This window comes from Morus notabilis, unplaced genomic scaffold (genome assembly GCF_000414095.1).
Source record: "Morus notabilis unplaced genomic scaffold, ASM41409v2 Scaffold137, whole genome shotgun sequence".
NCBI classification, from domain to species: Eukaryota; Viridiplantae; Streptophyta; class Magnoliopsida; order Rosales; family Moraceae; genus Morus; species Morus notabilis.
This window is the reverse complement of record NW_010358172.1, coordinates 307,068-369,766: the sequence shown is the minus strand read 5'-3', so window position 1 is coordinate 369,766 and position 62,699 is coordinate 307,068. Positions and strand designations below refer to the sequence as shown.

Below are 62,699 nucleotides of genomic sequence, written 5' to 3'. Positions count from 1 at the left end.
CCAAAAAAAAAAAAAAAAAAAAAAAAAAAAAGTAACATGACAAGAAATAGAGGAGGAGCTATTGGGCCTAGCCCATGGCATACTTTTGGGTCCAGCTTCGAGCAGTTGATTCATATTTGATTTTGTCAGCCTTGCACATGTGAGCAATCTCCGGAACCAGTGGGTCATCTGGGTTTGGGTCTGTCAGCAGTGAACATATGGATAGCAAAACCTAAAAATGTCCAACTTATGAGTCAAACATTTTAATTGTTTGTAATATGTTCAAGAGTGGTGTGACAAAATTGTATGATCAAGAAGTTCACATAATTCACTAAGCAAACTCAATGTTATTCCAAGGGATACAATAAATAAGTATTTGCATTTCACATCAGAAATATATTACAAATTAATTTAGGTATGTTGTTCCTGAAAAATGTATATCTAAGACGTCTAACCATTTAATAGAGGTTTGGTTTAGGGATACACAAATATATATATATATATAGATACATACATATACACATACACACACATATTTATATATATATTAAAAATCACACCCGTATATATATTGATTAATAACAGAAATTATTACCTTGGATATGGTAAGTGCGGGACTCCATTGTTCCTTGAGAATGTCCAAGCAAATATTGCCATTGCTGTTTATGTTTGGATGGAATACCTTTGTCCTAAACGCAACCTACAAAGCAATTTGTTTCCTCATGTAATTAACTAGCTGTAAGAGTATTGCAGTTCAAGGAAAAAGTAGACTGATGAGACTACCTTTGGTGGTTTGAAAGGATAATCAGGAGGAAAATGGATAGTCACAAGGAAAACACCACCCGCATAGGGACTGTCGTTTGGACCGATGATAGTTGCTTGCCAGTGGAACATGTCCTCAGCCACAGGGCCTGAAAATATATATACAACATAAAATAATCAATTGTCTATGATCTTTAAACCTAAGACTCAATAATTTGAAAAGCGTGTTTAATTCAACGGGTCCTTTCACGATAGGGTTTCCTATCGGTAGATCTATTTTCTGATCGTTAGATTTTGTTAAAATCACACTATAATAAATAAATAAAAAACATATATAACAAACAATTTTTAATACAGATCTGAAGATTGAAAACAAAGATCTACTAGCACTTTATTTTTTCGAGCCCTACTATGAAAATCTCCTAAACTAATATGGTTCAAGTTTATTGCCTGCACTGCATGACGTTGGTGGATCTCTTTGCAAGTCCTTGAGCTCTTTCGATATTCTCTTTGAAGCCATTCAAGAACAAAAATTCTTCAGAGATGAAGTTTTGCAAAGCTAAAAGGAAGGAGAGATAGAGGAAGAAGGATATTGGGTTTTCAAAAGAGAGGAAAACTCAAAAATGGGGGCACCTTGCAAAAATTGGCAGGAGAATGGTGTATTTATAAAAAGAAAAATAAATTAAAGTAAATGGGGGTGTTGGCAACCAGAGGTGGAAAGGAAAGATCCATGAATTTTTTTGGACTGCTGAAAGTGGGAACAGAATAAATTCCAAAAAATTTCCTTTTTTATTTGAAGAAAAAGGCTAATATCAAAGTATCAAAGAGATTTAAAAATGACGGTGCCATGGGGATATTGCATTCTCTTTTCCATTATCATAAAACCAAGAAATTATGTCTCCTATCAAATCACGGCAAATTTAACCACTCTTTATAAAGGCATTGGCCGTTTTCATTTTCAGTTTTTCACGGCTACAAACTGAAGCAAAAAGGTCCATCAATATCGATTCCTCAGAAACTGCTCATATTGGCTGCCAGTGGGGAATTACTGCCCATGTCCCATAAGAAAAGATATTCGTGCTTAGCTGAAAACAGTTGGCTGAAAGAGAATCTAGATACATTTTTGAAGTTGACTGGTACACAAAAGAGCCAAGGATTTTACAAATTCCTTCCAGAAAGTTGAAGCCCAAGTGAAATATTCTTTCCACAAGGAAAATGTCGATACTTTTTGCCATATTCTTCTCCTTTTTCCTTGACCATTTTCATTTGTGTTTTGCCTTCCACAAAGTCAGTTTTGACCACCAATTTGCTTTTTATTTCCTTTTCATTTCATCAAATTTTTTAATTTATAAGATGCCAATATTGTAAACCAATACATAGAGTTGCAGTGTACTTAATGAGGTTACAAAAACAAGCCTAAACTAGGAAAAGATTTGGGTATTTCATAGTGGATACATTTATGACTATATATATATATATCTAAACCCAGAGTATACTTCAACCAACAGATATTTGAATCATTAATATACAACATCAGAAGGAGTGAGCACAAAGATATTGATGCATTAATTAGAGAGAGGTTCCTAGTTCTGTCAGTTGAAGCTTGTGAACTCATAGATTGCTGCCTTCATGAGGTGAGAAAGTATTGCATGAAGATGCAGTGACCAAAGAAAGATTAATGGCTTAAAGGTTAATGGTCACACTTTCCTTTTCCTGCCGCTTATAGTCTGTGGACAATCACATAATGGAGCAGGCTCTTTGAGTCTTTCTCTTCTTCTTCCTTTTATGCTTAGGTGGCTGGAGAACCACTTTAATGGCTGCATCAAACACTGCTTTTACGTTCTGCATTCACAAAGGATAAACAATTAAGTTATATGCCGCTCAGGTATCGAACATAGCAATTTATCTTCTATGATGCGAATAGAACTTACGTACCTGCTGTGTTTTTGAACTACATTCGATATAAACCGGGGCGCCTATCAGCTTCTTCAGTTCCTCCCCCTTAGTTATATGAAAAAGGAAAAAACGGTTAGTTTTCTCTCTATATAGTGAAATACCTTGATCATTAACATAACAGAAGGAAAAAATAAAAAAGTTAAAGAAATACAAACTGGTGAACTTGGACGTTACCTGTGCTGTGGTAATTGGTACTGCACCAGGGTGATCTATAAAGAACTGCTTATCATCCCGAAGATCTGGAAGAAGAAAAATCAGCTTTCATTAAAACTAGTAATCTTTGATGATGCATAAAAAAGGAATTTGTTAACAAAGGTGACTAAGAATTTTTTTTTTCAAAGGTAACTAATTTGGATATTCCAGGCCAAGAAAAAACACTAATATGATTCGAGATTTCCAATATCACGGCAAGTACGTTAACTTATCAGTTAAACATGAATTGGGTGAAAGGGAAGAATGGTTCCCTTTCCCACCTATTCATGTCTTTCCTTGTGGCATTTTGATTGGGGCCACATAATGTAGGAAATGAAAGAAAGAGAAGGCAATTCCTAATTTAACCCGGGATTTGTTTTCCCTTTGAGTTGAAATAAAAACTATAAAATTAATTTTGTAGCCTTACTAGATTTGGACTGGCAATTACATGCACGAGGACATTTGAGTACCTTGAACTATTAGGATTCCTATTCCAAAGTAAACACTAGAAAGAGATCTGGGTTGTTTCTAGTTCCACTTCCTAACAGGAAAATATTTAAACGAAAAACATTAGAAAGGAAATTAATGACCCTCTTTTCCTTTCTAAAATCCTTCCCTTTCGCATTACATACCACTACAGTTAAGTAAACATGCCCTAAGAGTTGAGCTAAACTAACACTAGATGCGGACAATACGATGATACAAATAACACACAAGTTAAGGATCGGAATCAAACTTCAAGAAATGGTATATCCTATAATTTCTGAGGTCTACATGACTACATCAATCAATAACCAAACAACATTTGAAAGGTGGAAGCGACTAGCCGACTATTGCACATAGCCAATCATAGAGGAGGCAAGCTATAAATTCAAAATTAATCAATCAATTGATACAAAGGACAGAAAATGAAACAAGCGAAAGAGAGTGTCTAACCAAGCTTAGTCCCAACAAGAATTATTGGAACACCAGGTGCATAGTGCCTCAGTTCAGGAATCCACTAAACAATGAAAGAGAGAAATATATTATCAGCGCCTCAACCGCCCCCAACAAAAAAAAAAAAAAAAAAAAAAAAAAAAAAAAAAAAAAAAACCTAAGGCGTCTTAGAAATATAAGCGCAGGGAAAGAAATTTCCACATGGAAAAAACTTGTCTCACTTTCTTGGCAACGTTTTCATAGCTGGCCTTGCTTATGAGAGAGAATGCAAGTAGGAAGACATCTGCTCCTCTGTAGCTCAACGGTCGTAATCTGTTATAATCTTCCTGCCCTGCTCCATAACTTATAACATCAAAACCCGCACGACGAAATAAGAAAAACAAATACTCTACGCAGGAAATAAATGTTCTTAATAACTTACCAGCAGTATCCCACAAACCCAAATTAACAGTGTTCCCATCCACAACCACATTTGCACTGAAATTATCAAATACAGTCGGCACATAATCCTGTTTCCAAAAATAACACGAAACAAATCAAGCATAAAACAAAAATACAATAGCCAAAAACAAATCAGAGAGAGAAAGAGAACTGTGTAAGATCATCTCCTTTTAGTGTTAAAAGTAAACTCAATTACTTAAACTAGTAAATTCAAGCCTACTACTGGGTCCATTACAAGGCAAATAATAGGTTTGACAGAAACGGTTCACAAAAATACATGCTACAAGGAAAACGCATCTCATAGAAGCAGTTTCCTCTTTGGGAAAGATTGATCAGAGGCCATCGATGATGTAGAAATTACAACCTTGTCTCATGCAATACAAATTACAAACTTTAAACGTCATTTATCCTATTTCTGAACAGCAAACAGAGAGGTTAAGCAAGTCCTAAAACAATAAATAATTCTAACATCTTGAATTTCTCAGTTCAAAAATTATAATTTCAATTAAGTACAAAGGGTGGTTCTCATTTTCCCAAAAAAAAAAAAAAAGGTGGCTCTTCCTCATTTTATCTCGGAAACCAAATTGTTTGCGTTCAAGTCCTTCACTTTGGCTGACAAACTAAGTCAAGGACAAACAAAGCAATCTCTTTTTTTTTTTTCCTTCAAGAATGGTATATGGAAACACATTGACCAATTTATACACAGAAAGTTTAGCGAAAACGGAATTGATAGGAGCCAAATGAACTACGTTCTAGCTCATTGGAGCTTCGTTTCCCGAACAGAAACTTGAGGTTGCAAGAAGAAAATTGAGAAAGAGCAGCAACCCATCTTCGGAAAACCTTAAAAGAAACCAAAATATCCCTTTTCTCTCTCATCGATTTCTCTTTCCCCACTTTTCTCGGCAACCAAACAAACCAGAGAGAAAGTTAAAAAAGGGGAAAAAAAAAAAAAAAAAGAGTTTTTTTTTTTGGTTACCATGGGGAAAGTGTTGCTGGTGTAGGAGATGAGCATGCAAGTCTTGCCGACTGCACCGTCGCCTACAGTGACGCACTTAATGAACTTGGAAGCACTCATTTTCCGTCCGTCCAAACACACACGCTTTTTCCTTCACTTTCCAGGACTATAAATCAAAAACCTAGTTGGGATTGTACCAGTTCTTCAAAAGCAAGCGCATTGGGACAGAGAGAGAGAGATGGCAAAGGATTGGGGTTGCAGTTGCAGAGGGAAGGAGCCTGTCTGTCTAATACAGCGGGCTCTTGCCAGCTGCAATCATGTAACATATATATATATATATATATATATCATACTTGTATTTATGTACTGCAACTCAACCCTCATGGCCTCATCTCTCTCTCTCTCTCTCTCTCTCTCTCTCTCTCTCTCTCTCTCTCTCCATTACAAGTCTTACCCCACCAACACAACTCCTGTTTGGTCAGTCACTTTCTCTCTCTTCTAGTTTCTTAAATTTTGGATGATTTTTTTGTTTTGAGAAATTCCATTTTTTGAGGTCATGTCTTATCTTATGTGATCAAAAATAAAAAATAAAAAACTATGTGAATAGCTAACTGCCGCTTAAGGGCAAAAGGAAAATAAATAATTTATTATCAAACACTAATTTTTTTTCCCCCTTTTTTCTGCTATCAAACATTAAATTTGTTACCTTCACGTGAGGTGAGGTGAGGTGCTACAGCCAAACCTTTTTTAATTATATTCGAATGTTATTTTTTTTATACCTTATTTTTTATACTTTAACCTTATTACAGCTATAAACTATTTTTTTACATTCTCAATATTGTACACACATTTTAATTTCGTGTTAATTTTATACATTCTCTTAATTAGGTGTTAATATAAACAGATAATTTTTCTAATTGAGTATATAGTGAATAAATTGATAATTTTTAAAGTGTAACGTCATTCAAGTAGTTAAAAGTAAGAGAACTTATAATTGTATAGATTGAATATGAAATTAAAGTTTTAGGTTTAATAATATGAACATCCACATTTTGGATGTATGGATGTCATTTAACAAGTCGATTTACCTATCATCTTGTAACTACTAAATGAGTTAAAATTTGGGATTTTATGAATTTATTTATTTCAAGTTAGATGCCAAATCATTTAAAGATTTTTTTAGAACAATTTTACACTTCGTTAGTAAATGCCCAATTGCACATAAATAGGGGAATTTCAAAAAAAAATAAATAAATAAATAAGAAGAAATGCATGTGAGCAGTAAAGCTTGCTTGTTGGAGTTTTAAAATGGCATTAATTTTGGGTCCCGGACTTGTGACCTATAAATAAATATAAATGAGTCTTAAACAGGAGGTTTGGACAGAGGAAAACAAGAAAGGAATAATAGGTTTACCATTGGACCATTATGATTAAGCCAATTTAAGAAAGTCATATTGAATTTAGACCAGACAGTGATGTTAAATACGCGTAAAATTTATTTAGGAAAGTAATTGCACGAAATTTATGCATAAAACGACTGGATGTATTATATTGCAAGAATGTCATCCTTATTAATTTTCTAGTTTTTAAATTTGGTAATGAGCATTAGTTTTCCTTAGCTTTCTAGTTTGATATTGTGCCAAACCAAAGTCCTCATCCCTTAAATTCCTAAATTAAAGTTTTCCCAAGAAGTCAAACTCTGATTACAGACCTTATAAGAAAAAAGTTGAACCAAAATAAATAAATAAATAAAAAACACTACTACATGTCAACCGCATAACCTGGAAAATCATGGTTTGAAGAAAAGACAAACAAAAACGACAAAGTTGGTCTACAAAATGGGCTTTGCCTTGTTCATGAAGGAAAGTTATGGTCCAAACTTCGTATGGATGATATTATTGACATGTGAGGATGGAGAGAGAGCCTTGGCTTTGAAGGAAAAGCAATCATGTGAGTAAGCCAATAAAAAGGGATAGAAATAACGAGTATATGCATGAATGAAACAACTTGCTGGTTTTGGTTTATGCCTCGTTAGCATGACTATGACCCCTTTATTATGCTTTTGTTAACTGACCAATCACACTTAGTGGCTCTTTAACCACTTACAGATCCATTGGTGAAAATGGTGGCGGTGGTTGAGTTGTTATTGGCACGTCCAACCACCACTACATCACTCATTTGGAAAATTCATCTGTTTTTTTTTTTTTTTTTTAAATTTGGTAGAGGTCTAGAAGCAATTAATCTAAGCCAGAATCCAACTCCGGCAAATGGAGTGTCGTTTCAGCCACTTCAGGGGGTTCTTTTAAAGAGTAACTTTCTTGTCCATTTCATAAACGACTTGTCGTTTTATTATAAGTTTTGACTTACATACATACAAGTATTTAAATGCTAGGTTTTTTTTTTTTTTTTTTTTTTTTCTCACCATCATTGTTTCCGCTTGAATTGCACATGTCAGTCGGGTATCGTGTTTGGTTGCTTTCATGAAAGACATGACCTAACAATTTGTTCAGGACAAAAAAAAAAGGAGGAGAAATAGCAAAAGTTGTAGTTACTCGCCTAATAAGACAAACAAAATGAAAAAGTATATAGAAATTCGCTAACGTTTTTGGTGCCTAAACCTATTTGGTCCGCGGTCCCCATCGCAGGATTCAGGACAATGAGTCCCCTCAAACCTATATATATATATATATATATATATATATTCTGAGGTTTTGTATTTTTATTTGGGAATTTTTGTTTTCTTTATTTGACACTAATTGGGGATTATCCCTGTCGTACAAATTAAACATGGGATTTTGTACCAACTCCCATGTGTATGGATCACCTACCACCCTCCTACTGCATATGTGGCGCTTTCTCTGGATACAGTTTTATACCTTTCAATTACAGTCAATTTTAAACCAATTAAGTAATGCCCATATAAGCAGAGAAATTCATATATTATTCAAGCAATATAATCATATTCTACTGACTAAATACACAATAACCAGTAGATCCAAACATCCACCACTGGCCTGTGGTTTAGGTGACTAATACCACCATTTCGCACCTAGAAATCTGTATGAGTCAACTAGTCGTGGAATGAATTATTAATCCAAAAATTATCGTACAAATCACCCACTACATGCCAATTATTATGATTTAATGACTAGGCTTTGCGCTTTTGTATGGTTTTTTGGTTTCTTTAGTAAGACCGGAAGGTTTTAGACTTGTTTAAAAGTATAAGGGCTGTTCATAGATTGGGTTAGTGCGAGGTAGAATTTTTTTTTTTCCACCTCAAAGGGTGCAGGTTGCACATATTTGACCCCAACGATATTAGAAAAATTTCACAACCCAACAATGTTCGGGTTGGGTTGGGGCGGTGCGGGGTGGGTTGGGTGGTCGGTTTCAACATTCAAAAAATCAAAGACTTAAAGTTCAATATAATATTCAAATTTCATCATTAAATAGAAATAGCAACCATCCTTATCAGTCCGGCGAGAGAGCACCGGAGAAAGTGGGCAAGACGGCAGCCGAGAGGACTGAGCAATGAGGAGAGAGTTATGAGGGGGTTCACAGGAGAGGAAGAAGAGGGAAAACTAAAAAGGAAGAGGCAAGAAGAGGGGGTTCACGGGAGGGGAGACCGAGAATGAGATTGTGAACCCTGATGTTAGCGAGCTTAAGGTAGAACTTGGGCAGTTCGGCTTGGGCCAAAAGCTTGGGGGTATGTTGTGCGGGTTGAGTTGGGGATTGCGGATTGTTATGGACCCAACCCGCAATCCGTCCCAAACACTTCGGGTTAGAAGTATAATAGACCGAAAATTTAAAAATAATGCTGCGGGTTACTTTTTTCGGCTTGGGTTGGGGCGGGGTGGGTTGAGTTTGCGGGTTGTTCGGGTTTATGAACAGCCCTATACTCAAAGCATAATTTTTAAATCTGACGTTAAAAGTTTAAATTTTTTGTGAAAAAAACACTATAATATAATTAATAATATAAGTTTGAGTATACAAAACATCACATCGACCCTTTGTTTGCTTATATGAGATCTTTACAACTGTCAGTCCAAGCCAAATTTGTTGTGACCGACTAGTATACATTTTATAATATATGTTTATATTAGTAATCAGATGAGAAACTGATGGAAAAAAAAAAAGAAAAAAAGAGGAAGAAGTAATAGATAATGCTCCACATCAAAATAAAGAAATAAATAAAGCAATAGTAACGCGCATAACAAAGAATGTCAATGTCAATTGACGTTCAAGTCAACTAAAACTTTAAATTCGTCTAACATCACAATGCATTACGTTTTCCACAACAATAATATAAATCGATTTGAATCTTGCCCTGCAACCATTTTTTTTTTTTTTTTTTTTGGAACTAAAGCACAGCTATAGACCCACTTGAATTCCATTAATTTGTACCGTATTGTGGGACAAACTTTGGCACATCACTACAATCCTATTAGTGAGGAAAATCACCTGATTCCATCGAGTCCTTGGAAGTTATATAAGTGGGGTCATCCAATGATATTTCCAATTCCAGATTTTTGCATATCATGAAGAGATCTCTTATTATCTTGTCGTATTACAAGACAACTAGGACAAGTGCTTAAAAGGCTTCAAAATCCTTCATCTGAACTAACATAATCTAATTCAATCATTTTTCCTGTTCCCTGCTTGGTTTTGTCTGCCAAAGTTTGCTCCTTTTCAGTTTTATTTCTTTTTGTGTTTAGTTGTTGGTTTCTGATAACTTCAGATGAATCTTTGTTCAGACTAGATGATTTCCTGAGAAACGGTGGTTAAATCTTTAGTTAAATGGGCAACTAAAAACAAATTTACAGAACCAAAAACAAATATATAAATGAATCACCTCTTATCCAAGCTAGTGCTTTGTTGCTTTTGCATTGTTGATTCCTCGATATTTTTGGTTCCTGTTTTCCCTGTTGCATTAAAAAGATGCCTCATAATCAGTATCCATAAAAAGCTTCACAAAGGGTTTAAGCAGGAACATGAAAGGATTATACTAGCCTGTGATCTCAGCGAGAAATCTTAATCCTTGCGAGTGCTTATTTGTTGTCACTTTAACTCCATTACTGTTCATTTAGATGAATAAGCAGACGATTTGCGTAACAGAAAGAACATGTAAATCAAAAAGAAAAAAACCAAATTATGCTATCTATGACAAACCTCAATGCCTTTTTTAGTCCTTCCACGGACAATAGTTTCACAGGTTGCTTGGAGTTCTTCAAGTGTTTTTTGTCAGCCAAAGGATCAACCATGTAAATGCCTTCAGACATGCGACGATTTCTAAAAGCCGTTCTGAGGTTCCTGCTGTTTTTTTCCTGCTGAGGTTCCTGTCAAGAAACGCCATGGATAAACAGTTTTATATTGTGCAAATGTGAGTTACGCATTATACGATCAACTAATTTTTTTTTTCCCCTTCAATTAATACCTACCCTCCCTTGAGCTCAGTTCGCATAGTGGTATATTTCTGAGATTCTGTCTGTTGAAATGTGGCACGTTGAAAGTATGATTTAGTAAGTTCGTTCAAAGACAGATTGACCAAACAAAATTGAGGCATTACAGAGTTGTGCTTACCAATTTATGATATTTACAATAAATACCAGAACGTCTGCAAGAAAATAAACACCCAATTTTAAGACACTAAAATCAATACATTGCAGAAAAAATAAAATAGTCTCATAGGATGTCAATTTTCCAGTAGATGTTGTTTTCTGTGTTACATCTATTCAATGTCGTTTCTCTACATGTTTTGCACCACTACATGCGTTTTCGTTTTCTTTGTTACATCTATTCAATGTCGTTTCTCTACATGTTTTGCACCACTACATGTCGTTTCTCTACATGTTTTGCACCACTACATGTCGTTTTCTCACTAGATGTTGTTTTTCTGCTACATCCATTCTCTAGTAAGCGAAAGTCGAAACATGCTAAAATTTCCTTTTACTATAAACTTATGCAAAAGTTCCCTAAGCTAATAGCCTAAGATCCTAGGCTTGGGAACAAAGGCAATTAGTTCAAAACTGATTTTCATAATTAATGTACTTTATAATCTTTTAGTTATAACCATCTCAATCTTTGAAAAGGTGTGATCTAATAATATCTTCAAATACCATTTCAAACAAAAAAAATATACATATACCTTAAAATAAAATACTACTTACTTGTTTATGACTGCTGTACAAACCACTCCATCCTTCCTTTTACCATTGCAAATCCCATAATCAACTGAAGTACCTATCTTCAACACTTGTTTAGGTGAAAACAGACTCAGAGAGAACCCAGGACCCTGCTTAAACAAACAAACAAACAAACGACAAAACCATTGACCCTTCATAAAACTTCACAAGAGAGAGTAAAGTAAAGGCAAAGGGGTCTTATTGGATTGCTTCCTATAAGCTGATTTTGGTTTCTTGAATCCAAAAGCTGATTCAAGAAGTGTTCAAGTAAATTTTTTAATGAGTTTTGATTCTCCAAAAAGAACCTCAGGTCAAAGCCACAAAATTTAGCTTTTCCAATAAGCTCTTACAAAACTTGTATCAGAGCTTAAATATCACATTTATTTCACTTCTCAAAATGTAATTCCAAACACTGACTAAAAAGCTTTTTTCTATTGCTCAAAAGCATAAGGAAAAGTAACGCGAAAAGAGTTATGAGCAAACTAGAATTGGGTATTTACCATAGAGTCTTTGCGAACCCTGCAATCGAAAAAAGCGAACGCTGTCCCTGCTGGCTCGTCGCAGAATTTCTTATAGGCATCTCCGAACAAGAACAAGGACATGGTGGCCTCATCCAAACACGCAATTTTCCATATACAATAGCCTTTCCCCGTGGAACTAGTCCTCGGAATCCCTTTCTCGGTCAACACTCCAACCGTTGCCCAACACCCAGAAAGTGTATCTCCAACCAACAAATTCCTTGTTAACAAAAAATAAAAAATAAAAAAAAGAAGAAGAAGAAGAAGAAGCACTTAGGAAGAGTAAAATCGTATCAATTTCCAAAGTTAGAAGTAAGTTTTGTTACTTTATGGCTGATAATCGGACGAAACGAATGTCCGATAAACGTTCTCCAAGCTCTGCAGAAGTAACCAACTGATTTCTAAGCCAAAAAAAAAAGGAAATTTATCACTCCCATTGACGCTTAGAAAAATGAAAATTAAGGGGAAAAAAAAAAACAAATCGACGTGAACTACTAACCTGATTCGCAAACCGGAAAATTTCTCGACCAGAGGTTCATTTGTGGGCTTAGTCCGCTTGGATTTGGCAGAGATTTCGGCGGCGCTGGGCTGGTAATCGAGGCAGTCAAGAACAGCATCCCTAAAGACGGACATGTCCGCTTGCTCTGCTCTCCTTCGACTCGGAGATTCGTCATCGTCATCGGAACAATACCCTTGATGAATCATCAAATCCAGAAATGAGAAAGATTCAAAAAATCACAAAAAAAAAAAAACACACACACACACACACATTTTGAGATTCATGATCAAATTTCCGACAAACCGTACGAGGTGAAGCGGGAGGAGTTTCCAGAACGCGGTCTTGAAGAGAGAGAAGGAGGTCGAGGTCGTCTTGGCGATTTGACATGTTTCGATGGGTTTTTGTTCTGTTTTGCTGCTGCTGTAAATGTAATGGGAACCTTAACACTGTAGTAATAAAACCCTTGTGTTTCTGAGTTTCGCTGTAAATGTAATGGCAACTTTAGTCCCACATCGAAAAGGAAAACCAAAAAGGGCGTTTTTATTATTTTTTATTATTTTTTTATTTTTTGCGCTTGAACCAAAAAGGGAGTTAAGTCTCAAACAAATACCTAAGAAATAGCTAGGAAAACGCCACAATATGCCTACCTAGGTATCGTTTTATGAGTTGTAAAAAATTAAAAACTTGAACCAAAGAAATGGATTTTTTTTTTATTTTTTATTTTTACTTTTTAGAAACGAAAACTAATAAACGTGTTTTTATATTTTGAGGAGTAAAAGAAATTAGTTAAACGTTTTCTAAAAAAAGAATTTTGAGGTGTACAATGATTCTAATAAAGAGCCTTGATTCAAGGGGGACCTTAGGCACTTGTCTTAATTGTCTTTTCCCTTGCGCCCGCATTAGTTCTTATGATCTAAACTGGTCAGAAAAGAAAGAAAGAAAGCAAGAAAGAAGAAACGAAAAGAAAAAAAAAATGACCCCGGATAAATGGAATCCTTACCGTTTGGTGATCCTAGTACTTGTCGTTTCTTCTGTTCTTGTGTCGTCTACGGTTGCTCATAGAGGAAGACATACACAAGGCGTCGTGGACGACGGGAGGTCGTTGATCATCAATGGAAAAAGAGAACTTCTTTTTTCTGGTTCAATCCATTATACACGTAGCACCCCAGATGTAAATTAATATGATTAATTAATATAGTTTAAATTTTTTTTCCTCTTCTGGGTTGTATTCACGAAATGACTTTTGTCTTTTTTTTCTTTTTGTGGAATTATTTGGTGTTGTAATATTTCAGATGTGGCCTGATATTATTCAAAAGGCCAAACATGGAGGTCTCAACGTGATTCAGACGTACGTTTTTTGGAACGTGCATGAGCCTGTTAAAGGCCAGGTAACATAATAACAATAATTATAATTGCAAATATTATATATATATATATATATATATATATATAAAACACGTGACAAATTGTTGGTTATTATGGATTCAATGTTATTTTGCAGTTCAATTTTGAGGGAAAATATGACTTGGTGAAGTTCATCAAGTTGGTTGCTGAGAATGGAATGTATGTGACCCTTAGAGTTGGACCTTTCATCCAAGCTGAATGGAATCACGGGTAATTATCAATTAATTATTTTATTTATTCTTAAAACATTGTAATTAATTAGCCACTTATCTCGTATATTCATCACCATTATTATTTTTTTTAACTGATTGAATGCGTATTCTGCTTTTCAGAGGTCTTCCGTACTGGCTGAGAGAGGTCCCGAACATCATATTCCGTTCTGATAATGCTCCATTCAAGGTAACAAAACTAATTTAAGAGCCTTATATTAAAGATCTAATTAATTAAAGCCAAGAAGCTTAATGCTAATTAGTTTGAGAAATTTTCAATCTGCAGTACCACATGAAAAGATACGTAAAGAAGATTATAAACATGATGAAAGAAGAGAAGTTGTTTGCTCCACAAGGAGGTCCCATCATATTGGCACAGGTTTGGTTTCATTTCTTCTACATATCAAAATGTCGTTTTTCCTTCATAAACTGTCGTTTCATGTTTTCTAAAGTTATCCTTTTTGTAATTTATATATGTATATGTTTTTCCTATTTGGCTATATAGATTGAGAATGAGTACAACCATATCCAACTTGCGTATAGAGAAATGGGAACAAGATATGTTCAGTGGTCTGCAAATATGGCGGTGGGTATGAAAACTGGAGTTCCATGGGTCATGTGCAAGCAAAAGGATGCTCCTGATCCAGTCGTAAGTTATTTGGAAAACTTTCACGAATTAATTAATTTTTTTGGATAAATGAATCGTCGTATTAATAATTAATATTAATATTTACCCTCAGAGGATTTGCAAAAACAAAAATATAATAATAATAATAATAATAATAATATCTTATTAATTGCATGCAAAATTTGCAGATAAATACATGCAACGGTAGGCATTGTGGAGATACGTTTACAGGTCCAAACAATCCCTACAAGCCTTCTATTTGGACGGAAAACTGGACTGCTCAGTAAGTATTTATATATACTTATTTAGTTGTCACCATTTTTTTAGCATCAGATTCAGGGTCTTAAAATATGCATCATATAAATTATAATGCATGTAAATTTTTGGTGATTGCAGATACAGAGTATTTGGGGACCCACCTTCTCAAAGAGCCGCTGAAGACATTGCATACTCAGTTGCCCGTTTCTTTTCAAAGAATGGAACTCTAGCCAACTACTATATGGTATGAAGAAACTAGCCATTTTTCTATACCTCTTTAATTAGAAAACCACTAATATTCTAGTTGAAGGGTAGTTTTCCTTACCAATCCAATAATACTAAGGTGTGTGTGTGTGTGTTTTTTTTTCCTCAAAAACACTTATAGCCAACTATTATAAGGGTCAAAATAGCACTTTTTTTCAGCACCAGTAAAATAAAACTTCTTTCAAATGCACAACAATCCCACACTAATCCTAAGTGTGGTTATTTTATTCAACCTTAGTTTCATTAAATTTGCAGTACCATGGTGGGACTAACTTTGGTAGAACAAGTGCGGTATTCACTACAACAAGGTACTATGATGAAGCTCCTCTTGACGAATATGGTAAATATTTTTACCCCCCAATATTGGATGGAGGCTCTTTTTTTTTTTCCTCAAGAAAAAAGAAAAAAGTTAGTCTAATACGAGGATTATTCATATGAATATGCAGGTTTACAGAGGGAGCCAAAGTGGAGTCACCTCAGAGATTTGCACAGGGCCTTAAATCTGTGCAAGAAAGCTTTACTTTGGGGAACACCTGGAGGCCAAAAGTTGGGCAAGCACACAGAGGTAAGTCTAGTCAAGTTCCTAAGTAAGTCTGAATAAATAAATAAAATCACTACAAATCTGCATTTTCATTAATATCCATCACATGAAATATTTGAATTAAGCTGTTTGATTAATGATATGCAGGTTCGGATGTATGAAAAGCCAGGAACAAACATTTGTGCTGCTTTCTTGTCCAACAACAACTCCAAAGTTGCGCACACCGTGAAATTCAGGGGCAGTGCATATTACCTGCCACCGCGGTCGATAAGCATTCTTCCTGACTGCAAGAATGTGGTCTACAACACTCAAACCGTAACTACATCAAACACAAGATAAAACTTTTTTGTGTTCCATTTGAAAAGAGCTTGTCATGTGTTGTCAAGCTCTTGAATTAAATTACACGTGTGACGGGATGTTTTTGTTCGTGTTAAAAAACAGATTGTATCACAGCATAATGCAAGAAACTACGTTAGATCGAAAGTTGCCAGTACCCTTAAATGGAAGATGTCCCCAGAGCAAATTCCAAGCGTCCACCAAGTGCCAGTTAACAACAGAATACCACATGAGCTCTATAGCTTGCTGAAAGATACCACTGACTATGCCTGGTACACCACTAGGTAAGTGCATGTGAAGCTAGTACTTTTAAGTAAGGTATGCTTTTGTTAGAATACCAAAAACATAAGGATTAATCTCAAAAATGGCCTCCACATTTAAGGAAAGTTCAACTTTAGTCCCTAACTCTTAAAATGTCTCATAACTGAGACCGATCTCTCATTGCGTGGCAAAATTTGTCCATGTATTATTACATGAGCATAAATTTTGGGCAGAACTCCTCGTACACTATATAATCCAACAATCTATTACACACACCATGTGGTATGGTCTAGGAAGGTTTGAAATTTGGGGACTAAAATGACATTTATCTTAAAGTTTGAGGACCATTTTGTTGGTCCACCTCCAAGTAGCTTAAGCTAGCATTGAGATGACTGATCTTAAACTAACAGTTTCGTATAGCTTAAATCTAACATGATCTTGTATTCTAAATTGCAGCATTGACCTGAGTCAACGTGACTTGCCAATGAGGCCTGATATTCTACCAGTTCTAAGAATTTCAAGTCTTGGTCATGCATTGCACGCATTTGTCAATGGTGAATATGTTGGTAAGCACCTGACACAAGAACTCACGCATTATATTAACTGTCAATGGCAGCTTTTCTTTGTCAACCACTCTAAAACAATTTACTTCTTTCAGGATCTGGACATGGAAGCCATGAAGAGAAGAGCTTTGTGTTCCAACATGCTATTGTCTTAAAGCCTGGGACGAACCATATAGCTATTCTGGGCATGACAGTTGGACTCCCAGTAAGGAGCTCATTACTTTGATTTTTCCCTCTTTATCTCTCCGAAGGGTCTTAAATCAGGCAATAAAAACCTGCTCTTTCCTGTGATTTAAGGATAGCGGAGCCTACATGGAGCACAGATTTGCAGGGCCTCGAGCAGTAACGATACTTGGTTTGAACACCGGAACAATTGATCTGACACCAAATGGTTGGGGCAATCAGGTGAAAAAATGAACACCCTTGCGAATGTCAAAAAAATTTCCAATTGATGTACTAAAAAATAAACCAAACATGTACATGAGAGTTTTATGGACAAAAGTGGTGGTATTTTTTTTAGGTTGGCTTGACTGGTGAAAAGAATCATGTGTTCACTGAGGATGGATCAAAGAAGGTTCAATGGAGCAAAGTCAAGAGACAAGGTCCAGCTCTCACATGGTACAAGGTAATAATGATTTCCAAATTTGAAATGTTTGCTTATTGTTACTCTTGCAATTGGGACAGGAGAAATTCATCCAATTATTTTTTGAGCAGACACGTTTTGATGCTCCTGAAGGGAGAGACCCTGTTGCTATCCGGATGAATGGCATGGGGAAAGGGATGATCTGGGTGAATGGCCAAAACATTGGCCGCTACTGGATGTCCTACCTCTCTCCTCTTGGAAAACCGTCTCAAGAAGAGTAAGTGAAAGAAAAAATCAATAGAAACCATAGCTATTCTCTCAAATCTTTATGAAAAACACTAAATATCAGTCATCATGACTAGCTTCAATGAAATCTAGCCAAAAGTTACTATGTCAAAGTTCAAACTATGTACTACTAACTACAGTATGAATTAATTGGGTTGGTGAGGCTTCTCTCATCCCATCCAAAAGGTGAGGATTTGAGTCCACATTTATGGTCAAGTTATAAAAGTAACATGGAGTTAATATATAACGTTTCGAAAAAATATTATAAAATATTATTAGTGATATAATTGCATGTCAGAACAGTCACATAATAATGTGAGATTCAACTATCATACTTTTTATTATATGACTCTTATTTTATTGTCACACACATATAACGTGAGACATAACGGCATAGTAATTAGCAGGCTCTTTTATATTAACTCATAGTAGATTATTATTTAGGGTAGTAAATAGTAGATTCTTGTGTAAATGAGTATGTTTCTTATTTGAAAATCATTGAGTGGTGATAATCACGTCCAATATCATTGCTAAGTTTATTCTTCTATGTCAGATACCACATCCCAAGATCATTCCTCAAGCCAACACAAAACCTGCTTGTGGTACTAGAGGAGGAGAAAGCAAGCCCCAAAGGAATAGAGATCCTAAAAGTCAACAGAGACACCATTTGTAGCTACATAACAGAGTTTTCTCCACCACACGTCAAGTCATGGGCAAGGGAAGAGAGCCACATCCGAGCAGTGGTGGACATTCTGCAGCCAGCGGCTCACCTCAAGTGCCCGAACCACAAGAAGATCGCCTCCGTTGATTTCGCCAGCTACGGAGATCCTGCGGGCGTCTGTGGAAACTTTGTCTTGGGCACTTGCAACTCTCCTTCAACCAAGGGAATTGTTGAACAGGTAATAAAACCAAAACGAAGAAGTACTTATCTGCGTTTTCTCTTTCTGGTTTTTGTGGATAAATGTCAAATATTTGATGGGTCTAATTATGTTTTTTGGATTTTTGAGCAGCATTGTTTGGGGAAGCCAACCTGTGTGGTTCCTGTGAAGAAAGAGCTTTTCGATAAGAATGGTGACGCTTGTCCAAATGTCAACAAGACGCTTGCCATCCAAGTCAAATGTGCTCCTTCCCATCATTAGAACCATGGAAGATTGAAGTGAACTATTGAAAACCAGTAAAAAGAAGAGACCAAAATCTCATTCTTCTTCTTCTTCTTCTCCTCACCTTTCTTTTTCTTTCTCTCTTTTTTTCTTCTTTCCCATTTTTGTGTTATCCAGTCATAAACTCAAACAAGTTGATTATTTGCTTTTTGTAACTTAATTACTTATCATTCACCAAAAAGAGATAGAGGAAAAAAAAAAAAAAAAAAAAAAGAGAAAAACTTTGTTTGTTGCCCTCCTCAAGGTAGCCGAAGATTCACTAAAGAATTATGGAGAGTACGATGTTATAACTGTAAGGACAACTAAAAAAAAAAAAAACACCTAGTAAGGACCCTTTACTTTGGCAACAGCTTTGCTGCAATCTCAGCGTAGACGGTTAAATAACCTCAACAAGAATATGATAATTCAAACCCCCCAGTTTTTTTTTTTTTTTTTTTTCTTCCATGGCTGTGAAGTTCTATGGTTTCAGTTGACAAGCCAACACATTAGAAAGAGAGAATAATAAGAAAATGGCTTTCTTTCTTTTTCTTTATGTAAAAGAACGCAGGTATGTATATGGACGAGTTTATATTGGAATTTTTATGTTTATGGTTTTCTATTAAATATGAAACGAATTATAAATTTACAAATATAGTTTTGTAATATTTTTAGTTCTGCTCAACCCTCATCCTTATTAAAATCCACTTTATAATCAGAACAAAGAAAGGACCCCACAAATTGCTTCAACATTGTTGTACACGCACAGAAACAAACTATAATTCTTAACATTATATTTTCATTCAAAATAGAATATTCTTAGCTGTATCAATCAGTTCTAAAATAATTGCCGAGTATTCTCTAGCATTTTTTCTTTCCAATCTTAAATATTTCGACATGTAAAATTGTCTTTTAAAAGTCATTGCAGATTATCATCCATGTATTTTCCTTTTTTTACAAAATATATAGTTGCCTGCTGAAACTAAAATAAGACAATGCAATAAAACAATGCAATAAGCTTGGACCAAAGAACTGTTTAAATTCTGAATAAACTAGTCTAAACGGCATAACAAAATATTTCAATTGAATGCCTTTTCCCTTTCGTCATTTTATGCAAATACATTTATATTCTACCAGCTAATGAGTTGACAAGAAAAGAACCCAAAAAAATAAAAATAAAATTCGAGAATTCCTATTTATTTACAAGCAGCCCCTGCAGCCGGAAAAAGTGCTTGCGGATTCCTTTACAGCCTCTTAAAAATGTAGTCAACCATCCTGAAAAGAAGAGAGAAGAAAAAAATCAACCAATGTTTATTAAATTACTACATATATAGTTATGTAATTTCAAAGCCTAAAAAAGGGAGACGTAAGAAACAGTTGAAATAAGTACAAAAAAAAAAAAAAAAAAGTAGCATTCTAGGGAAGTAGTACTGACCTTGGCAAAGCCACTAAAGCTTAGGAGGGTACCAAAAGAAGCCTTTATTTTTTTTAGCAAGTAGGATGCTATTTTCAACATCAAGATATCCAAAAGGCAAGGAAATGACACGGATTTGTGTGATGTAAAATATACACAGGTAAATTAGTTAGTCCAAAATCTCATGACAAATCAAAGGATCCCTGCCCTTCGCTGATTGCATAGAGTAGTTTCTTGTACATGATTTCCTGTTCACAGAACATCGCTCATTGAGTCATAAAACGTGAAAGAGAATAAAAATTTTAGGGTTAATACCCGATTTTAATACTGTGATAGTATTAAAGAGTACCTTGGTAGAGTAAGGAGGAAGCTTCAGATAATTAGCACATGTCATGACACTAGGCAAGTCATCATCTGCTGTTTCCGAAGGCCCAGTACCATTAGCTGCAGTGTTCACTGAGGAAGATGAATGCTGCAAGGAGGGATACAACCATTACACTAAGAAAACATAGAAACGTTAAAAACACAAAGACGATATCAACATTAAAAGTTCTCGTATACCTTTCTCACAATGGTCAGTTTTGGATTCAGCACCGCCAGACCACCAGGTGGAAGCCTTGGTGCACCAGTTACAAACTGGCAGAAGGCCCGCTGCTGTTCTGGTGTGAACTCTCCCATAATCTCAAGCAACTATAAACATAGTAAACAAGGCATCAAGATCATCAGAAAGTCAGCTACTTAATTTCCAAAGAACGTGCTTAAGGATCGAGGAAGGTGACATACATTCACAATTGCAGGACTCTTGGCGGTGTAACCATGATCAAATTTTATGTGATCAGCAAGTGTTTCTGCCTGCACAATTAGAAACACGAAAGATATGAGGGACTTTAAAATATACAAAATTTTGCTGACAGAAACAGAAGTTATACATTAGCAGGGGCATTTACCTCCCACATCTCTCTACGGCCACAAAGCAGATGGTCCAACTCATATGGTGTGAATATTTGTAAAGAAGAGATATCAAAGACCTGCTTGTCAGGCAGTATAAGATTAACAAGGGAACTAAAAAGTGGAAAATAAGAGTAGCATAGAGAAACAAATCAGCTAGCAAACAATATTACAAGAAAGTGAAAAGTGGCAGATGAAGATAACAAAATGAGCTAGTCACATGCCTAGTCCAGCTATCAACAATGTTGGGACGATTAAAATAAAATATTCCCCAAACATTAGTAAAAATAAAAAATAAAAAAAAAGGCTCTTCTATTCTTAACGTCTACTCATATTTCCATTAGAAAAATTTATCATTGCATCTTTTTTTTTTTTTCAAGTTCTTTTCCTCCCAACAACAATCGTCACTTCTGAACTCGCCCCCTTCAAAATTAGTAGTCTAACGTTTACCAGTCATCACATTCCATCAAAACTGGGAAATTATGTAACTCTTTCAAGCAGCTAAAAAAAAACACTTAACTGAAGAACTTACAGTTAACCTTACATTGAGTATACGTTTGCAATAGCATTAACATAAACAAATTTCTCAACTTTGAAGAATAGTGTACTGCACAATGTATAATGCACACTAGAAGAAATGTATTGGCCATCCTAAATATAAGCTGCACATACAGATTTACAAGTAGAAGATAGCTAAACCAAAGAACATGATGAAGTCGCTTATCAGAAAAAACACCATAATGAAGTCGATCACTAGAAGAAACCTATTGATGCTATATATACAAGCTGCGTATGCAGCGTAGATGCAAATCCAAATAATCATAAAATCAAAGTGCAAGAAATGTAAGAGATGAATGTCTCCAAGGCGGATAAAAAGATAAATATGAATATAAAATAAAGATGGTAGAACTAATTAAAGGTAGATAACACAGAACACTGAAGACATACTTCTACCATTAAGATCAGAGAAAGCATATAACCTGATTGAAACCTGCCCTAAATACTTCCATTTGCCGCATTATACCCGTCTTTACTGTTGCATCAACAACTAAGGATATGTACTCTTCCAAGTTGTTAATATCAACCTGAAAATTTTAGAATTGTTTGAATCATCATCACAACAATTAAACCTTGCAGAATATAGACATTAGAACATGTTTCCGTACATTTTCATCTCCTGATTTCAGCACATAATCTGGATAACCAGGGAGTGTGAAATCCAAGCAAAGATCTTCAAATGGAGCGCCGCGGAAGCATAAGTCAGCAACGGCACCATTGTCTCCATTAGATTCTAGCTGTTGTTTGCGGCAGACAAGGACATGTAGTTCTTGCAAAGTCTTCCCCAATTCAGCATCAAATGAAATGATATCATGCAAATCAAGGTCCTGAAATAGATTTGGACAGTAAAAATCAAACTGTATTCGTAAATTAAAATTTCAATAAAAAAAAAAGAGCTCCCAAAAGGGTAATAAAGAAAAATTGATATATAACATACTTGACCAAGCACAAGTTTGTAAAATGCTGTCGACAGTGGAAGGTCTAACAGCCGCCCATCTTGAAGAGCCTTGGCCATTACACGCCCAACCAGCCGGAAATACTCGGTGACCTTAGAGAATTGGGTGCCATCAGAAGCAACGGCATTTGGAGGCCAAGGACGAGGGAACAAACCAAGAGGAGCTTGGACAAGATCATCACTGCCAGCAGCAAAACCAAGCTCAGAACCATTATTGCTTTTTCCATGTTTCTGATCATCTGCATCAATTTCCATCGACAGTTTCTCCAGCGAAGCATTCGACCTCCACATACAGAGTCCAACTTTTTGTAAATCATGACTTAGAAGTGTATAGAACTCAAGTGTAGGACCCAACCCAGTGCCTACTTCACCAAAATATTCAACTTCAAGCACAGCCTTTTGGCTGGAATACATCTCCATTACTTTTGCTGCTGAATCCAAAATGCGGTTTCGAGACACACGAACCTTTTGACGCTGCAATCTTCCAACCCTCACCTCTCTTTCATTTGCTGATCCGTGACCATCAGCACCTTGCTGCTGCTGAAGACGATACAATGCACGCGATAATCCAAATGCCGTTGAGTAGAAATACTGTCTGCGAGTTTCAAAAGGAAACAAGAAGGGACAGGCCTTTGTCAACTGGTAACACCATGAAGGAAGACTCCCACTGCACAAAGCAAGGGCATCTTGGATTTGCCGCGCTAATTTGGGAGTGAGCTTGTTGTTGACAAATTCCTCAAAAGAAACCCGAGCACCCGTTGAAATCAAGTCGTCTAGACTTGAAATTCGCCCCTCAGCAAAGTATTCAGAAACTATCTCGGCTCTCAAACGAGGTGCAAGCTGGTTTAAGCCTTCCAGTACACGCAGCAATGCTAATATATTATAAGTAGCATTCGACTTTTCTAAATCACAAGGGAGTTCACCCTGCAAAATGCTATCCAGAAGAGACATCCGATCAGAATTAGAAGTAGAAGCAGCAGCCGATTTAGATGATTTGGATGTAGTAGTAGAACTTGAGCCTCCCACAGAGCCCCTGTCAGCTTGAGTGTCTGCCCTCTGGTATGTGATGGTGTAAATATCACTCCACAGCCTGCTTCCATCACTAGATATGAAATCACTGCCATTATATCGCTCACCGTCGTCCTCATCCAGCACAAGCTGTCGTTGTATGGCCTGATAGATAGTCAGATGTCTATTAAGCTGCTTTCCACCAGAAGTAAATATCAACTTTGGCGGATCACTTGAACTCCCAAAAAGAGGACGTCCATGACGATCTCGGCCTCCCCGGATTCCTCTACCATTGGCAGATCCAAGCCCAGCCATAGCAGCAGCAGCAAATGACATTGCACCCCTTGAACTATAAGAACTACCACTCCTATGATCAGTGGAATCCGAGCCCCTAACTGCAGCAGCTCTGCTACTAGAACCAGAAGCAGGATTAGACTGGCTGTCACTTGTTGCTTGGGCTGTACTGCTATCCTCAGTGGAATCTCCCAATTTAACATCATGTACTTTATCCGGAATCGGCATGCAAACAGGAAGAGAATCATCTCTAAGAACCTGTCAAGAAAAAGGAAACAGAATACAATCAAGAGCCAGAAAAATTATAAAACAAATAATGAATCATGACACAAGGGTCCACCGTCCACATACGAGACTATGTTAGAGCCTGTGTTCCACCCCCACCACCCTGGGAAAAAAAAAAAGGATAACAGGAAAGGCAAACCAAGAGAAACGTAGATAACATACATCATCATGGTCATCATCTTCATCATCTGATATATCATCATCTTCAATTACCAAAGCGTCGTCAATTTCAACAGGGGATATATCCAATTCCTCATCCTACAAAAGGAGAAGTTAAACAAAAGATAATAGTAATACTTAACAGGTGAGAAAAAAGAAGAAAAGACCACAGCTCGTCCATCATACTTTTTCAGAATTAACTGGATATAGAAGTCTACAACTACAAACATATTAACATCCTTTTCAATAATTGGTTTTTTCTAAAAAGACCCTTCTGAATATTCAACCAATAAAACGAAAAAAATTGTAACCACTAGTATAAACCCCATTTTTTTGGTCCAACAAGTCTAACCCAATCAAATAATAACCAGATACCACAACATGCCATGAGGAAAGAGGACTGATTTTATGGATATATTCAACATTATATTCTATATGCTTGCATTTCCAGGGAAACAGGAGCTATACATAATCTAATCAACAAAATAAAATGGCATATTCAGGTATCCTAGTTTTGCAAAGTTAACCATGCATTAAAAGAATACATGTACTTAGCATTATCTTTCTTTATTTCCTCACATTTTCAACTAAAATGGCCAATCGTTACATAAAATAAACTGAATGCATCTAAGAAAACTGAAGTTATAAATGCAGTGCACTTTTGAACTATGCTTGATATAAAGTTATAAATGCAGTGCACTTTTGAACTATACTCATCAAGCATTTAACTACAGTACGAACTTCATGCCAATCATAAAGATTTCAAAAGCAGCATATTCAATATCTAAACAAACCTCAGAAGTGGTGTCCCCATCTGCATGTTTCATTTCAGCTTCTTTATCTGCACCTGCTCTTCTACGTGAAGCATTTCTTGTTTGAGGTCCTCTTGCCTCCTCTTGAGAAGGCTTCAAAACAGCTTTACCCTTCCCCTTTGATGAGCTTGTACTCTTCTCCTGTGGTGGTTCCTTTCTAACCGCGTCTCCTATATTGACAGATGTTCTGGAGCGAGTAGAATGCCGACGAGTGGTAGAGGCAGGAGTTGAAGTAGATGGAGATGAAGCACCAGCTCCTAAAGGCGTAGTACCAGATTCTGAGTTCCCACCAGATGCTGAAGGCTTCTGACCAGATTCACTTCGCTGAACCCGAGGCCATAGAAACTCCTCCACAGCAGCTAAGCTTGCCAACGGATCAATCAACACGACATTTGATGAATAATCACGGAGAGATTTTTCTCCTTGGGCTCGGCAAAGACGCAATTTAAATGGCTGGGATAATGCACTAAGTCCAGAGGACAGTCTTGCACTTCCACTGGATGACCTTGATGAATGGCTCAGCACAACAGGAAAGCGTTCTAACGACGCCAAAGCATTTTGAAGCTTCTGGACTAAAACAGTCATAGGAGCCAAACTCCCTTCATTAACACCGAAAGGAAGAGCAACAGAAACAAATGCCTTGTATCTTCTCAATGCTTGTTGGCGTAGCTTGGGAAGGTTAGCTTCTGAAATCCTCTCCTTGGAGAAGTACCCACAAGAAAAATAGTTGAGCAAGGCTGCAACAACACCACTACCAATAAACTCAAAAGTGGAAACACCATCCCCTTTGCTTAGTTCATCCAACATCTCAGATATCACCCCATTCAAGCACTCTTCCTTATTTGCAGAACAATCAGCTAAGCGAGACCCAGACGCTTTCGATTTTCCCTTAGCTTTAGTCTTTTGGTCATCAACAGCAGCATTCAATTTCGAGCAAAGAGTCTTTAGAAGCAAGAGATCATCAGTCACTCCAGCCTCCATAGCCTCAGGATCTGACAAGAAATATTTGTCTTTAAAAGCTTTAGCACATGCACTAACTGCCATACGAAGATTAGAATTAACAGTTGGAATCTCCACTGAACCCGGAGGTGAGCCAACTACTGAAGAAGAATTCTTGGATTCTTCTGCTGAATTTCCATCGGGATTAGAGCTACCACTCCGTCGCCTATATCTCCTAGAACGGGACGATCCAGTCACAAAATCATTATCCTTGTCCACAGGAGATGCCTGGGCAGGAACTGTATTTGGATTACCCGCTAATATAAGTTGATCCACAGCGTGAACCACACCTTCCCTGACAAACATCTTCGAGAAAGTCCCAGGAAGTTTTTCCATAAGAATCTCAGCAATTTGCAGGGCAGGAACCAATACATGTGGATCTTTCCATGCCAAAACACCAGCTAAAAAGCTATGGGATCAATAATACAGCACATGTAAGTACTTCATCATACTTTCCAAGCTGTCGAATCAAGTGATTACAACTAGATAAAGATGGAATACCTTGAAATGTTTGTGACGCTTAATAGAGACTGGATCATCTCAGCAGTACTGAAGTACATCAACTTCCCGATAACAGAGAGACATTTGTGACGAACAGGACCATTTACACTAGAACCATAGATCTGCTTGACGAGTGAAAAAAATAATACACTAGGTAAACAGAAACAAATACAAGAAATACACATGCTACGTAAACAGAAAGAAACTAAAAGTAAACACAGGACTGACAAGCTGACCTGTACTAGAACAGGAAGGAGATCAACTCCAAATTGCTGAAGAAGCTGAGGCTGCTCATTCAATAATTTCTCGCGAGCTGAAACCTCAGAAACATTACCATTTGAATCTTCTTGTTTTCCAGAACTGCTAGCAGAAGGTTTCTTCACAATGGGTCCCTTCATAAATAGGTTAAAGCTGGCCGGAAGAGAAATTGTTCCTTGTGGCAGCGGCGGAAGAAGCTCATTTGCCAAGTTAACTATCTCGAAAATCTTCCAGTGCACCAAATGACAAGAAATAAAATTTCATTATAAATACGAAATTACAAGACTAACGTTAATCCATCACCATTCTTATGAAAAATAACAAAAAATGCTGATAAGTTAACACTTGGAAAATGCAAACAGACTAAAACTTCAAAGCTATCTACTACACATAAACCAACTAAGATTGATAACCCATGGTAGTAGCTTGGAAGAAGGAGAAGGTAAAATACCTGTTCTGCTGGCCTACTCAGAGCAGGTGATACTGATGAGTTAGCAGCAATGCCAGAACCAGCTAGTATGTCTTTAAGAATACCACTGATTCCCAGGAGAAGTAGAGTTTTAGCTCCCAACGGTGACCCGCTCGCACAAGTGGAAAGAAGTCGGATTAAACCCTGCATTTCATAGGAGTCAGAAACTAAAACCTTAATAAAATAGACAAAAGTACTTGGAAGCATAAATCGTAAATTACTGTATAAGTAGGTGTGCTGAGAGATGATTGCCCGCCACCGGAACTGCTGGTTGATACAAGAGATGCAGCTTGTGTCACAAGTCCATGATTACATAGCTCATCAAGTTTATCGGGAGAGGATGCAAATGCTTCGGCAATCCGGGTCAAACAAACAGAAGCGTGCTCCAACACCTAAACACGGTAAAAAATAAATACATAAACAAAACGTGGTGAATAATTAAGAAAGGCCACAGAAATGTAGAGCATATATTCAATTATGTTACCTTTGCATCATGATACTGAAGTAGGTTTGTCAATAGCGGGACAGCTTCCATCACAAAGTCAGCTGCATCTGAGGGAAGTTTCTTGCACATATTTGCAGCAGTAGATAATGCCACGCGCTAAATTTCAACAGCAACCAATAACGTTCAGAAAATATATAAGGGTAGTCACCAGAAAACATAGTCACCTTAAAAGCAACAAATTTCAATGAGTAGTTTACCTGAACTCCTGTGGAGAAGAAATCCAGATATGAAAGCACTGCCATTAGAGCACCGGCACGCAGACAGGCAGTTGGGTGTTCCTGAGAGATTTTCTTCAGGGCTTGCAGAGACTGTTTAAATCATACCAACCACAACATCAGAGTGCAAAACTTGAGAAATGTTGCCTAAGCTAAACCAACTCGAGATAGAAAATACAACGTAGCCCTTGTCCATTCTACAAACTGTAAAAATTCCGACTTCCAGAAGCTTTTGGCAAAGTCGACGGGTACAACTCACTAATACTAATACCATTTCTTAGTACAGAAGAAAATTAACGCTAAACCAGTTTGAAACGTATTGCCATGTCGTTTTATGTACCAAAAAATGCACAATTGAATCTAACCTGTTCGGCCAAGTCCATATACTCTATCGTTAGCAATCTTGCACAAAAGCAAGAAACTGCACCGTAGTGGACAACAGCAGCGCAAGACGATGGGAGTACATCACAAAGATGTGTGAGAGCCCTGGCAGCAAGAAGCATTATATCGGGATTGCTCTCGTGATTGAGCAACCCAACGAGCACCGGAACAAAGGAATCCACAGAAAACGTACTAAGCGATTCCTCAGTCCCAATAGATAGCATCTCACAAAGCTGCGTCAAAGCCTCGACCTGCTTCCCTTCTTCCCCATCAGCTCTCAACCCAGACAGAATCTTCTTAAGCCGCCCGCTCTGGTGCGACGACGACGCCGACCCCATAGCTGAAGACGGGAGTAGATCATCAAGACCGGCCCCGATCTTCCGAAGAAGCCCTTGGAGTGCACTACTCGCCGAGAAAGTCAGGTTCTGATGCAGCATATTCGCACCGCCTTCGCTATCGTTATCATCGTCGTCGCCATTACCGCCACTCTCCATATTCAACCCCAAGCTCCGCTCCGTTTCCCTATCTCTATCCCTGTCCCTAACCCTAACCTCATGCTCCTTCTCCTTCCCTTTATCCGAGCCATCCTTATCCGAATTCTTGTTGCGGCGATCGCGTCCACGCGAGCCAGACGATTCATTGGTGGAGTCCATTGGAGCGGGTTCGGGGGCGAGGTGGGTCCTGGAGGCGCGAGAGCGGGTTGCGATTGGCACGGACGATGCGGCGGCGGCTGTGTTCGATGTCGAAGAGGCGGAAACACGGGCGCGCTTGCTGGCACGGGTGGTGGGACCGGACGACGACGAAGAAGGGGCTGCTGAGGAGGCCTCCGCCCGCTTCCGGCTCCGAGTTTCCATACAAGAACCCCAACCCCCTCAATTCGGCTTATCGCTCGCCAAGAGCGGCGATCACACAATCCCCGATCCGATTATCCCTTTCATCCGAACAATAAAAGGCCCAATCGGAATTCGCAATCGCAAGACGCAATCTTTCAGTGGAACCAGCTCACCAGCACCAAAACCCCCAATTCGAAACCCTAGATTCTTAACTCCCTGGCGAGAAATGAAATCCACACTGATTTAAGAGAAAAAAATGAATCATCATATGATCAAATCAAAGAAAATCGACGAGCTATACACACTGGAATAATCGGAGATTAAAATTTGGAATTTTATGGGGAGAGAGATAGAGAGAGAAAGGGTTGAAGAAAATGAAATGAAAACCCTAAAAAGTGACGAAAGAATAAAGGAGGAGAAGTAGACCTTTATATTTTCATTTTCAATATATATAAATGAATATTCTGCTTCTGCGTATTCTTTCTGTTTTTCTTTTTTAAAATTAAAAATAAAAATTAATTTAAGAGAATAAAATATAAAAAAAAAACAGAAAAAGAGAATAAAAAGAAGAGATGAATAAGAGCTTGGAATCCATGGCGGTGTATGGTTTGTGTGCAAAGTATTGCTTATTTTTATATTAAAAAATATTTTTTATTAACATCTGTAGTGTGGGAAAATGTGACGGACACGTGGACGAAATAGACCGCGACACGTAGGCCTCGTTCGTTTCGCTGATTCGAGTTTAAAATTTGAGTTTTGCTACAGTAAAAAGCTCTCACAAATAGTCACATCTAACTTTTTTGCTACAGTAAAAAACTCTCATATAAAATCACATCTCAACTCAAATTCTAAACTCGAATCAGCGAAACGAACGATGCCGTAGTCTTGACTAAATCCCCACCAAGCAAGGAACCCTCGACGCTTACGGACCCCTCCTATTTCGATGCGAAGGCCCAAGGACGAAGTTCAAGTCCGGGCGACGATCCCTTATGGCGTCGACTGATTGCGCCGTCGACACTAAGGGATGAAGATCTCTCGACCGCAGAAAGGGGCCACCGAAGAAGGCGGTTGAGCTAAGCAGTGCTGACGACGAGGGGAACATCCTTTAGAGGACGTAACGGGTTACGTGCAGAAGTGGAGGAGGTCTGCAGGCATTAATTGTAAGCTGTCAGACCGCCCCCACATGGGACAGAAAAGTATTACGGGGAAGCACAGAGCCGTAATGGAAGACTAATTGGCTGAGTGAACAATGCTGATTAGTGGGCTACGTCTGGGCCTATCAGAGGATAGCACTTGAGTGCCTCTACCTATGAAGGAAATCTCTTAAGCGAAGGAAGCCCAATATAAAAAGAGGAAGACCCCAGTAAGGAAGGGGTTCGAGAGAATAACAAGGGAAGAACAAATTTAATAAGAATTATGATTGTAAGTTGTGATCTTCCAACAAAGATATACAAAATTACAGTAGATGTAGCTCTCATTTTATAGAGTGAACCACTATAAAAACTCCTTGTGTCATTTGCATGTGTATGATTTAGTTAACTTACAAACACACACACATGTTCAACAAATCTGTTGTGTGGGAAAATGTGACGGACACGTGGACGAAATAGACCGCGACACGTGATCTTGACTAAATCCCCACCAAGCAAGGAACCCTCGACGCTTACGGACCCCTCCTATTTCACTACGAAGGCCCAAGGACGAAGTCCAAGTCCGGGCGACGATCCCTTATGGCGTCGACTGATTGCGCCGTCGACACTAAGGGATGAAGATCTCTCGACTGCAGAAAGGGGCCACCGAAGAAGGCGGTTGAGCTAAGCAGTGCTGACGACGAGGGGAACGTCCTTTAGAGGACGTAATGGGTTACGTGCAGAAATGGAAGAGGTCTGCAGGCATTAATTGTAAGCTGTCAGACCGCCCCCACAGGGGATAGAAAAGTATTACGGGAAAGCACAGAGCCGTAATGGGAGACTAATTGGCTGAGTGAACAGTGCTGATTAGTGGGCTACGTCTGGGCCTACCAGAGGACAGCACTTGAGTGCCTCTACCTATGAAGGAAACCCCTAAGCGAAGGAAGCCCAATATAAAAGAGGAAGACCCCAGTAAGGAAGGGGTTCGAGAGAATAACAAGGGAAGAACAAATTTAATAAGAATTATGATTGTAAGTTGTGATCTTCTAACAAAGATATACAAAATTACAGTGGATGTAGCTCTCATTTTATAGAGTGAACCACTATAAAAACTCCTTGTGTCATTTGCATGTGTATGATTTAGTTAACTTACAAACACACACACATGTTCAATAAATCCACATACGTTAAACTACACACACGCGGCCGGTAATCCGAAGGGAAACCAAGAGGTAATCCGGTCGGTTTTTTGTTAGTGAAATTTGACCGTCAACAACATCTATAATAAACACATGTAATTGATATTGCGTTGGGATTTAAATAGCGAAAAGCTTTGTTATGACTTAAAAATTGATAAGATCTTCATTATAAACAATAATATCAAAATAAATACGTGTGTATATATAGTAATTTAATAAGAAAAAATGATGGATAGAACTATTTTCCATTGTGAATTTTAAAATTGTTAAGGACAAAACAGAACTGAGAAGGATTTAAATTTTCTTGAGGCACAAAAATTGTAAAAGTGCAATTTTCTTTTAAAAAAAACACAAATTATTGCTTAATCCAAAGTTTATCTCACGAAATGTGATATATCCGAAGTTAATGCGAGCCAGTTTGGTAAAATAATTTTTTTTTAGGGGTAACGTGTTTGTTTTTTAATCTTTTGAAATTAAAAAGGTCTTAAGACATGTTTATTATAAGATATATCTATATAAGGTTATGCTCAACGTTAACATCTAAGTAGTAGGGCAAGTATTATCCTCTCTTTTTAAGGTTCGTTTGGTAGATAGATTCAGAATTATGATTTTGGATCCTGGTTCAAAATTTTTGGTTCATGGATTAGAACCATGTGATTAGAACCATTTTCGATTTACGTGTATTTTTTATGAGAGAAAATACTGTAGCGAACCACGAATCATGATTCGAATCAGAGAACGAATCCCTTTACCAAACGGGCTGATTATGAATCATGATTCAGAATCAGTGTTTGGTTTGGATGATTCTGAATTATGATTCAGAATCTGATGTGATGTTTTAAACCAGAAGCACTCGTGATTCTAAAACCACCCCCCTCTTGATTCAAGGTGATTCAAACTCCTGATTCTGAATCACGATTTCAGAATCATAATTTGAACTCAAAATCATGAATCATGGTTCTGGTTTTAGAATCATGATTAGAATCACCATGCTATAAATTCTCATACCAAACGAATCCAAGCTTTTCAAATTTACAAATCTCTCTTGTTTTCTCTCTCTTGCCATTCTTTTTGCATTATATTCTAATTCGATGTGTACGCTCCAGAAAATATAAGTGAGAAAACATGATTGTACATTTAGCTGGTATAGTAAGAGTAATAAACCAATGTACTATGAAATCTCACAATGCTCGTCAAATATTCCCAGGGCTTTAATCTGTTCTCTCTCAAAAGTTCAAAACGACATTAAACAGTCAAATATTAACTAAGGTATAAAAAAGGTGGGTAAATTGACTCTTCCTCGAAGTGTAGACTGTAGACTGCGACGGAGGAGCTTTCACAGACATTGATTGGCGCATTGGTCCAGCCCAGGCGGTGTGACATCCCAACAGCCATGAGGCCCAAGGGCATGAACAAAAACTCTCTGATCCGCCCACACATGCCCATTAAAACAAGACCACACATCACCGGTTCTATTATGTGCCCCGGTGCTGGCTAAAAAGTCTTCTGTCTGCGGTTTAGATGCGTAAGCTTGGGTCATTCAACTCGGGCTCGGCAGTCTGAAGGGAAATTTCAAGTTGAACTGGTCCATAATTTAATAAAATATTTATAAAAAAAAATCTTTAAGAATATGATGTTTGGGCCAAGCCGAACCGTTCCTAAAGGATATGACGTCAGCCCCAACCCGGCCCTAAGTCTAAAACAATTTAAGGTCAGGTTAGGGTCGGGCCAATAGTGACGGGCCTCAAGTAGGCTCCTTTAGCCCGGTCTTAACTTACAACTCTACTGCGGTTTTAAATAATTCGTTGGCGGATCGAACTTACCAAATTAAAATTTATGAACTTTAACTCTTTGTTATTATTTTTATTTTATTGTATATTTGTTATTATAGCATTTGAATAAGTTTAAGATTTTAAAGTTCTCGTTTTTTTACCATAAAAAACTCATAAAACATCGATCTATTAAATCACGGATTCAAATCATCTGTCTAATTTCGGTATCTATAATAATGTATAATCAATCAGATTATGCCACATCATTTAAGAAATTAGAATATCTTTTTAAATAACTTTTTTTTTGTTTTAATATTTAGATTTATTAAATGATGTGTCTCATTGTGATGGATTAAACACTAATTGGTATACCAAGTCACTAAACCACACCCTCACCTACCTAACCCGAAGTGTTCGGATCCCCTCCCCACCTCAAAAAAAAAAAAAAAAAAAAAAAAAAAAAAAAAGTCCAGCCCAAACTCTATTTAACGTTTCCACATCTAAAACTAGAATATAACTAATCATTTCAAATAAACAAAGGGACAAATAGGGAAATAAGCCAAGACTTGAGATTAATTGAAATTAATAGGCCAATAGTTTACATAAGTTAATAAATAGGCCAAATTACTGTTTTCATCCGTAACTTGTCTGGTTATGAACCATAACTTGACAAGTTATTCACGGTTTTTGTCCATAACTTGTCTGGTTATGAACCATAACTTGACAAGTTTATCCATAACTTATCTGGTTATGAACCATAACTTGACAAGTTATGGCCTATTAATTTCTATAACTAAAAATTAGTCTATATACTTTCTTAAGGTTTTCATATTGGCCTATTTTCTACTATTTTCCACTATTTTCCATAAACAAAACACGTATTTAAACAAAGACATGATTTTGCAATTCATGTCATTCCTAAATTTTATATTTATTTTCATGGAAAATGGGTTCTCTTTTTATTTTTTTTTAAGGATACTTTGCATTTTCTTATTTATAAAACCCCTAATAGAACTTTTAAGTCGTGTTCAAAAAAATGTCACCCCCACCCGTAGTAGAAGATGTAAAAATTGTTGATAACTACTATAAAGCGTAGGATATTTGAGCTACTTACATCAAACTCAAACTTCCTTCTTGCAAGTGTACTCTTCTGAAAGCACATATTAAAATAAAATGTAAAGATTGATTAGTAGCATACTAGATGTCTAGATCTATTAGAGGAATAAGAAAAGAAACATTTATTTATCTTTTACAACTAAAAGTGTCGTTTTACCACTAATTATGGTAAATGCCGCATGGTGCCATAATGATTACAAAAAATATATATTTCCTACGATTTCTTTTTGTTCCAAGGACAGCAAAAAAAAAAAAAAAAAAGTAAAGATGGGAAAGTGGATAAGGGCTTTTGGTTTTTGGGCCAAGTGGAGAAACATGGGTATATCCTTGTATCTATTGCTCGTGGGTTCCAAAACCAGATCAAAAAAATTTTTGTCCACTTTTTCCTAATTAAAATAGATCTTGATTTTTACCTACTATGTTTAATTAATATTCTTTTTAATTAAATAATTATAGAGTAAAATTCAGATTTATGCTTCAATTATTTGTATTATTAATATTAATGTTTTAATGTTTGACCTGTAATTGAAAATAATAATAATAATAATTAGAGATGCTTTTGATTATTGTTCATGCCTCAAATATAAGATGGCAATTATTCTCAAAAATAAAATAAAATAAGATGGCAATTTGCCTCTAGAGATTTTTTTTTTTAAATACGACGTGGGGTTTATAATTCTTATTTTATTTAAAAAATAGGAGAAAAAACATAAAGATGGTAAAGAGTATTATATATACTACTCTACTTAAAACATAAACAATTTTCATTCAATTAATAAAAATAAAATAAAATGTTAAAATGACACCTAATTATTAAGAATTACATAAATAATAGGTATCCATAAAACCGTGACAAACTAATATTTTTCTCTAAAAGATAAAGGCTTCGTTCGCTTTGTGAATTCGAGTTTTCAATTCAAGTTGAGATGTGATATTTTTTTAGAACTTTTAACTGTAAAAACTTAAAACTGAAAACTCAAATCGATAAAATGAACGATGTTAAAATCATAACGATTTAAATATTAGTAGACACATGCACACACTCACAAACCTAATCGCTTGAGCTAACCTAAACTCGCAACTACCGATATAGATTAAATTTGCATGTGCGAACTTATTTGAATGAGTCGGAGTAAATAAATTCTTATCAAAAAAATGGTACAAAGGATTGAAATTTAGTAGGGGTGTCAATTCGTGTCGCGTGTCGTGTTCGTGTCGTGTTTGTACCGTGTCAAATTTTTTTTCATGTGACCCGTGACACGAAAATAATTGAGAACCGTGACACGAACACAACATGGTCAGGTTGCGGGTTGACACGACACGAACCAAAAGTGACACGCGACACGAATTGACCCGCGAACCCGAGACACGACACGAACCTGTTGAACCGAAATTGTAGATTTCAGTCCATTTTGTAAACATCTTAACAAAGTACCAAAGTCCAAGCATAGATAATAAAGTTCCAACACCAAAGTCCAAACCTAGATCTAGATAATAAAGTTCCAGCAACAACATTACACAACCACATTGATGCAAAAGAGGTCCATGATGCAAAAAAAAACATCACATGAAATGAAACATGCATAACAAAGTCTTAAAACCACATAGTTCAGATGAAGTAGAAAAAAAAAAAATACATTACACAACCATAATAAAAATCAAATTCAAGCGCATCCGGAGTTAGAAGCTTGGTTAACAGTTTTTTTCTTTATATATGTTAAGATCAATCACATTGTTGATGAGCTCCTCCATATCTTCATTAAGTACTTTGAATCCATCTAGGAAAAAGAGTTACCGATTAGCATTTGTGAGACTGAGAGTAACAATATTTAAGAGAACAATGAAGAACTTGAAGAATATACCTTCATTTCCATACGACCAATCTCCTGTACATATAATTGCTTCAACAGTCTCATGTTTAAGAGAGCTACGAAACTGATCAAGCACACGACCACCAACACTAAATGCAGCCTTTGAAGCAACTGTTGATACATGAATACATAATAAATCACGGGCCATGGCAGCAAGAATTGGGTAGCGGCACTTATTTGTCTTCCAATAGGAGAGAATATCCAACTGATAACTCCGTTTTATTCTAGGCTCGTCCAAATACAATTCAAACTGTGATTTTTGGTTTGAAGCATAAAACAAATCACTGGAAACATCATCAAATTCTTGAAAAAAAAAATATAAAACATTAGTAAAAAGAAGTAGAGCACGATCGATAGTGTGTTTTTTCAAGTTATACCGTAAAAAGAAGTCTTTTTTTTTTACATATTTAACTACTGAAAACAAAACCTTTTGGATAATTCATATCTTGAGTGTAAATATACATCATGAGTAAATGTACAATTAAGTCCCCTACAAGATCCAGTCCCAATCTAACATGGGGTGTTCTCTCACGATCAGAGAAGCCAAAGGTTTCAGACCTTGTTGTTTGCATTGGCATTAGAGTTCAATGTTCATTTATGGGTTTACATCAAACTCCAACCAAATTTAAATTATGTTAATAACCCATCGTGAGCATTGTTTAACTTTTGTAGACTACAAGTTAAGCAAGCTAGCTTATTCAGACACCAAAGTCGTGAGCATTGTTTAATCATTTTCTATAAAAAAAAAACAGAGACAATATCCCATGTTTATTGCAAGTTACTCCTCGGTGCTTCTAAGGAAACTGGTTTGGTAATGTGTGTGCACCAAACATTTTCTAATGGAACCAAGAAGAAAAACAAAACAAAAGAAAAAAATAGAAGAATATAACTTACCTTGTCGCTATTTTGAGATAAAGTTGCTCCAAATCTGAAAACTCACTGTGGAAATTTGAGGGCAGGCAGCAGCTGAGATGAAATGAGGGAGATGTGAAAATTTGAGGGCAGGCGGCAGCGTCGCTATTTCAAGAGAAGAAGAAGAAGAAGAAAGAGGCGTAGAGGTGAAAGAGGCACAGAGTGAAACTATGGCAGAGATGAAAAGAAAGAGGCGTGCTAGTTGTTTAGCATGTAATGTTATAATATATATATATATATGAAGAAGAAGAAGAAGAGGCGCAGAGTGAAATTAGGACAGAGATGTGAAGAAAGAGGTGTGCTAGTTGTTTAGTACGTAATGTTATATTATATATATATATATTTTCTACGGGTCACTATGGGTTAGTGTTGGGTTTGAACCTGAAATTAACACGAAATTGAATTGCGAGTCATACCCGGAATTGACCCGTTTTGTTCGTGTCAATTTTGAGTCGACCCGATTCTGACCCGCACCCCATTTTTCTCAACCTTAATCCGTAATTTTCGTGTCGATTTCGATTCGTGTTGTCGTGTCATGACCCGTATTGTCATTCTTAAAATTTAGTTCCTTATTCATAACTTATTGCCCGAGGACGACCTAATAAGTCATCATGCCATGTTAGAAAATACTATACAATGTGAAGCAATTTTCAACGTGCAAAAAAAAAATATAAAGCCAGCTTTTCTAAAGTCACCATTATTTTTTAAACTTTATATACCACTATTTATTTTGAAAGATTTATTAGTTATAAAAAATTACAAATGAATGCATCCTCTAAAAAAAAAAAAAAAAAGCGTTATCCACTTTGACTTCCATTGTCGGCAAACTCGACACGAAAGTTAAGGTGGGACGGCAAAAATAAAATAAATAGAAAACTTAAAAAGTAAGAAATAGTTCCTCCTTGAAAAAGCCAAAAATGTCCCCCACATACAGCGTAACGACTTTAACGAAGATCAAGAAAAAAGGGTTGTCAAGTAATTTTGTTGACATGACCATGTGGGTTGGCGATGACAGTTAAAATCCAAATGGGCCCGTATCCAAACCCACCAGGAGCCTTCTTACGAAAAAGCCGACCAGGGACCCAATACGTGTCAGAAGAATAACATTGTGTCCAAAAAAGCGGAGACGTGGCAAATATTTGTGAAATATACAAAAATCGAAATAAAAAAATAACTATAAAAATTTGGAAACAATTTTTGGCTATTATTTTTTTTGGCTAAATAATTATTGATTTTTTTAAGACCCTGTTTATTTTACCGATTTGAGTTATAATTTAAGTTTTATTATAAAAAAAACTCTTAAAAATAATTACATTTAATATTTTTATTACAATTTTCATATAAAATCACATCTCAATTCAAATTAAAAATTCAAATCAGCGAACTAAACGGACCTTAAGAATTACTACTTATGTATATTGGTTAAAAAAAGAAAAGAAAGAAAAATCCTACGTACTAAAGATGAAAACCCCACCCGAAATGCCACGTGGCATATTGCTATAGTTGTGGTCACCAAATATCAGAAGTCTTGCATCAATAAGATATCATATACTGCTTTGCCCTTTCGGTCTTTCCTTAAAAAGTAAATTTTATTTTTTCTCTTTTTATTTATTATTATTATTTAAAATTCATTTATTTTATACGTTTAAATTCATATTTTTAATTATATTATAATATTTTTTTTATAAAAAATTTAAATTTAAAATATTAAAATTAAAAATTATTAATTTAAACGTAAAAATTAAAGAGACTCTTGGATAGATATGGAAAAGTTCTTAAAATGGCAGCTCAGGAGCCACCGACATTAAAATCAATTAAGGCGAAGGATTACATCAACAGATACGGGGGTTAAAACGTCGTAATGATGGACAATTTATTTATGGTCACTTTCAATTCAATTTATTATTAAGGAGATAAAAAGTTTGTACTTTAGTGGAGAAAATTCAATATATATATATATATATATGTTTTATGAAGAAAGGAAGGATTAAGGAAGGAATAACGTGTTTTACTTCTCAAACACGCGCGCAAAGAAAGAGCTTACAGTGAAAAAAAGAAAAATGTTTATTCGATTTAATTTATTTTTTAAAATTAAAATTAAAATAATTAATTCGATGCTTTGCGTCGTTCATCCGTCGCTGTCTTTAATTGCTGAGAACTGTTCACCTCTCTCTAATTTCTCCCTCTCCACGGATCTTTCCAAATGGTCGACAAGGACAATTATTTTACTATTTTTGTTTGATTATAGATATATATATATATATATTCCTGATCATTTGGTTTATTTTAGTATTATCCTTGGAATGGTGATCTGAGGAGAAATCGAGGGATTCGTGAATATGAGATTTCTGGAACAATTCTGATCGAAAGTTAAAAGAGAAAGAGAGAGAAGCGTGATTTGAAGAGAGTCTCGAGTTCTGTTTGGATTGCGGGAATCGGAGTTGGGAAAATCAATCGGAGATGGGGTTTTTCAGTACTGTGTTGGGATTTTTCGGATTTGGAGTTGGGATTTCTATCGGCCTCGTTGCTGGCTATTTCCTCTTCATCTACTTCCAGCCAACCGATGTCAAGGTCTTTCTCTCTTGCTCTCGCATTTCTATTCCTTTTTTATTTATATCTGTTCGCCTTAATTTTGGATTTAATTGTCTGTTTGGTTCGGGAGGAATTGAAAAGTGAAGAAATGAACCTTTACTTGAAAGAAAAAAAAATTGTAAGAAGATACAATTTTAATCTATTCTGGAAGATCAAAATTCATCTTAAATTGTTAGCCTCCTTAGAGTATATGTATGGATTCGTGACTGTAAACTAGACTATTTTGTGCACACACACACACATATGAGTATATCTTAAATTTGTTAGTTTTGGAGAAGTGTTTAGAAATTGAAGTTTAACTAATTGTTTGCATTTTGGACTGGTCAGGATCCTGTAATTCGTCCTTTGGTTGAGCAAGACTCTGAAACTTTGCAGCGACTAATGCCTGAGATTCCACTTTGGGTGAAAAGTCCAGATTATGATCGTGTATGGTAGTTCTTTTCGTTTTTATATTATCTTGTGTCCTGGAAAAATTATTTTCTGATATTTCAATTGTTTTTGCTTTTGTTTCTGGGTGAAGGTTGATTGGCTGAACAAGTTTATTCTGAATATGTGGCCTTATCTTGACAAGGTAACGTCTAATATATGACAGCATCTCTTGATTGTCGCTTCTCATCAATTGTTGATAGTTTTTTTGGTTTATCAATCTGTTTTTCTCCCCACCTTTTGCATAGGCAATTTGCAAGACTGTAAAGAATATTGTGAAGCCCATAATTGCAGAGCAAATTCCTAAATATAAGATTGAGTCTGTTGAATTTGAAGAACTCACTTTGGGGTCGTTGCCGCCAACTTTCCAAGGTTAGGAAATACGTTTAAGTATATTTTTATGGTTTTCTATACTTGTAAGGCGTAAGCTTCTGTGTGTTGTTAGGTTTAAGTGCATTTGGATCATTTTCCAGCAAAAAAAAAAGTGCATTTGGATCATGACACTTCTAGATAATTTTTTTTCCCGTGAAATTTATCTTTTCCAGGTATGAAAGTGTACTCCACGGATGAGAAGGAGTTGATCATGGAGCCTTCCATTAAATGGGCTGGAAATCCTAATATCCTTGTTGCTGTAAAAGCATTTGGATTAAAAGCAACTGTTCAGGTCATCGGTTGTTCTGTGTTTTGTATGACCATTTCTGTGTTATTTTAGTTTATGCTAATGATAGAGAGAGAGAGAGAGAGTTTCTGCCTGTTAATGCATTATGGTCTTTATTTTCAGGTGGTGGATTTACAAGTTTTTGCCTCTCCACGTATCACTCTAAAGCCATTGGTTCCAAGCTTTCCTTGTTTTGCAAAGATACTTGTCTCTCTAATGGAGAAGGTCGGTAATCTTGGTGACCTGTATTTTTTTGTGCCCAAGGGCCAAGTTTATCATCAGTCAGTTTTTTGATGTATTGATACTTGAAAATGTACAAGATTTGTATACCCTTTAGGCCTTTACCGATATGTTTCACTCCATATATTTTTTTAGTTGCGGAAGATTCTGATTTTGATGCCATCATTTGCTATTAACTGGAAATATTCTTGGTTGGGTTGCATTTCGAGAAAGTCAGGAAAATTTTTAATTATCTTTTTGATTTACGCCATTGTTGGTTTTGCAGCCACATGTTGATTTTGGGTTAAAGCTTGTAGGGGCTGATCTGATGTCAATACCCGGCCTTTACAGATTTGTACAGGTACAATAATATATTATCTTTTTGATCTTCGTATCTCACATGCTTTCTGCTTACTGCTTCTTCCATCCTTCAATCTCCTTCTCTCTTCCTTTCCATTGCCGGAGGAGTTGGGATGTAAGATTATATTCTTTTAATGGGATTGAGTTCCTTGACTGTCGAAGAAGTTTTGTTTCAACTGTTAGAAATGCAGTGATCGATGATTATGTTTTTCCTGCAGGAGCTCATCAAGGATCAGGTTGCTAACATGTATCTGTGGCCCAAAACCCTTGAAGTGCCAATAATCGACCCAGTGAAGTAGGTTTCTGGATTATCCTGAAATTTTATTTATGACAAAGTTGCTTCTATGATGTGGCTTATACAAATTACTTGATATTGTAGAGCAATGAAGAGGCCTGTAGGAATTTTGCATGTAAAGGTCCTAAGGGCAATGAAGCTAAAAAAGAAAGATCTTCTTGGTGCATCTGACCCTTATGTTAAATTGAAGCTAACTGAGGATAAGCTTCCGTCAAAGAAGACTACTGTCAAGCACAAGAACTTGAATCCTGAGTGGAACGAGGAATTTAACATGGTTGTTAAAGATCCACAAAGCCAGGCTTTAGAGCTTCTTGTTTTTGACTGGGAGCAGGTATTTTATTCGGATTCACCCGTAAAAATTTGTTTTCTCTGTTTATATTTTTTAAATATGAATCTGATTTTATCTTCTTTTAGGTTGGCAAAGATGACAAAATGGGTATGAATGTAGTCCCTCTAAAAGACATTCCTGCTTGCATTCCTGCTGAAGAGCCAAAAGTTCTGACTCTTGACCTCCTTAAAAATATGGACTTGAATGATGTTCAAAACGAGAAATTGCGTGGGCAACTTGTTGTTGAATTACTATACAAGCCTTTCAAGGAGGAGGAAATACCAAAAGGCATTGAAGAGGGTCAGACTGTACAGAAGGCTCCTGATGGAACACCTGCCAGTGGAGGTCTTCTCGTCGTCATAGTTCATGAAGCTCAAGACGTTGAAGGAAAGCATCATACTAATCCACATGTCCGGATTCTTTTCAGAGGGGAGGAAAAAAGGACTAAGGTATGAAGATAGATACCATTTAAGCTACTTGCCTCCTAAAGTTTCCAGTCTATAAATTTGGATATTCCGGACTGCAATAAACTGGTTGTAGTTGCTCTCTTCTTGATCTGGCCATGGCCAGTCTTTGCTACCTCTTAATGAATGTGAAATATAGTAATACTCAATAAACTGAAAAATCAGGTTATATGTATATGTATAAAAAAGAAAAAGTGATGAGATCGGTCATATGAAATATCTAGCTTCCTAGCTTTTGGCAATTCTTCTTGTGCTTTAAAAAATTGCGATTTAATTTCTTTTAAATTTTTTGCTCATTGTGTACGATCAGTGCAAGTAAGGAAACTCACAGTGATAAGGTATTGATAAATGTCAATTGATAGTATGAGACTAGTAGTTTCCAAGACAATCAATAGATGTTCATAAACTTTCAGATTTTAAGATTGGTTGTTGTGTGCTGTGTAAATAACAATTTTGGACTTGTTTTGATACTGCTACGCAGCCTGTGAAGAAAAACAGAGATCCTAGATGGGAAGACGAGTTCCAGTTTATGCTTGATGAGCCTCCCGTTAAAGACAGACTACACGTGGAAGTCATCAGTACCTCGTCAAGAATCGGCCTGCTGCATCCAAAGGTTAGACATCGAGACCCTTTTTTTAGTTGACAGAACTGAAACACAGATCATTAACATGAACTTTTCATTCCTCTTGGTCAATCATAGGTTAATCATTAACGCTATTACTTTGTGTCGAATTTAGGCAATTCGCTGCTAAAATTATGGCTTAAAGTTTTTTTTTTTTTTTTTTTTTTTTTGGTCTCATCAAGATTGTCATAAATTGTATTAATACAAATCATAGCAACTTTTAGTAAAGGACCAATTCGCTGGGTGCTTAGAAGTGTTATGCATATGACGGCATTGTTGTTTCTGTTTTCTTTGGGTACTCCGTAACTGTTATTTTATTTTCTTTATTCATTTATTTTATTTTTTGTGAATTAGGAATGTCTGGGTTATGTGGACATCCATCTTTCAGATGTTGTGGCCAACAAGCGAATCAACGAGAAGTACCATCTTATAGACTCCAAGAATGGCCGAATTCAAATTGAGCTGCAATGGAGAACTTCATCATGATTCATGATGAGCACACCACTCTCTCTCTTGTTTCTAGGATATTGCTTTTGAGAAAAAAGGATTTTTTGTTTCTTTTTTGGGGCACTGCTGTCTCCGGAATACGTTTATTTGTTTGTTATTTTCGTGTATATTATTGCAATAGCGGAAACTAATTGCAAAACCAATACTCTTGGATATTTTCCATAAAGTTCAATGGCGATTAGTCCAGCCATTTAAATTGGTTTTCTAACTGATCAGCAAAAAAATTTGGTTTTCTAACTAGTTGCAGGCATGGGTCAAGGTTAACGTTGAATCTATGAGCACTCATATTCAACCACCTACTCATATAAGAGTCCGAGTTTTACGTTGTGTGACCCACCATTTTATGAGACTTACGAATTTATGAGTGATGCGGTTTTATTTGCAAAGAGATGAATATCATTTTTGTAAATCCATATACCTATGGTGATGTGGGGATTGTTTTTTTCAACGAAATTCAAAAAAAGTTTGAATTCGAGTTACAATTTTATTCAAGTTCATGTTCTTTTATAAAACTTGAGTTTAAACTCGAGTTTGAGGCTAAACTCGAGTTGAAATTTTTTCTTCAACTCGAGTTTATAAACTCGAACTCAAGTTAATAAATAATATTTTTTTCATTCTTAAAAATATCATAACTTTTTCATTTTAATTCTGATTGAGATGATTTTTTATGCATTCACAACGAAAAGACGAATAAAATTCTACTGATTTTTCATCACTATTGAGTTTTTATTAAAATACTATCTAAATACAAATTTAAATTTTGACCCACTCAAACACAAATTCAAAAAGATTCTCAATTCAAATCATAACTTAAATATGCACATCTAAACACAAATTTAAATTACAATTTTAACTTAAATTATAATTCAAAATCATCACTCAAATTATTTTAACTCAAAAATATAAAAAAAATAACCCGGTAAATTTTCAATCCCGATAAAGAAACACTAATGACTGCTACTAAAAAAATATAAATTATCTTATAGTGGTGATGAAAATCCTATCCTACAGTAATGTATTACGTACTCAAACGGACCGGATGAGCAATTTGGATCAATTTCAATGTATGTCTTATTAGCAAAGAAAATAAAAATAAAAATTACAAGCAAAAAGTATCAAATTTAGCCGGTAGATGACCCTTTATATCTGACACGTGGCGAGCGCGTGCGTGACGCCAATCGAAATTCCAAACTCGAATGTGGCTGTAATTTTCCGTAATCAATTGCGATTATATTTAGCAACCAGTCACGGTGTTTTTCAGCTTAGGGAAAAAAAAAAAAAAAAAACCTCACAAGTCAGAGTTCATTTGAGGTTTGGTTCCGATGGCTTTTCCGGTGGTGGACGCTGAGTACCTCAAGGACATCGACAAGGCTCGTCGCCATCTCCGCGCTCTCATCTCCTCCAGAAACTGTGCGCCACTCATGCTCCGATTAGCGTAACTTCTGTCTCTCTCTTTCTGTTTGGTTCCCGGGAAAGTGCAAGAAAAAAGAACTCAAAAGAACAATAAAAAAGATCGTATATGATTAACTTTGTTTCTGAAACATCTGTGGCTTTACAGGTGGCACGATGCCGGAACTTACGATGCGAAACTGAAAACCGGAGGACCAAATGGCTCCATCAGGAATGAGGAAGAGTACTCTCACGGCTCCAACAGCGGCTTGAAGAAAGCTATCGATTTTTGCGGTACTCAATTTAAATTAATTTAACTTGATTTTTGTTTTGCATTAGCTGCTATTAGCGATTATCTGTATCAGCGAATCAAGTATAAGTGATTGTTACATGAGCGTGCTGTAGTTGGTTTATGTCACTGTTAGTTTGGTTTGCAAGTAAAACTGGTAGAGTAACTGGGATCTAAAGGAAGTAGTTGGAGTCTGTAGCAGATGAATGACTTTAGTTATAGTGTTATCAGCAACAGTAAGGTTAAAAGTGTTGTTGATTGGTTTGTAGCCTAAGAGGATCACCTCTAGCTTTTATCTACCGAAGATGGAGCAGGATCTTTTTTATTAGCAATTGTGTGACCTGTTATGTATTAAGAATTAGATGCCCGTAATTCTATGCTATCGAGAGCCATAAAATCATAGAAGAAAAGTAAAAATAAGAACACACAAGATTTCTTGTGGTTCCTCCTCAATGTGAGATCTGGCCGCAAAAGTTCAGTGATGAAGAAGTTTACTAGTGAAAATCACACACCTCTCAACTCTCTATGGTTTCTCCGACCTGTATAATTAAACCCTAAAATTGGCACCCCCTTTATATAAGAGGAACTTAGGCAACCAATCCACGTGCTGTACGTCAGCAATTTTAGGCTCCACATCTTGAAATGATGTACAGTTACAATCTGTTGACTGTAGCGTTTCTCTATTTTTTGCCTTCACTAGCCCATTATGTGTTCACTTGAGAATTGTAAGCATCATGCATAGACATTTGCATTTTAAGGGCACTGATTGATTACAAACTTCTTAATTTGAAGGCTTTAAAATTTGACATACGCTTAAACTGGTTTTTGTTTGCGTTCTTATTTTTAAAATGGGTCTTTTTCACTTCTATCTATTAGTAGTTTGTTTTATTTAGTTATTTTTTCTTTTTTTCCTGATGTCAGAGGAAGTGAAGTCCAAACATCCAAGAATTACATATGCAGATCTATACCAGGTGATTACTGATTAGTTCGATGCTTGCGAACTACAACCAACTTTTCAGCTATTTCTTAATGGAACTTTATTTGATTTTCTTATTCGGAGCTATAACTGGATAAGGTCTCGACATCCTTCATGTGGACTGAGAAAATTTTTTAAAAATCACTTTCTAACAAATGGAAAGATTCCTGAACCGGTTCAGAGCTTGACTAAACCTCCTCTTGTAAAGAGGCTCAAGTGGAGCAAGTGCAATTGATAAATGCTTTCTTATCTCTTTCTCTTCTGGATTTACTTATTTACTGGTAAAACCTATTAACTATTTTCTTCTCCCTACCTTAATAGTGGGTAAAACAGATAAAGGGGAAGGGGCTATAGGCCGTATTGTCCGTGATTATTGAACAAAAAGAGAATAGTAACTTGTAGTGCAGTTAAAAGGTGGGAAGGGACTGTGCTAAAAAAAAATCATATAATATCTTGGATTCTGTAATGCTTCCACTATTGAGCACAAGAAAGGTTATTTCATGATTTATACATACATCCAAAATACCTAAAAACAACTGCCTTTTAAGTGTTGATATTTTGTTGTTCAGCTTGCTGGTGTCGTTGCAGTTGAGGTCACTGGAGGCCCCACAGTTGCTTTTGTGCCTGGCAGAAAGGTATATCATGATTTCTCTCTAGAGAATAACTTTTTAAATACGACTCCTTCTCATTGACTGTAAGATCTTTTCCTTAGGATTCAAAAATTTCTCCCAAGGAAGGGCGACTACCAGATGCTAAACAAGGTGTGTCAACTATCTAGACGTCCTTTTTTGTTTTGTTTTTGTTTTTGTTTTTTCTTTGTGAAAACTCTCTGATACTCGCGCTTCCAAAGTCTGTATTGATGTATCTTCTAATTCTTGTGGAATGGTATTGGATCCTGTCACGGTTTCTATTCATGGGTGCTTTTCTTCTGCTTAAAGGCTACTGGGAGTTTGAGATGCACATGTTTTAGTGTCAATATAAGCATTGTAGTTCACTTATTGTCTATAGGGCATTTCTCTGCAGCAAGGTTTTTAATTGAGATACTTTTTTGAAGGATGTGAAATAGAAGGTGAGACTAAAGTTGTTCAAAGGATATGTCACAACTTTGCTTGCAAACCCTTATCCCACCCTTTTTCCTTTTGCTTTGACAATGCAACGGAAGTTCTTAATGTCTTTGTGTTTGCATTTGTATGATTCACACCTTTTTTTTTTTTTTTTTTTTTATAATTGTATGATTCACAACTTTGCCTGGCAAACCTTTATGCCCACTCTGTTTCTTATTGCTGTTATAAATTTGTATGATGTGCCAGTGCAACGAGGAAGTTCTCAACTTTCTTTGTGTTTGCATGTGTATGATTTACATGTAACCAAGTGTGAAGGTTATTTACTCATTTTCGGGAATTCCTATGGCAGGTGCACCACATCTTAGGGACATCTTTTACCGAATGGGCCTTTCCGATAAGGATATTGTTGCTCTATCAGGAGGCCATACGCTGGTATTTCTCTCTCCCGTTTTCATCCATGTAAGGTGTTCATTTGTCCAAGTACGACGGAATTCATTCCATTTCTATTTGTTCTGGTTTTGTAGGGAAGGGCTCATCCAGAGAGATCTGGTTTCGATGGTCCTTGGACTGTGGAACCCCTGAAGTTTGATAACTCATACTTTGTGTAAGACTAATTTAGACTTCCAAATAATAATGTCTCTATAATATGTGTGTGTGTGTGTGTCTATAAATATAAAGCCGAGGAAAAGGGATGGGAGGATTATGTATTTTTAAGATTTATGGTTGTTTAGGATTGATTAGACGAAGGAATGAATTCCAAAATCCTCAAACATATTTAGAGAGGTTTTTTCCTTTCTTTCCACTTGCCTCACCTAGATTATGAATCTTTCCTTCCTATTTTCTTTTCCTTTTATGAACACAGTCTTAACTATGCAATTGAACTTGTTGGGGTTCCAGGGAACTTCTGAAGGGGAACTCAGAGGGGCTGTTGAAACTTCCAACGGACAAGGCTCTTTTGGATGATCCCAAGTTCCGTCCTTACGTTGAGCTGTATGCAAAGGTAATATGTGGGCTTGTTTTTGGGCCATCTTTCACTTTCCGCTCGAAAATCAAATCTCTTTTCTGATTACTTGTTACTGTTTTGAGTTAGAACTCATTTTTGGAGCCAAGGTTTAAATGTGACCAACCCTGACTTTCCAACTACCACTAACTGTTCCACCATTTATTACAATGATGATAAGTATTTCGCACAAACAGACCACCATGCTAACATGTTCATTTCACAACTCAAGTCACAATTTAAGTTTTATTGTTATAGTATTTTTTCTCACAAAAATTTAAATTCAATTTTTTTGCTACAGTTTTTTTTTCTCTCATACACAACTCAAGTCATCACTCAAGTTATGACTTGAGTTGTGAAATGAACATATCCTAAATAATTCGATTTCCAATTCTGTGAACAATATTGATTTTTTTACCTTCTTTTTATTTTTCCCTGAAATTATTGATTTTTTAAAACAATTTCTATCATTTTTAGGTAGCATTAATAGGATCTGCATGTCGATCTTAGGTTGGTCTTTTTGGTCTGTATTTATGACAACCGTAAGATAAATTGTGTCATTTAGGGTCAAATATGGGCGAGTTTAGCTTTTATAGTACCATTGCACGTGCTATTTCTGGCCAAGTCCTGGTTTCCTGGTTAGAGATTATTGCTTTACAAAACAATCTAGCTTCGTTTAATCTCAGTACTTACTGTTCATTTTAATATGGTTTGCAAAATTTGGCTTGTATTAGGATGAGGATGCATTTTTCAGAGACTATGCTGAATCACACAAGAAGCTTTCCGAGCTCGGCTTTACTCCTAGTTCCTCAAGCTCTAAAGTAAACGTAAACGATGGCATACTACTTGCACAAAGCGCCGTGGGGGTTGCGGTTGCTGCGGCAGTGGTGGTCCTCAGCTATTTCTACGAAGTTCGCAAAAGAAAGAAATAGACTTGATTGACATTCTTAATCCCGTCTGGATTAATCCTTGAATTGTAACGCGAGCCAAGAGCTAGATATCAATATAAGGATTAGAATAATTACAAGGGTCCTTTGCTTTTGAGCCTGGCAGCTTTGATGAGCCAGTAGAATTTAGAAATTACGATTCAACAGTTTCAGGTCTTCGAAATAAAGATTCCAATGTATGGACATAAATTCTTATCGAGTCTCATTGTTTTCTTGTGGCAAAATATGTATACGTTAGCTGTTAAGACATCTGCACGGGCACACTGCACTTTCATTAGGGACGCGAAAATTTAGTTTTATTGTCGAACTTTTGATCTATTAATATGAATGTACTTGCGTATTTGCCAACACGTTACTATGACTTCTCTTTTTTAACCGCTGAAACTTTAATATTTGGTACCTAATATTGGTATTCCATTAAAACTCTTTTATGCAGGCCATGTTCTTGATTCTCTTTTCCAGTCATAACAAATAAGCAAAAAATCCTTAACAAGACGGCCTGAAGAAGGTAGTAAGATATGGTGTAAATTTCTGTTAATGGCACCAAATGGAAGAAAATGAAACTGAAAGAAGCAGGACACGAAGCATTACCTGCCAAGAAATCAACAAACAAAATCAAATTTTGCACTTCAATAAGAGAGAGAGAGAGAGAGTTTTGGGTAAAGGTTGGGAAGAGGGAGGACCACAGTTGGAAGACAGGCAAAGAGGTAGGTAGGCGTCATTTGTACTACCAAACACTGCCCCCACGGCTCTTCCTCAACACCTAAGCACATGACATACACGTGTTGCTGGGCTGGCCTTCACTATTTATTCAGATAATAGACAACTAGAGCCATGCCATCATGTCTCTTAAACTAGATTTACGTCGAGAAATATGTTCCTTTTTGCCCCATTTTTATTCCATCTTTCCAAACGCCCATGTGATTATGTATGCATTTTTTTTTTTTTTTCCCCTAGAGCAAGGCTGGTTGAGATAGAGACTATGCTTTCTAATCACAGGTGCAACACAAGCCGACCCGATTGTGAAATGGGAAAGAATCAATGAATCCGTACTTCGTAATACATGTTCAAAATCCATTAATAAATATATCCAATAGCTAATCCAAGGAGAAGCTGTAATTTATTTTCTTAATAAGCGTTTGAAGTAAGGATCCGTACTATAGTTTGAATCATAATTCGTAACTCATTATAGTATTTTTTCTCATAAAAAACACATATAAATTAAAAATAATTTTAAATTATAATTATAAATCTATAAATCAAAAGTAGTATTAGTTTTGTTTCCTCTCTCTTTCAGAATGTTGTGATATATATACAAATAGTTTAAAAAAAAAAAAAAAACAACGATCCCTTTTTTTCGTTGCTGTTGAAGAAAAGTTAATAATACATAATCATAGATGTTGCCATAGTTCAACACCAAAGTGAGGCAAGAGAAGGACTGGTGTGCAAGGACAGTCAGAAAGGGGGTGAAAAGGTAGGTGAAATACACGCACATAATTACACAAGTGGACCACTTTTTTTTTTTTTTTTTTTCTGCTGAGTCCCCCTTTGACAGCAACTTCTGCCCATGATCCTTTTAACTCCTACCATCCACTTGATTTTTATGATAGAGTGAGTGAGTGAGTGAGAGAGAGGGATCGTTGGCATGTGTGGTGGTGGGTAACAAATAATATGCTAATTGGACGGAGATAACAACAAAAAGGGTGAATCAACTTCCCCATCCCTAACCCCCCTCTGCTCCTGTTGCCAAAAAACTTGCACCACAAGGTCGGGGGGAAAAAAAAGGAAAAGTGGAAGGTGAACCAAAGCCCACAATACAACCACAACCACACTCATTTATCCCTTTTTTCTTTTCTTTTTTTTTTCTTTTTCTCTCCTTTTTCTTTCATCATCATCTTGCTTTGAACCCAACTTCCAATCCTTCTAGAAACTCTCTCTCTCTCTCTCTCTCTATTTGTTTGCTACCAATAGAATAAAGAAAACAGAACTACCATCCCTGTTCTTGTGCACAAGAATAGCCAAACCACTTGTAAGCTTTCTTTTCCACACGCCCACTACAACTAACTCACTAAAATAAACAACGTTTTGTATTTCCACACAAGCAAAAGAGAGATTTTATTTTATTTTATTTTTTTGGTTGTTCATAACTATTTTTCACGTTTTCTCGAGATAACAAATTTGGAAATCCTATATAGTGTTTAGTTGATATGTAACGGTTGATATTGTTTAGAACCGGTGTCGTTTTTGTTAAGGGGGTGAGAAAAAAAAAAAAAGAGAGTTGTAAATTCGTTTTCATTCTTTAGGACTTACATAAACGTAAGTAAATATAATTTCATTTTTTTATTATACAAAAAGGCATTTTCAAAAGTATTCCCAACAACATTCTCAAAAAATTCTTATTTCTTTTTGTACAATCATTTTAATACACTTTTTAAATTGATCACAAATTCATATTCTAATTTCTTACATGAAACGGCTAAATTCATCTAAAGCTGACGTTTAGTAAGAAAATTTATACTCTGATTTGAATCATGGTTCATAATTCGTTACAGTATTTTCTCTTATAAAAAATACACATAAATTAAAAATAATTTTAATTTTATGATTCTAATCTATAAACTAAATGTCTCCTGAAACTTTAATTTTCTTGAGTCTCTGCCATCAATCCACAATTACTCGCCAAGAAAACATAATTAACATGAGGGAAAATCAGTATAAAAAAAAATTAAACCCGCCACTGTTATGGAAGTAGGCTACGGAACAATCATAACTTAATTCTTCTAGAAGAGTAATTAGACTAGCTTAGCCTAGCACAATTAAAAGTTTTTCTATCATGGAGAAATTGGAATAGACCTTTCTTAAACCTAATTAGCATTACTTCGACCAACATGGCCAATCTTTGCTTTCTACGTGTACTGTGGTACACCTGTCTAGAGAGTTGGGGATGATTTTGAGAATTATTAATCTAAAACTTGCCTAGAGATTAGACAGATATAGAAAAAGAAAAAAGAAAAAAGAGAGAAAAAAAGGGCAGAAATCACATATTGTCTTGCCTGTACTTTAATATACTTACTTTACACCTACCTAGAGGTTACCCGTAGTTAATGTCCTTTTAACTTATTATATGATTGAAGCTAATATCATAAGTGAGAGAGGCCACCAGCCACTCCCTCTAACCTGTCTCACCAACTCGCATCTAGAAGCAATTAGTCTCTCTCTCTCTCCTCTCTCTTCTCTCTCTCTCTCCCTCTCTCCCTCTCTCTCTCCCTCTCTGTTGTATAGTCAAAAGCCTATAAAATCATATCCCAAGTCCTCCCAAGGGCCGGCCTTAATGTTCCAGCAACACAAAATACAAGGCCACCGGTTCCCCCACCGCTCCTGCTAAAAAGCAAAAGAAAAAAAAAAAAAGGAAGAATAGAAAAAGAAAGAGAAGAGAAGTTATCTTCAAACAACAAGTTCAGCTTGTGATCCTACTACTACTCAAATGGGACGGTCTCCTTGCTGTGAGAAAGCTCACACAAACAAAGGAGCATGGACCAAAGAAGAAGATGATCGGCTCATTGCTTATATCAGAGCTCACGGCGAGGGATGTTGGCGCTCACTTCCCAAAGCCGCCGGTCTCCTCCGGTGCGGCAAGAGTTGCCGGCTGCGGTGGATTAACTACCTCAGACCTGACCTTAAACGAGGCAACTTCACAGAAGAAGAAGACGAGCTAATCATTAAGCTCCATAGCCTTCTTGGAAACAAGTAAGTCCAAAAAAAAAAAAAAAAAAAAAAGGTAGTGTTTTTAAGTCAATTACATGTTTATCAGTTCCTAAATAGTAATGGGTTTTGTTGAATTTTTCCACAGATGGTCTTTGATAGCTGGCAGACTACCGGGAAGAACAGACAATGAGATAAAGAACTATTGGAACACCCACATAAGGAGGAAGCTTTTGAACAGAGGTATTGACCCGGCAACACACAAGCTGCTCAACGAGACGGCTCAGGACAACACAACAACCACCCCAACCACCACAACAATATCGTTTGCGGCCTCTACTACTCCTACTACTATTGTTAAAGAAGAAGAGAAAAAGATCAACGGTGGATTTGTGAGCAAAGACGTGAAAAACCCGGTTCAAGAACAGTGCCCGGACTTGAACCTTGAGCTTAGAATTAGCCCTCCTTATCAGCCACAACAGCCGGAGCAATTGAAGAGTGGAGGAGGGGGCCTATGCTTTTCTTGCCGTTTGGGGTTGCAGACCAGCAAAGAATGCCGCTGCGGAATAATTACCAGCATTGATAGCACCAGCGCAAGCACTAGTGTTGGTTATGATTTCTTGGGGTTGAAAACTGGTGTTTTGGATTACAGAAGCTTGGAGATGAAATAATTAAGAATTGGGTATAAGGGGAAGGTTTGTCTTGTGTAGCATAACAGAATGGAGAGAAATTAGACCCCAAAAAGAAAAAAAAAAAGAAAAAAAAGAAGACAATATTGCTAATTCATTTTAAAGCTCTCATGAGTTTCTCTTCCCTTCTTCTTTTTTCCCCTCTAATTGTACGACTCTTTTGTTTATAAAATAGTATAGTGCCAGTACAGTTTGCTTACTATTGGTGAATGTTTTTATAATCCTTAGCATATCGGTTTCGTTTTTGTTTTAGCAAATATCATGAATATGAAAAAGAGAAAAAGTCTTTTTCTTTCATCTGTTTTTGTCAAGTCTTTCCAGCAGAAAGTCGGGCTTTGTCAGAGACCTAGCAAGTTAAAAAGCGTCAAGTGTGTTTTATGAAGATTGTTGGTATCAGCAGAGATAGATATAAAGTAACAGTAGAGTATAATAGACTAAATCACTGGCTCTTTTCAGTACCTGAGAGTACGAGAGGGCTTGTTGGAAGGGATAGTGGGGGAGGGAAGGAGAAGTGGAGAATTGAGATTTTTCATATTTCTCTTTCAAAAACCAAATGATGACTTTATATATATTTTCTTTTGAACAGAAACAATGATTCACTTCATGAACACAGTAGTCTTGGAGATCTTAGAGATCCTCCAAAAGAAGAAATCTTTCCTTGTTTTTTTGGTATGACCAATAAAAAGGTTTGCGCGATTAAATTTTATTATATGTTTATTCTTTGTGCTGGGATCACATGCTCTTATCTTTTCTTCTATAATTTAACGGTTATTTCTTTCTTTCTTCTTCTTCTTTTTTATTTTATTTTATTTTGCTTTGAAAATTTCAGATTCTTTTTGGGTTTGTCTTTTCTTGAAAAGGGTATTGATTTTCATTTGGGGGCAGTGGATAAGCTCTAAGAGGAGGAGAAATGAGGAAGAGGGAGTGGTGGGTAACCTATTTATGCTTTAATTAAGGAAAAGAAATAAAAAAAAAAAACCGAAGAGAAGAAGAAGAAAAACTATTTAGAAAGCGTGAAGAAACTAACAACTGTCCTTAGTACCGTCCTTCTACCAAACTCCCAGCATTAAAAATCTGAACTGTGAGCCAACCTACCATACCATTTATTTGGAAAAGAAAACCCTAACTAGGTTTCTTTCCTCTGCTTCCATTCCCTTTTGGTTTGCGCAATAAATTTAGTCGACGTTTAATTTATAAATTTAAAATTTTAATTTAAAATTATTTTAATTTTATATATATTTTTAATATAAAAAAAATATTATAAAAAATTATTAATTATGATTTAAAATCAAATATAAACATTCCACTGGTTTTGGGGCAGCATATGCAAATTGAATGCTCAAGTTAACAGAGGAAAAGAGGCCTCTTGTTAAGGGTTTTCCTTGAGAGTGTAGAGTCTTTTCAAACTCCACCTTCATTTCCTTCTTCTTGATAGGATATCAATGAACCCCACTTGACCCGTTTCCTGTTGCCCAATTATTTTACCACCCAAAAATCAGTTTTAACAACTTCTTCAGTAATTGGTCAAATTTGTTTCTTCCGCGTTCACTGTTTTTGTATTTTCCTTTTCCTTTCCTTCCTTTTCTCCTGTTGTGCTCACTGTTTAATGACGGCTTCTTTTTTTTTTCTTTTTTCTTTTTTCCTTTTGGATTTTTTTTTCCTTTTCTTTGAGGGAACTAGGAAGGTCATTTGCTACTTAAAACCATATTCACGATAAGCTTCTCTTCGTTTTAGTTCACTTGAGGCTTAAATACGCGCCGCGTTCTTTGACACACAACCAAAAAAAAAAAAAAAAAAAAAAAAAAAAAACCACACAAAAAAAAAAAAAAAAAAAAAAAAGCAGCTCATCAAATAAAACAAAACGAGGAAAATAAAAGGGTCGTGACATACGTATTTTTCTTCTGATTCTACTTGATTAATAATCTTTCCATATAGGCCAAATACGAGATACGACCAGAAACAGAATGTCAAACAAAAATTCAGTTGGAAAGTAGGAATCAAAAAAATACAAATGTATTATGTGTGGAAAACGGAGTCAGTGACGCTGTATCAGTCACCGTGGTTGCTTGTAATTCTAAATACAGTTATGGATGGATATTATTAATTAAAAAAAAAATCTATCAATCCAGAAGAACAAATAATATTGTTAAAATAAAATAAAAAAGATGTTGCGGATCGCAACCAAAATCTCAACAGTTTCAATCACTCAATGCAAAATCTTTCATACCTTATAGTGATTTTGTTTGAGATCTAAAATTGTTTACCAAGTTTTATAAGTTTAGAGCACTCATACTTCCCACAAGATTATGATTTGACCAACTTTGAGGTCAATGGGTCATATCCACAACCGAATTTCATCTACCAGCAATTAATTGATGGTTATGTCATTGGGGTCATACCAGAACGGCCAATCTAATTGCCCCGGCCCTTACACTAGTCTTGTCTCAATCCATGAACCACCTAATGTAAATATTTAAAATAAAATAAAAAAAAAACCAATAACAGTACAAAGGGCGGATATTACCAAACTAATGTTAGATTTAAGTTTTAAAAATGGTATTTTAAAAAAACAAAAAAATGATAAAGAGGAAGACAAAATAGCTAAAGAAGAATCTCCCAAAGAAGAAAGAGGTAAATTGCATTCCCAAAAAGCAATCGAAGACATAGATGGGTATGAGAAAGAGGACACATTGGTGATAGCTACTTTGAAACCATATCCAGAAAAAAACAATGGCCCTTCCCACATATAAAAAGGGGGTCACTTTTCAACTTTTTTTTTTTTCCCCTCTTTCTTTTTCTTTTTTCAAAGGTGTTAGGTAGAGACATCAGAAGCTTCTATAAGATATTTATTTTTTTTTATTTTTCCTCTCATCTCTTACTATATCAAAAGACATTGTTATAGCAAAGACTATTTTTCTAAAGTAATATTATTGTGTATTGGCTCTCTCTCTATCAATAGGCTAATTATTGATCTAACTTAAATTGTTAATGGATTCAACCTCCACCAACATCACATGCAGCAACTTTGTGGTGGGTCCCTCTTGGTTTTCGTCTGGATCCTCCCACCCTCCTTGCTCAAATGACTTTACAGCAGAGGTTCAATTACTAAATAATTACCTTAACTTAAATATTCTTTTGTTTGGTAGGGAAGTCATCTTGCAATCCAAACTAATTTTGGGATCCTAGTGTGCCCAAGTGGATATTGGTGACAAAAATGTGTTATACCAAACATTATGGCCAAAAAATTGGGGCCCATCTCTATTAATAATTCAGGTTTGCCTACATGATGTTCCTGTTCATTTCATTTTTTTTCCCTTTTCTTAAAGCAGTTTAGTTGTCCGGTTTGGAGCCAGACTGCCACGCTCACTACAGTTGTTCAACCTCTCCCTCTTTTTTTTTTTTTTTTTTTTAATTTTTATTTTTTTTTTTTTTTTTTTTGTCATGTATATGAGTTTAATACATTTCTAGAGTTTCAGGTGTCATTACAAAATGAGTCTAACGTGTAAAATACAAAATCTCCGGACGCAGTTCTCTCTGCATGCATGATATCACGATTATTCAATATTTTTGGCATAAACAATTAAACACGTGGTTGGGAGTTGGGACGAATTTGGAAGCAGTTAATTAAATTGTTGCATTCAAATATTAAAACTAATGACTGTGCATAAACATTTTTTTGCTGAATTCAATAAATTAATTATCAGACGAAGTAAAATCTGATAAATAAAAAAAAAAAAAAGGCTCATAGAATTAGTGTAGCGCCATGCAATCACATGGTCATTAGTTCGAGGGATTATTTTAGAGGTAAAAATGTTTGTTTGCGTTTGTTAAAGAAAGTGAACAATGTAAGAACAAAGAATCCATGTCCTAATAAAAGGTAGCAATCATAAACAAGTAGCTGGCAGTCTGTTCCTTGTTTCCACAAAAACTTCCTCAATTTGGATTAACTTAATCCAAAAACTTGTAAGGGAAATTTTAAAATCTGATTCCTATTTTGCCCGGCACTAATTAAGGTTGTTCTTTTTCTAAATTTGGACGGAAAATTTAAACTAAAATTTAAATTTCTGTGAGAGAAAATACTGTGTCAAGAAAATTAGTAATGATTCATAATTACTCATTTATAAATCTCAGATCCTAGTTCAAGGAGGCATACAGAATGTAATGGCATTTTTCTCACAGGATCAGGAAACTCATATGATAGGCTTCTGTGCAGGTAGTTCTAATAATTTATGGGAATTCGAAAGGAATAATACCAAAAGGCGTTTACTGAAACCCAAGAGCGTGGATCAGGAATGGCAGGATCGTAATTTGTGGGGATAAGTGGGACAACAATGAGTAAGATTAGAAAGAAAGATCAGCAAAAGCAAAGGTGTGTGTCCCACACGCTACCAACTCCTCTCTTTTTGGGCCGTAGTTGGCAGCCATCCGACGTAGGATCATGTGCGCGGTTGCGGCGGTGGGGCCTACTCTCTGTCATTTTCCCCCACAGCGTCTGGGTCCCACTTCGACACCCCTCAAATCAGATACGAGCCGCGGCTCCACCTCCATCCTCTTATCCCTCGCCACACCCAATCCAACCTCCCCACCTCTGATCCCTAGATAATTAATCCCTTTCTTTATTGTCTTTTCCTCAATTTGATAAGCCCTTTTTAGTTTTTCCCCTTTATGACGCCAAAGCAAAGCATACTTAAACGTTACTCTTTTCATATAAATTTAATTTCTTCTATACATAGTTGTAAGGTGAACCCTCTCACTACCTGTGATGAAACAATAGTTCGTTGATGCAGATTTTTAATTTGAGTTGAGATGTAATTTTATGTGAAAATTTTTTACTGTAGTAAAAAAGTTAAATGTGATTATTTTTAAGAACTTTTTAGGCCTCGTTCATTTCACCGATTCGAATTTTCAATTTTATGTTTTTACAGTAAAAAGTTATCAGAAAATGTCACATCTAACTTTTTCTGCTACAGAGAAAAACTCTCAGAAAATGTCACATCTCAACTGAAATTGAAAACTCTAATCCGCGAAGTGAACGAGGTCTAAAAATGTAGCAAAATTCAAATTCTAAATTCAAATCAGTGAAATAAATATGACATAAATTTATTTATTTGTTTGTTTGTCAGTCAGTTTAGATTGCATGCCAGAGAAGGAAGGGAGGGAAAAGGGGGTGCGCAGGTTAAGAACTCGGCGCAAAATAGAAAAAGTGTAGCTGGTAGGAAATTAACAAAGTTTGGTGAGGTATGTATTTGATTAATAATTGGGAGTGGAAGATAAGACCAAGCATTGGGATAGAAACGGGATGGGGGAAATTAGGATATATTTTGATGGTGTGTGGCTGAGATGTGCGGAGGATCAAGTGGTTAGGTGGTGGTCGCTTGGTTGATTGTGAGGGATCCTAAAGTCGTCACCCAATCAGTCAACTATCTGTCTTTTTCAAACAAATATAGGCCTCGTTCACTTTGTGAATTCGAGTTTTTAATTCGAGTTGAAATGTGACATTTTTTTAGAGTTTTTCACTGTAGCAGAAAAAATTAGATGTGACATTTTCTGAGAGATTTTTACTATAAAAACCTAAAACTGAAAACTCAAATCGATGAAATGAACGAGACCTTAACCTCACTCTCTATATTTTTCTCTTTTGAGAATTCTTACGGGGGACCTCTGCATTTAACTATCTTAAACACCATGCTAGCCCTTCTCTTCCACCTTCTTCATAAATCTCCCTACCTGCCCAACATCTTCTAGCTTTTTCTTGCATATAATATATATATTATTATTATTTTTTTGTATCATATATCTGTGCATGTATATGAACAGCAAACAAATGTGATTGGCTACCAAATTTGTTTGAAAAGGGGGAATGTGGTGACTCTGTGTTCAAAGGGTATTTTCTTATGATTAAAAATCTCAGCCGTCCGCGGGGTGGTTACCAATTCTGATGGATATATTTGAGTTGTGAGGGATGATTCAATTTGAATACGACATATCATGTGACGTGATGTGGATCTTCGTTTTTATATGGAACGACAGTAAAGGAACTTGACTCTATAATTAAAAAAATGAAGAAAAAAATAGGGATGGAGAGAGATAATGGTAGGTGACAGTTACCTCATTGGCTGATTGCGGTGCCGATAATAAAAAGTTTCTGGAACAACCCAATTGAACAGATAAGTATTCAGTCTAATTACATAACGGCGGATGAATGATCATGATTTCTGCCCAAGTTGGAAAATATTTAAAAAAAAAAAAAGCTTGAAACTGACAGCTGCTACCCTGAACTCGAAATTTCCCATCTGCAATTAGACACAACAGAGTAAAATCAGGTTCTTAGTTCCCTGAGCAAAATGGATAAAAAGTCAAATTTCAAGACAATTTTTTTCAGCCAAGAGAGAGATTGGGCGGTGAGTTGGTAAGAATCAAAGGGTCAGAAAATTGATTGTATGCGACATATTTTTTTTTTTTTAACTAAAAGCTGCATTAGAATCACGATGCTCCAGACTTTTTTTCCACATGAATACAAAAGGAAGGTCAGGCACATAATCACACCTTGTTTCTTGGTTTGGACTTTGTGGGGGTGGCCTAGCAAAGACATGGTAATACTTTTCAACGAATTTAACTACCCTCTTTTTTTTCTTTTTTTTTTTACGTCCTATATTACACGCGTTACCACTTAATTCAGTAGTCAAATAGGATTAAAAAAAAAAAAAAAGAACCAAAAATGCTGTTTTAGCTGATCATGAAGGTAAAAAAAGAGTCGTAATCAGTTGTTTAAAGTAATCGTTGATTAAAGTAAGCAGTCACCTAAGACTAGGATTACGAAAATCTCCACGACTTTCTTTCTTTGTCAAATAGTTCCACGAGTTTCTTGTGGGTGGAAAACCCGCACTCTTTTACATAATCAGTTTAGAAATTTCAGAAGCTTCCAGACTTTGATAGCAGTGAACAGCTCTCTCCTTCAATACAAGGCGCAACGACAGAGAACTCAGAAGCCCATTCGGTTTTTCTTTTTAACTTCTTATAGATATTTACCAGACCTTAATCTAATTATTACTTCCACACTTTAGGACGAATAAATTCTAAAAATAAAAATAAACGTCATGCTACATTGAGCCTTAAATAGTTCCCAATGGCGGGAATATGGTGGAAGGTAAAAAGCTTCTTTTTTTTTTTGGTCAATCAATTATGGCACCAACGTGAAATCACGTAATATGGTAACGACAACAGAGAAAATTTCCAATCAACAAATGTCATAAGAAAAATAAAGAAATCTAATTTGCAAAACCATTGAAAGCACTTAAAAGGATGACTTCTGAAACTACAAATTTTTTTTTTTTTTTTTTTTTTTTTGACATCATTATTACAATTTAGGCAAAATTGCTAAAGATTTTCGAGCCAACTGATTGTTGGCAAACATAACTTAGATAAAGACTAACCGCCAGACTATTCCATTAGTAAGATTCTTCACATTTTCCCAAGGAAACATTCACATTATGAATGCCCATAGTTAGGACTCCGACCTGATATTAGGTGATGTATTCAAGAGATAAGAAACCGAACTAAAAGTCTTCCAATTTCCAAGAATGCTTCTCCTTTGGAATATATCAGGTTTTCTAACATAAACTCTGCTGTTTGCATCATCACTTATCCAATTTCTCCAAGTATTATTAAAAATATTTATATTTTACACCCTACATTTTGAGTTTATAAATAAGGCATACTTTAGGCCCGTTTAGTTCGTTGATTCGAGTTTTTAATTCGAGTTAAGATGTGACTTTATGTGAGAGCTTTTTACTGTAGCAAAAAAGTTAGATGTGATTGTTTGTAAGAGCTTTTTACTGTAGAAAAACTCGAATTCTAAACTCGAATCAGCGAAATCAACGGAGCCTTTGTTTTTTTATTTTTTTATTTTTTTTATGTACTCAAGAATCAAGATTGCGGCTACGAATTAGAAATTCATGTGAAATTTGTACTTTTCCTTGAGTTAACAGCTGATTTTGACCTTGAATTGACGAACTTAATCTTTGTGACTTATGTATAAATCTATAAATAAACAGTATTTAGGCGTCGTGTTTAAAAAATAAAGAGAAAATCGTTAAATTTATTTTTCAACTGAGTTGCAAAAGAAAAATTCATCAATTATTGACATGAATTTGTGAGTAATAAGTGTTTGGTAACATGTTTATCAATAAAAGAAAAATAAAGAGTTATTAGTGTGTGGTAACATGTTTATCCATAAGCTGCAAAGGACAAATTCAACAAGTTATTGGCATGAATTTGAATACAGAGGTACAATCTTGAGCACATCCAAAATATAACGTACAGAGTTTTGATACATGTAAAATGCAAGATGTACACTATATATGAGAGAGAATATTCCAATTAAGAAATGGAATAAAGAGAGAAATAGGCTAAGACTTGAGATGAATTAAAATTAATAGGCCAATAGTTTACATAAGTTAATAAATAGGTCAAATTACTGTTTTCGTCCATAACTTGTCTGGTTATGAACCATAACTTGACAAGTTATTCACGGTTTTTGTCCATAACTTGTCTGGCTATGAACCATAACTTGACAAGTTTATCTATAACTTATCTGGTTATGAACCATAACTTAACAAGTTATGACCTATTAATTTCTATAACTAAAAATTGACTTATATACTTTCTTAAGATTTTCATATTGGCCTATTTTC

At 36.0% G+C, this 62,699-nt stretch overlaps 8 protein-coding genes across 8 annotated transcripts; 4 read left to right on the top strand and 4 right to left on the bottom strand.

Annotated features, from left to right (window-relative positions):
- Positions 1 to 12: 12 nt before the first annotated feature.
- On the bottom strand, positions 13 to 1,363 carry LOC21407721 (ubiquitin-conjugating enzyme E2 10). Its single transcript, XM_024161598.1, has 4 exons — positions 1,192 to 1,363; positions 763 to 890; positions 575 to 679; positions 13 to 211 (listed from the first exon to the last, which is right to left on the bottom strand). Exons 1-4 carry the CDS (start codon positions 1,259 to 1,261, stop codon positions 68 to 70), a joined length of 447 nt encoding a protein of 148 aa, XP_024017366.1. The 5' UTR covers positions 1,262 to 1,363; the 3' UTR covers positions 13 to 67.
- Positions 1,364 to 2,079: 716 nt separating this feature from the next.
- On the bottom strand, positions 2,080 to 5,608 carry LOC21407720 (rac-like GTP-binding protein ARAC3). Its single transcript, XM_010092035.2, has 7 exons — positions 5,243 to 5,608; positions 4,247 to 4,334; positions 4,047 to 4,156; positions 3,826 to 3,889; positions 2,872 to 2,936; positions 2,677 to 2,742; positions 2,080 to 2,583 (listed from the first exon to the last, which is right to left on the bottom strand). Exons 1-7 carry the CDS (start codon positions 5,339 to 5,341, stop codon positions 2,479 to 2,481), a joined length of 597 nt encoding a protein of 198 aa, XP_010090337.1. The 5' UTR covers positions 5,342 to 5,608; the 3' UTR covers positions 2,080 to 2,478.
- A 3,783-nt stretch (positions 5,609 to 9,391) lies between these two features.
- LOC21407719 (protein MCM10 homolog) lies at positions 9,392 to 12,898 on the bottom strand. Its single transcript, XM_024161632.1, has 11 exons — positions 12,726 to 12,898; positions 12,418 to 12,610; positions 12,245 to 12,319; positions 11,901 to 12,138; positions 11,386 to 11,510; positions 10,799 to 10,832; positions 10,657 to 10,703; positions 10,388 to 10,528; positions 10,229 to 10,293; positions 10,071 to 10,140; positions 9,392 to 9,985 (listed from the first exon to the last, which is right to left on the bottom strand). Exons 1-11 carry the CDS (start codon positions 12,802 to 12,804, stop codon positions 9,820 to 9,822), a joined length of 1,233 nt encoding a protein of 410 aa, XP_024017400.1. The 5' UTR covers positions 12,805 to 12,898; the 3' UTR covers positions 9,392 to 9,819.
- Positions 12,899 to 13,373: 475 nt separating this feature from the next.
- LOC21407718 (beta-galactosidase 11) lies at positions 13,374 to 18,963 on the top strand. Its single transcript, XM_024161579.1, has 19 exons — positions 13,374 to 13,588; positions 13,710 to 13,805; positions 13,919 to 14,031; positions 14,154 to 14,220; positions 14,317 to 14,409; positions 14,536 to 14,679; positions 14,847 to 14,941; positions 15,055 to 15,160; positions 15,436 to 15,520; positions 15,627 to 15,745; positions 15,869 to 16,036; positions 16,163 to 16,341; positions 16,775 to 16,884; positions 16,977 to 17,086; positions 17,179 to 17,286; positions 17,402 to 17,506; positions 17,596 to 17,741; positions 18,303 to 18,648; positions 18,760 to 18,963. The coding sequence occupies exons 1-19, from the start codon at positions 13,391 to 13,393 to the stop codon at positions 18,886 to 18,888; spliced, it is 2,517 nt and encodes an 838-aa protein (XP_024017347.1). The 5' UTR covers positions 13,374 to 13,390; the 3' UTR covers positions 18,889 to 18,963.
- A 921-nt stretch (positions 18,964 to 19,884) lies between these two features.
- Positions 19,885 to 29,873, bottom strand: LOC21407717 (E3 ubiquitin-protein ligase UPL3). Its single transcript, XM_010092032.2, has 18 exons — positions 28,631 to 29,873; positions 28,248 to 28,358; positions 28,030 to 28,146; positions 27,767 to 27,937; positions 27,528 to 27,689; positions 27,055 to 27,303; positions 26,819 to 26,940; positions 25,301 to 26,726; positions 24,510 to 24,605; positions 22,743 to 24,320; positions 22,414 to 22,632; positions 22,228 to 22,332; positions 21,247 to 21,327; positions 21,083 to 21,151; positions 20,861 to 20,989; positions 20,649 to 20,771; positions 20,321 to 20,547; positions 19,885 to 20,160 (listed from the first exon to the last, which is right to left on the bottom strand). The coding sequence occupies exons 1-17, from the start codon at positions 29,498 to 29,500 to the stop codon at positions 20,482 to 20,484; spliced, it is 5,694 nt and encodes a 1,897-aa protein (XP_010090334.1). The 5' UTR covers positions 29,501 to 29,873; the 3' UTR covers positions 19,885 to 20,160; positions 20,321 to 20,481.
- Positions 29,874 to 39,655: 9,782 nt separating this feature from the next.
- On the top strand, positions 39,656 to 44,158 carry LOC112090397 (synaptotagmin-1-like). The gene is made up of 12 exons (XM_024161574.1): positions 39,656 to 40,050; positions 40,399 to 40,497; positions 40,592 to 40,642; positions 40,746 to 40,869; positions 41,043 to 41,161; positions 41,279 to 41,380; positions 41,661 to 41,735; positions 41,953 to 42,029; positions 42,114 to 42,360; positions 42,444 to 42,806; positions 43,303 to 43,434; positions 43,798 to 44,158. The coding sequence occupies exons 1-12, from the start codon at positions 39,940 to 39,942 to the stop codon at positions 43,927 to 43,929; spliced, it is 1,632 nt and encodes a 543-aa protein (XP_024017342.1). The 5' UTR covers positions 39,656 to 39,939; the 3' UTR covers positions 43,930 to 44,158.
- Positions 44,159 to 45,160: 1,002 nt separating this feature from the next.
- Positions 45,161 to 49,983, top strand: LOC21407716 (L-ascorbate peroxidase 3). The gene is made up of 9 exons (XM_010092031.2): positions 45,161 to 45,385; positions 45,509 to 45,633; positions 46,550 to 46,599; positions 47,174 to 47,239; positions 47,317 to 47,365; positions 48,018 to 48,100; positions 48,193 to 48,272; positions 48,566 to 48,668; positions 49,403 to 49,983. Exons 1-9 carry the CDS (start codon positions 45,273 to 45,275, stop codon positions 49,598 to 49,600), a joined length of 867 nt encoding a protein of 288 aa, XP_010090333.1. The 5' UTR covers positions 45,161 to 45,272; the 3' UTR covers positions 49,601 to 49,983.
- A 2,795-nt stretch (positions 49,984 to 52,778) lies between these two features.
- On the top strand, positions 52,779 to 54,061 carry LOC21407715 (myb-related protein 308). Its single transcript, XM_010092030.2, has 2 exons — positions 52,779 to 53,362; positions 53,466 to 54,061. Exons 1-2 carry the CDS (start codon positions 53,100 to 53,102, stop codon positions 53,986 to 53,988), a joined length of 786 nt encoding a protein of 261 aa, XP_010090332.1. The 5' UTR covers positions 52,779 to 53,099; the 3' UTR covers positions 53,989 to 54,061.
- Positions 54,062 to 62,699: the final 8,638 nt, after the last annotated feature.

What these genes read in the sequence shown, in the direction of transcription:
- LOC21407721 (XM_024161598.1), bottom strand. Translation starts at nt 1,261, where the DNA reads ATGGCTTCAAAGAGAATATCGAAAGAGCTCAAGGACTTGCAAAGAGAT. An exon ending in ACCAACGTCATGCAGTGCAG is followed by an intron (nt 891 to 1,191) that starts GCAATAAACTTG and finishes ATATATTTTCAG; the next exon opens with GCCCTGTGGCTGAGGACATG. An exon ending in CCGCACTTACCATATCCAAG is followed by an intron (nt 212 to 574) that starts GTAATAATTTCT and finishes GGACATTTTTAG; the next exon opens with GTTTTGCTATCCATATGTTC.
- LOC21407720 (XM_010092035.2), bottom strand. Translation starts at nt 5,341, where the DNA reads ATGAGTGCTTCCAAGTTCATTAAGTGCGTCACTGTAGGCGACGGTGCA. An exon ending in CCAGCAACACTTTCCCCATG is followed by an intron (nt 4,335 to 5,242) that starts GTAACCAAAAAA and finishes TTTTGGAAACAG; the next exon opens with GATTATGTGCCGACTGTATT. An exon ending in ATGAAAACGTTGCCAAGAAA is followed by an intron (nt 3,890 to 4,046) that starts GTGAGACAAGTT and finishes TTCATTGTTTAG; the next exon opens with TGGATTCCTGAACTGAGGCA.
- LOC21407719 (XM_024161632.1), bottom strand. Translation starts at nt 12,804, where the DNA reads ATGTCAAATCGCCAAGACGACCTCGACCTCCTTCTCTCTCTTCAAGAC. An exon ending in TTTTCCGGTTTGCGAATCAG is followed by an intron (nt 12,320 to 12,417) that starts GTTAGTAGTTCA and finishes TTTTTGGCTTAG; the next exon opens with AAATCAGTTGGTTACTTCTG. An exon ending in ATTTCTCGCTGAGATCACAG is followed by an intron (nt 10,141 to 10,228) that starts GCTAGTATAATC and finishes TTAATGCAACAG; the next exon opens with GGAAAACAGGAACCAAAAAT.
- LOC21407718 (XM_024161579.1), top strand. Translation starts at nt 13,391, where the DNA reads ATGACCCCGGATAAATGGAATCCTTACCGTTTGGTGATCCTAGTACTT. An exon ending in ACGGAAAACTGGACTGCTCA is followed by an intron (nt 14,942 to 15,054) that starts GTAAGTATTTAT and finishes TGGTGATTGCAG; the next exon opens with ATACAGAGTATTTGGGGACC. An exon ending in GCATGACAGTTGGACTCCCA is followed by an intron (nt 17,087 to 17,178) that starts GTAAGGAGCTCA and finishes CTGTGATTTAAG; the next exon opens with GATAGCGGAGCCTACATGGA.
- LOC21407717 (XM_010092032.2), bottom strand. Translation starts at nt 29,500, where the DNA reads ATGGAAACTCGGAGCCGGAAGCGGGCGGAGGCCTCCTCAGCAGCCCCT. An exon ending in TTCAGTATCATGATGCAAAG is followed by an intron (nt 27,938 to 28,029) that starts GTAACATAATTG and finishes TACCGTGTTTAG; the next exon opens with GTGTTGGAGCACGCTTCTGT. An exon ending in TCCTTCCTGTTCTAGTACAG is followed by an intron (nt 26,941 to 27,054) that starts GTCAGCTTGTCA and finishes CTCGTCAAGCAG; the next exon opens with ATCTATGGTTCTAGTGTAAA.
- LOC112090397 (XM_024161574.1), top strand. Translation starts at nt 39,940, where the DNA reads ATGGGGTTTTTCAGTACTGTGTTGGGATTTTTCGGATTTGGAGTTGGG. An exon ending in TCCAGCCAACCGATGTCAAG is followed by an intron (nt 40,051 to 40,398) that starts GTCTTTCTCTCT and finishes TGGACTGGTCAG; the next exon opens with GATCCTGTAATTCGTCCTTT. An exon ending in GATTAAAAGCAACTGTTCAG is followed by an intron (nt 41,162 to 41,278) that starts GTCATCGGTTGT and finishes CTTTATTTTCAG; the next exon opens with GTGGTGGATTTACAAGTTTT.
- LOC21407716 (XM_010092031.2), top strand. Translation starts at nt 45,273, where the DNA reads ATGGCTTTTCCGGTGGTGGACGCTGAGTACCTCAAGGACATCGACAAG. An exon ending in GAAAGCTATCGATTTTTGCG is followed by an intron (nt 45,634 to 46,549) that starts GTACTCAATTTA and finishes TCCTGATGTCAG; the next exon opens with AGGAAGTGAAGTCCAAACAT. An exon ending in TATCAGGAGGCCATACGCTG is followed by an intron (nt 48,101 to 48,192) that starts GTATTTCTCTCT and finishes CTGGTTTTGTAG; the next exon opens with GGAAGGGCTCATCCAGAGAG.
- LOC21407715 (XM_010092030.2), top strand. Translation starts at nt 53,100, where the DNA reads ATGGGACGGTCTCCTTGCTGTGAGAAAGCTCACACAAACAAAGGAGCA. An exon ending in CATAGCCTTCTTGGAAACAA is followed by an intron (nt 53,363 to 53,465) that starts GTAAGTCCAAAA and finishes ATTTTTCCACAG; the next exon opens with ATGGTCTTTGATAGCTGGCA.